Here is a 72089-nt window from a genome sequence, read left to right on the forward strand (position 1 = left end):
TAGAAAGTTCAAAGTGATGGTCAAAGGACCAGGAACATAGATAACACTCCCCAAAACCTTCGGGGAGTGTAATTATCGTTAATACAACAACAACAATCTACTGAGCCGATCGCTCTAGTTCTAGTTATACAATCTCATATTTGTACTACCAAATGCCATAGGAGTATTTTTAACTGTTATTTCAAACAAAATTTGTATTTTTAGATTATATTAACTGGAAAGTTGCTGTTTAGAGAGCACGAACAAGTTCAGTTTACTTTGATTGAATTTCTCAGGTGCTCATCAGGTAAGAAGCGTATCGAAAGTTGTAGGCAGAGAAAAACTGAGAGATGAGTAGACATTAGGTGTGTTTCTTTGTGCATGTGTATACATATGCACTTAAACTTTATATGGACTGCGAAGTGCTTAACTTTAGTATTTCTCCAGTTTATCTCTTTTACTTCTATGACGGAAAAGTGTGTGTGTTCACGATTTAACGCAACCGATTCAGTTATAGGTTTACACTATGACCAACAGAGGTCCTTGTCTCCGCCATTATGCGCAAAACATTTTGTAGCGAGTTATTCAACCACTGCCGCGAATCTTCAAAAACAGCCGTTAGATGGGTCTCCTAAACATTATCTAAGTGATGTTAAGCGTTTTTTTTTACCCGCAAATTAGATGTATACACAAGTAAACAAAAAACACGACTATTATGAGTAAACTTTTGACATTTAACCGAGAACTATATCTAGACATATATGCTGAAATTCAAAGTTGACTGAAGGGTGGAAAAAAAATTCAGAACAGTTCGAGAAAATGTTTGTTGCGTTGCTTCGCCTGACACATGCGATCATTGTGTGGCCGCACCTCTTTCTAAAATGAGACTGGGTTTATGCATAAAAAAAATTAAAGGCGCAATAACATCTGCGCTAGATCGGAACTTGTGCTATTCAACCCTGTTACGGTTGTCAGCGTCAACCATCACTTCGTATCATCGTCGACATCACGTCGTATCAACATCAATGTCACGTCAATGCATAATTGGTATTTACTAAGGCAATGTATTGATGTCGACGTGATATCGATAAAAATGCGATCCCGATATTTTTGACAGTTGTTTATTTACAATTTGTATTGAGTTAATTTTTTGTTTAGTGGACAATTTGTGGATCTAAATAATTGCTGAAATCTATTAGTGCACAATTAAGCATTCTGGGCAAAATACACACAAGGAATTTGTTTGAATATATTGTAGATGATTGCATTTCTCTTTAGTACACCATTTGCGACTCCTCTACCTCCCAGAGCGTGGTGCACTAATGGAAAACTTAATCGAATTCGGGAGGGGTATCAACATACTCGTATTGACCTCGGTATTAATAATCCGAAGGCGGAAATAAAAAATCCTTGAATATTCACAAAACACCTTTTAATGAACCACTTGAAAGCTTGCAACTGTTTTTTTTTTTTTGCAAATATTTCCTAACGCAATAAAATTTTTATTTTACGCCTTCGGATTATTAAAATCGAGGTCGATACGTGTCTTTCGATACCTCTCCTGAGTTTTTTGGACGTGTTTTAGAAGTCGACCGCTGCCCTAGAACATTACCACAATTCTATTAAACTGACTTTTGCTGATTATTTTGCCTATTTTCTGCAATTGAATAAAAAATTAATAAATAAAGAGCATAAAAAAGCTTATTTTTTGAATTTTTAATAGCTGAATTCTGTATTGACGCGCTTGTCATCACCAAAAACTGTGTTGACAAATTTTGTGTAGCGTCACGTCAACTCAACTTCAACATTGTTTTAGCCAATACCAAATAAGCGTCAACACCCGTCAATAGTTATCGACGTTGACAACGCCGATACCAATTCATGAGCGTTGACTTTATTCACTATTGACAACCGTAATAGGGGTGATTGTCTGCAGAAAAATGTTTTAAATTCGTAATTACTTTTTGGAAAAGTTTTCTTTGTGAAATTGGCCTAAGAGCTTCGCTTGTGCCATACAACAAAAATTAAAAGTCAGAAAACTTGAATTATATAAAAAAAAGGCATATATAGAAGTACACTCGTACTGTTTGCCAAAGCACTGACGAATTCTAATTGATGGAACTTGTTTCTAAAATTTTGATGTTGCTTTGCCCGGTAGTTGAACCCAGGACCTTTGGTGTGGTAGATGGAACTTTCTTCCACCATACCACGGCGGCTGCCAATTTATTAACTAGACTAGCAGACCCGGCAGACGTTGTTCTGCCCTATATTTGGCCTATCTGCATACATTTTAATAAGCTTTTTCCATCTAACTCTGCCCTCCCCCCTCTTCACTTTTTCCTAATCCTTTCATTCCCTCCTCCCTCCGTCTTTTTGGCTTCATCTATCTCCATCTTCGTCTCATTTTATCACTTTCTCAGTCTCCTTCTCTTTCTCTCTTTTCTCTTCTCTCAAGTTCTTCTCATTCTTCTTCATCTTTTATTGCCTGTCCTAGAGGACGGTATGTATTTTGTTCCAGTCCCAGTCCCCCTCCGAGTCTCAGTCCCAGTCCTAATCCTAATTTCAGTCCTAGTCCTAATTTCAGTCCCAGTCTGTCTCTGGGCTACTTCCCGGAAAAAAGGATCGTAAATACTAATATAGCAAATTTATATTCCAATTGTGGGTATTATTAATTCATGTCTTCATTTCGGCTCCGCATGCATATTTATCAGTTTTCCAGGTTGATGCGACTAAATCGAATATTACAATGAAAACTGCGTAGAGCTCTCAGCAACAGCTTTCATTTTATATCCATATTACCCACACATTCTAGGGGTATCCTTGTCCACGTTTTGGCCTATATCTCGAGACCCTAGTCACCAAGCGGTATAATGTATTACCCTGTACTAAAGCACTCATCAAAAGCTTTCATTTGATATCCATATTGTATATATATATATATATATATAGGCATCCACGGGCCCACGCTTTGGCCTATATCTCGAGATCCTAGTCACCCAGGGGTATGAAAATTACCCTCTACTAATGTACTCATAGCCGGTACGTCGATCGCAACCAAACCTATGTAATAACCACGGCATAAGGTATACGCAACTTATGTGAAGGTTTGAACAAAATCGACCGACGCATTTCTTCAAACACCGGCGACCAACTAACACACATTTTAGCCTTTCTTTTTATATACTTAATATATTATATAGATTTTTATTTTTCACACTTCACTATAATATTAAAACGAATTGCAAATATGCTTTGCTTTTTAAATTCGGCTTAAAAATTGCACATGGAACATTTAAATACTCTCCAGAATAAAAAAAAATGTCTTCGTACCTCTAAATCGCCGCCCCTCAGAAACCCCGGGCCCAGGGTAATCCCCCCCCCCCCCCGTTTCGTCGGGCCTGATGATGTGCTATACCTGATATTATTCTCTATAATAGTTTTTAGTGATAAGCACGTTGTTTAATTAAACACCAAACCAATTACACGGAAGTATATCCCACCTGAAAATATGAGTGCCGGTTCGTATACGTAACATTTTATTATTACGTATAAACATATAAAAAAATCTGCAATAAAATAATATTGCGAGTATAAACTGAGATATAGCCTATCCTATATTTCAAGTTAGATCAAATTACATACGGGGTGAAAATCGGTTCATTAGTTTTGGAGTCCAACGCGGACAAACAATGTGACACGTGATTTTTATATATAAAGATTATAGTGAGTTATATATAACTTACTCGCTTAAAGGATCCAGTGTATTTTTAAATGTGTAATTTTTAATAGCGTCCTTTGAAATGATCTCGAAACCATCGACGTTATGCAAATAATCCTCAAATATTTAATTAATTATATTTCTACTATCTTCCGTTTTATAACTTTTACAGATTTATTTAAGCTTTTGCAATTTAACATCATTTACCGCACAACCATTTTAACCATAACTTAATATGCGCCACGTGGGTTTACTAAAACAACCACAAAGTCTTTTAACTTACAAAAACTTAAAGCAGCAGCTGGCTTACTTAGCGTAAATTAATAATTCAGCATAAGACTTTAATTGTGATAAACCTAAATAATGACTCACCAAGCCAAATAAACAACAAAGAAAAGTTTATGATACCCCAGCATTAACTGAATTACGGTAAAGCAGCCAAGTTAAGGGTAGGAAGGACGGAAATAATTTACATACGTAGATACATTCGTTAACACAAAGCTAAAGACGAAGTCGTGCTGGCGGATTTGTGGTGGGAGGGAAAAGAACTTCGCCACTGAATACCGTCATAGGCATTTTTGAAGGACCGTTTTTCGCAGGGCTCTGCATCGAAGCGGTCGACACGCATAAAACCTTTATTTCAAAAATTAGAATGTTTTCCTTGTCAAATTTGATTTATAGATTTAATGGTTTTGAAGTGCTGCAATCTTCAGAGTCATTTATTGAAAAACTGCATTGAAGATGGCACAACGCTGAAACCGGTTTACATAACTCTGAACCAAACTTGACAAAGGATGACACAATACTACAATCAATACAAAAACATACCTTAGCAGCACAGCGTATGGGGAAAAGTTGTACAACAACAAGATGTGGCTTTGGTCGAATCGGTTTGTGAACGGATCGATCATCGCAGGAGTGCGGTTCGAGTCTCACTTTCAGGAAAAATTTCTTTCAAGACATTTACAACTAACATAATGGATCAACTTTTCTTGGAGTTGTGGCACCTGAAAAGCTAAATAGTTTCCGTAAGAACAAGTAAGGCTGGCTAAGTTCGAGTGTAACCGAACATTACATACTCAGCTGCCAAATTACAGCTTGCAAAACTTTTAAATTACCTTCTTTTAAAAGTATGCGGTGCCACGCGCATTTTTATACTCAGCTGAGCAGAGCTCACAGAGTACATTAATTTTGTTCGCATAATGGTCAAAATGACCAGGCCGAAAAATGAAATTCATTTAGCCATGTCCGTCCGTCTGTCCGTTAACACGATAACTTAAAATGATCGAGATCGGTCTAAAACCACGCCCACTTTTTCGATATCGAAAATTTCGAAAAACCGAAAAAGTGCGATAATTCCGCACCAAAGAGGGATAAAGCGATGAAATTTGGTAGGTTGGTTGAGCTTTTGACGCAGAATAGGAAATTAGAAAATTTTAGACAATGGGCGTGGCACCGCCCACTTTTAAAAGAAGATAATTTAAAAGTTTTGCAAGGTGTAATTTGGCAGTCGTCGAAGATGTCATGATAAAATTTGGCAGGCACGTTGCCCCTATTACTATATATGTGCTCAATAAAAATTAGCAAATTCGGTTGACGAAGAATTTTAAAAATTTTTTTTTAAAAGTCAAATTTTAACAAAAAATTTAATATCTTTACAGTATATAAGTAAATTATGTCAACATTCAACTCCAGTAATGATATGGTGCAACAAAATACAAAAATAAAAGAAAATTTCAAAATGGGCGTGGCTCCGCCCATTTCCATTTAATTTGTTTAGGATACTTTTAATGCCATAAGTCGAACAAAAATTTACCAATCCTTGTGAAATTTGGTAAGGCCTTAGAGTCTAGGACGATAACTTATGTCTGTGAAAAAGGGCGAAATCGGTTGAAGCCGCGCCCAGTTTTTATACACAGTCGACCGTGTGTCGTTCCGTTCGGCCGTTAACACGATAACTTGAGCAAAAATCGACATATCTTTACCAAACTCAGTTCACGTACTTATCTGAACTCACTTTATCTTGGTATAAAAAATGGCCGAAATCCTACCATGACCACGCCCACTTTTTCGATATCGAAAATTACGAAAAATGAAAAAATGCCATAATTTTATACCAAATATGAAAAAAGGGATGAAACATGGTAATTTGATTGGTTTATTGACGCAAAATATAACTTTAGAAAAAACTTTGTAAAATTGGTGTGACACCTACCATATTAAGTAGAAGAAAATGAAAACGTTTTGCATGGCGAAAACAAAAGCCCTTGGAATCTTGGCAGGAATACTGTTCGTGGTATTACATATATAAATAAATTAGCGGTACGCGACAGATGATGTTCGAAAACGCCTTCACAAATACAGCTAAGGGCCACTCCCTTTTAAAACCCTCATTAATGCCTTTAATTTGATACCCATATCGTACAAACGCATTCTAGAGTCACCCCTGGTCCACTTTTATGGCGATATCTCGAAAAGGCATCCACCTATAGAACAATGGTCACTTCCTTTTAAAATACTCGTTAATACCTTCCATTTGATACCCATGTCATACGAGCACATTCCAGGGTTACCATAGGTTCATTTTTCTACATGGTGATTTTCCGTTATTTTGTCTCCAAAGCTCTCAGCTGAGTATGTAATGTTCGGTTATTAAAATTTCAACTAAAACAACCGACATTTAATTAAATTTCTTGATCTAGCACACTCAATGATTTCACTTCACCACTTACGTATATCAACAATAAAACTAATTTTAACAATATTAAGCAATTAATTCATTTAAAAGACAAGAGCACAGATATAAATCAACTTTACCGCTTGACGTTTGCAGAAACTATTACCAGTTTGGAAACAGATAAAACTAGTTAGGTGCACCTTTTGCTTTTTTTGTTTTTATTCACTAAAAATACGGTCATTGTCCACATATCAATTTGATAACACAATTCAGCTGTGCAAACATAAATATGTATATATAAACAAACAATTGCTAGGAAATTTTCTTATAAAAAAGCTTAGCAAAATATTTTGCCAAAGCCACGTTCATTTAATTTCGCCGCAACATGCGTCAATATGAACGTGTTTGTTTAACTAATAAAAATTTCCATTAAAGTTAACAAGTAAAGGTGTCGGTTGTAACCGAACATTATATACTCAGCGTGAGCTTCAATTGCGCATTTCATTTCAGATCAATTACTTTTCTACATAACACGTGACACCGCCCGTTTAAAAAAAATTTCTCCCCATTTCCTCTTACAATAAAACTTTATAAGTGAAATATCATTGATTCAAAACTATTTTTTGCTAAGTAATAGGATAATAACTTAGATATAGTGGGCGTGGTCTTTAATCGATCCCGTCCATTTTTACTAGAAATATTTTCTGCTATAAGGAAAATATGTGTACCCAATTTTGTTACGATATGTAAACTTTTCTTCGAGTTGTGGCTCCCGAAACATTGAAAATTGCTTAGACAAAAAAGGGGCGGTGCCACTCCCATTTTTTAAAATTTGAAGTTTTTCCTATTTATTGTTATAAATCCAATTGGGAAATGATATACCATTGATATAAATTTCTTTTTTGGAAAGGTATAGCTTGTTTCATTCGTCCACGACCCTTTTAAAAATCTTTTATATAAAAGTGGGCATGGGCGGTGCCACGCCCATTTAAAAAATTTTTTACAAATTTTCATAAAATTTTAACATTCTAGGTGTATTATTTACTAAATAATCAGGTTTTTTGTGTTTTCCAAAATGTTATATATATAAAAAGTGGGCGTGGTTATCATTCGATTTAGCTGATTTTCAATACCAATCTATTCTGGGTCTAGATAAGCTCCTGTACCAAATTTGGTGAAGATATCTCAAGATTTACTCAAGTTATCGTGTTAGCGGGCAGACGGACGGAGGGACGGACGGACATGGCTCAATCAAATTTTTTTTCGATACTGATGATTTTGATATATGGAAGTCTATATCTATCTCGATTCCTTTATACCTGTACAACCAACCGTTATCCAATCACAGTTAATATACCCTGTGTGCAAAACACGCTGAGTATAAATACGCTAATTAGGCTCCTATAATAGACAATTTATATGGAAATGTTATTATAAACGCATAATAAGCTTTTTGTATTTGCCGGGCGGCCGCCGTGGTGTGATGGTAAAATGCTTCGCCTACCACACAGAAGATTCTGGGTTTACGCCTCGAGCAAAGCAACATCAAAAATCTTAGAAACGATGTTTTCCAATTAGAAGAACATTTTTCCAAGCAGAGTCGCCCCTCGGCAGTTTTTGGCAAGCACTGCCATGAAAAGCTCCTCAGTGAAAACTGATCTGCCTTGCAGATACCGTTCGGAGTCGGCATAAAAACATATGGTTGTCGTCGCGCCAATTTGTAGGTAAAATTAAAAGAAGCATGACGTAAATTGGAAAAGAAGCTCGGCCTAAAATCTGTTCGGCGGTTATCGCGCCTTGCCTTTATTTATTTATTTTGTTTATAATGGACCGAGTGAAAACAAACAAGATTTTTTATTGTCTAGCCTTGACTCTAATTAAGATGTATTGTTGTTATGTAAAACTCTTGAAATTTCGACTGAAAAGTTGTTGCTTATTTTTTATTCACATGACTCAATTAGGTATAAATAGCGTCCGCAAAACTAATCACGTTATACTTTATACTTAAAAAGTGGTGAAAAAGTTCTTAAATTAAAATATATTCACAAATTTATTTGACAATCCTTTTTGTCGTTATAAGCTGCCGTTTATCCTATGCAAATGTGCAATTTCGCGTTTCAGGTGGCGAACCTATACAAATAAAGCAAACCCCACATACGGTTGCCATAATTACATCTTCCAATTATTTTTTCACTGGATCCTTATTAAATTTGTATACGGTGATAACATCTGCGCATTCTGTTCACAATAAAAAAGGGAGCGATCTCGACGTTCTAGCCATTTGTAGACGAAATATGTAATGTCTCAAAGAAAGGCAGCAACAACTCAAAGTGCGGGAGATAGTTCTTGGTGATGGATGGAAGGAAGGATCATACGATATGTATATCGCTCTGCTTAAATTGGAAGGATGTTTTTCAAAATGTGAGACCGTAAAACCAGTAGATATTTGCGATTTCGAATTAAAACCGAACACGCCAATGCAAATTAGACGATGGGATACTGGACCTTCTAAAGGTCGGCCGGATGAAGTTTATCTCAGAACTATTAAATTTCGTACAATGCTAATGGATGAATGCCAGCACCATTTGCCATCGTCCAAACTAGAAGTAACAAATTTTTGTGGTCGATTAGGTGAAGGTACTACGGAACAAGGGTATAATGGAGCAAGGGCAATCGTGGAAAATAAACTTTATGCAGTACTAACTGATGGTAATATAAAAAAGAAGCGAAAGTATTTATAGATTTAACAAACAGAAAAGTAGCAGACTTTTTAAGACGCAATATGGACTGAAGAGTGTTGTTAGAAATTCACTGTTGAGTGCACATTTGCATAGGATAAACGGCAGCTTAGAACGACAAACAGGATCGTCAAATAAATGTGTGAATACATTTTAATTTAAGAACTTTTGTCACCACTTTTAAAGTAGAAACTATAACGTGATTAATTTTGTGGCCGCTATTTATACCTAATTGAGTCATGTAAATAAAAAAGCACCTGGACGACCGAGATTTATGCCGCATAACATACTTTGTTCCAGATGTCATCATTAATCAAACTCTACATTTTTTATATGTGCATATATATTTTACTTACCAATATTTGATTTCCTTAAAAATAGATTTCAAAAACATATCAAACACTAACCGCAAAATGAACTGGAATGAAAATTTTGAAATGGGTAATTCCAGCCTATAGTATAAAGGCAATCCCTTATTATAATTAGTGAAATCGAGAACTAAGTAATTTAGGTCGAGTATCTTCATGCGCCGAATCATTAATTTCAAACGTCTTTTTAGTTATACACTATGAACGACTCACAATTTTATTACATTCCAAAAACATGTAAATTTCACGAATGACAACTATCAGTTAGTTTAATTAAATGTCAACTTACTTTCCCAAGCGCCATCTGTTGGTAAGTAGTTAAATGGTTAGATGTCGTTTTCAAATTGAACATATGCCTCTAGTGTTCAACGGTAGAAAATTACCTTGGTGAGATATCTTTTTGCTATGGTGAGAAATCTTTCTAATAGTAATCTGTGAGAAATTACAATTATTCAATTCATATTTGCCTAAAATATGCATTTAAATATATTTTGTTAGAATTTGCCACGATGCCTTCATATTGCATTTCAATTTTATTAGCGTGTGTGAAATTAAGAAAATTAAGTCGAATCATGTGTACGATTTTTTTCGAAGATTTTTAACTTTAACGTTGTTCCTTAAAGCTTTAATAGAATATGAGTAAGTAGAGTACTATTTCGTCTAACTACCCCAACCCTAAGTGGCAACCCTAATCAATAATGTCCCTATTGTAATGCGGAGTGAAATACCTTTCTTTTGATACCAATATTGGCATATCTCATGCATTTTTTGTTAATTGCGAATAGGTGGCAACCCTAAATGACAACCCTAATCAAAGATGACCTTATTGTAATGCGGAGTGAAATACCTTTCGTTTGATACCCATATCGGCATATCTCATGAATTTTTTTTTTTTATTTCGAATAGGTGGCAGCCCTAAATGGCAACCCTACTCAAAGATGACCCTATTGTAATGCGGAGTGAAATACCTTTCGTTTGATACCCATATTGGCATATCTCATGAATTATTTTTTTTTGGAATAGGTGGCAACCCTAAATGGCAACCCTACTCAAAAATTTCCCTGTTGTAATGCGGAGTGAAATACCTTTCGTTTGGTACCCATATTGGCATATCTCATGCAATTTTTTTTTTAATTTCGAATAGGTGGCTACCTTGTGAAACATTATGAGTGGCAACGCCTAAGTAGAAAGTCTTAGAAGGTGATACGTTATATCTGTGCCAAATTTCATTTAAATCGGTAGAGCCGTTCCCGAGATCGTTCGGCTATACAAACAAACAAGAATTTAAAGTTATAAGATAAGCGACAAATTTTCAGTCAAAATTTCAGGAATTTCAAATAACATTAATACATCTTAATTAGAGTCAAGGCTATACAAAAAAAATTTTGTTTGTTTACACTCGGTCCATTATAAATAAAATAAATAAATGCAAGGCGCCATAACCTCCGAAGAGATTTTAGGCCGAGCTTCTCTTCCAATTTGCGTCATGCTTCTTTTAATTTTTCCTATAAATTGGCGCGACGACAACCATATGTTTTTATGCCGACTCTGAACGGCATCTGCAAGCAGACCAGTTTTCACAGAGGAGCTTTTCATGGCAGTGCTTGGCAAAAACTGCCGAGGGGCGACTCAGCTTGGAAAAATGTTCTTCTAATTGGAAAACATCGTTTCTAAGATTTTTGATGTTGCTTTGCTCGAGGCGTAAACCCAGCATCTTCTGTGTGGTAGGCGAAGCATGTTACCATCACACTACGGCGGCCGCCCGGCAAATACTATTATGCGTTTATAATAACATTTCCATATAAATTGTCTGGCCTAATTAGCCTATTTAATTAATAACTTTAATGGAAATTTGTAATTAGATAAAAAACAAGCACGGCACAACTACGGCAAATTTACCGCAATTTCACGTGCAAGAAATATTTTCTTAGCTGGTCTCTGAGGTGGTTTTCGTAAAGTGGCACGCTAACTTCACATGAAGTTGGCGGTATACCATAAAAAATTTAGATTTTTTTTTCGAATTTATAAACTTCCTAACAGACTCATATCGGGTATTCTGACTGGACACTGCCTTCTGGCGTCACATGCCTTTAAATTAGGCTTGGTCAGTGATAGCAGATGTAGGAAGTGCGGGTTGGAGGAGGAAATGATCGAGCACGTTCTGTGTTCGTGCCCTGCGCTTGCCAGGCTAAGACTCCAGCTATTAGCAGTGACACAGCTGTCAGATCTAGAAGCAGCAAATGGCTTAAGTCCAAGGAAGCTTCTAGTATTTGCCAAGAGGACGGAGTTATTTTATAACATAGTTCCTGGTTTTTGATAGGGTTTTTCAGTTTGGTCGTTAAAACAAACTTGTGGTAACACTACGGACTCATTCAGTTTATGTGAGGTCCTCAAGGACCGGTCAGTTCAACCTAACCTATAAAATATGCCACTTATCTACGGCAAATTCACGTGCAAGAGTTATTTCTCTGACTGGTCTCTAAGGTGGTTTTCGAAAAGTAGCACGCTAACTTCACGTGAAGTTGGCGTGCCACCCATTATTTTCTAAAATGTGGCCGCGGGAAATTTTTTGTTTCACGGATAATTTACGGCAAATTTACGGCAATTTCCTCTGCCAAAATTATTTCCTCAAACTGGGTTCCAAAATGGTTTTCGAAAAGTGGCACGCTAATTACACGTGAAGTTGGCAGTGCACCATAAAAAAAAAGTTAAATATATATTTTTTTTCGAAATTATAAAATATGCCACTTATGTATCTACGGCAAAATCTTGTGCAATAAATATTTTCTTAGCTGGTCTCTAAGGTGGTTTTCTGAAGGTGGCACGCTAGCTTCACGTAATTGTTGCTGCCAACAATAGAAACACAACTCGAGTCTAATTAATTTCTAATGTTCATATGGGGCGTATGAGCAACATGTTAATCCAGTTCACTAAGTAAAGCAACAACAAAAGGAAAATGCAAGCCCATAAATCTACAGTCCTTTAAAAATGTGTATACATATGTAACGTGGGACACTCAGGGTCATTTTTTATGACCAGGGCAACCCAAAATATGCCAGAAAATCGCACATATATATTTAGGTGCTTATAAAATGCCTTTAAAATCTAAATTTATGCTTAACAAATAAGGAAGTCTAAGTTCGGGTGAAACCGAACATTACATACTCATCTGCCCAATTTTAGCTGGCAAAATTTTTAAATTACCTTCTTCTTTTTAAATGGGCGGTGCCACGCCAATTGTCCAAAATTTTACTAATTTTATATTCTGCGTCATAACGTCAGCCCACCTACCAAGTTTTATCACCAAAAGTAAACACGCTTTTGGATATCGCTTTAACTTTTGCAAATGGCGCCAAATATTGCTTCAGGTTTAATATTTTTGAAGTCAACAAACACGGAATACAAATCTGTAAGGATCCTCATCAAGAACATGAAATATTCTGTAGGATGGTTTGCGCTGGCCGGCCAGATCACCCTATTTTGGAATTTAAGGGTTTGATAAGCAAAATACAAAGCTTTATAGCTTCAGAGCTTCCGCAACCCAATTGTCAACCTCACCTACGCGAAAATCCTGTTACAAATATGAATGTATCAAACACATATTTCGCCCGCGAGGCTTTTGCAATAACAAATTCCTCAAAAAACTAGGACGTAGGGGCGTGATGGCCTAGAAGGTTTAATGTGGCCATGTTAATCGTACCCAAGATGGTCGGTAGTACCTTAATGCTGCTTTGTTACTGGAACGTACCGGATCTATATCCGGCAAAGGACCATCAACAACGATAACACTCTCCAAAACCTTCGTAGAGTGTGTTTTTCGTTTATAAAACAACAACAAAATCACCACATTTAAACTGACCAAGATTTTTTCTTGAAGTCGCCGTTTATGTGAAAACAAAATTCAAACTCGACATAACACGAAAACAGTTGCAGAAAATAGAAATAGAATTTTTGAGAAAAATATTAAATTTAGAACTAAAAGAAACAAATATACAAATCAAACTCATAAAAAAAGACTTGACAGATATTAAAATGACACTCAAAAACAAGCTAGAAGAAAATGACCATCGGGAAATTTTAAATAATCAAAATATTTATTACAATAACACATTGTCTGCTACAGAAATTAATCTAAATGAAAAACTTAAGACACAAATTAACAAAAATATAGAGAAATACGGGCTGAGAGTGAACAACGATTCGCTGATAAACAAAACCAACATCGATATACCCCAAGATTGTCGTTGGGTATTATCGATGGGGAAAAAATTCGCTGTACCGGTAACAAAGAAAACGTTCTCACCGATACACTTAATCGCTGACTTGGAACAGAACATTCAGACAATAGACGACGAACGACAAAAAGACACCGCCAGATGCGAGGTAGCAACGAGAATCAACACTTTCAGGAACAAAATTAGGAACGGTCCGAAAGAAAAAATAATACTAAAATGGTTGGAGAACACGAAAAAATTCATAAGCAAACATAAGGACGATATAATTGTAACCAACGCCGACAAAGGCAACAAAACCGTTATAATGTATAAAATGGACTACAAACTTAAAATGGAAGCCCCGCTAAATGATAAGAACACTTACAAAACCATACGAGAGGACCCAACACAAAAGTTACAAAGGAAAAACAACGCAATAGTTAACGAAATCTATAAACAACAAAACATTAACTTGAAACAAAAAATACAGCTATCATGCAATGCAGCTACTGCGCCTAGATTATATGGACTTCCAAAAGTCCATAAAAACAACATGCCTCTCCGTCCGATCTCTTCGTCCGTTAATGTACCTTGCTACAATCTCGCAAAATATGTAGACCAAATTTTGAAGAAGGCAACCTCCGAAAAATATAATGTAAAAAATTCTTTCCAAGTAAAAGAGAAACTGAAGAAAACAAAAATCGCCGATGATGAATTGCTTATATCTTTTGACGTGATATCACTCTTCACAAACATCCCCATTCATCTAGCAATTCGCAACATAATGCAACATTGGCTAACTCTAAAGGAGCACACCTCTCTAACCAAAGCCCAGTTCCAGAAAATTATTGAGTTTTGTCTAAGGGACAACAATTATTTCAGATACGATGGCACTATTTATCAACAAATCTATGGAATGCCAATGGGAAACCCCCTATCTCCAATAATAGCAGACATAGTGCTAGATAAAATTATTGACGACAGTATCTCTGAACTTGAATCTAACGACATATATATTAAATACATAGATAAGTATGTAGATGATATATTAGCCATAGTTAAGAAAAAGGACGTGGAAATCATACTCAAAACCCTAAACTCACAACACACGAAAATCCAATTCACCACAGAAAAAGAAAAAGACAACAAACTTGCATTCCTAGATATTGAGATCACTAGGTAAACGAAAAATTGAGAACGAATTGGTATTCTAAGTCCATAGCGTCATCGAGGATGATAAACTACCACTCGAACCATCCATGGACCCAAAAGAAGAACACGGCAATAAGCCTAATAAGAAAAATTATGATTTTAAGTGATCAGGAGTTCAGGAATGAAAACAAGTTGAAAATAAAAAATATTCTATACAAAAACGGGTACCCTAATGCAGTCACTGAGAAGCTAATAACTACAACAATTAACAATACTGAACATTCAAATATTAATACACAAAACAATAATGTACGGGATAACATAATATACACAAGAATTACATACATACCAGGCTTAGGCTTAACGGATAACAAAAGTTTGAGAAATATCATAAACAACAACAACGTAAGATTTGCGCACAGACCACACTGCACTCTAAATAAAATTTTTACACGAACAAAATACACAATCGAAAAGGAGCAACAACATAATGTGATATACGAAATCAAATGCAAGGGAAAAGCTGGCGAAGACTGCAACAAAATTTATATAGGGACAACAAAAAGATCATTAGGAATACGAATAAGCGAACACAAAGCAGACGCAAGAAACAAAAAGACCTCTACGGCACTTTCGCAACACCTATCAATACACAATCACTCAGCTGATTTTTCGAATGCGCGTATATTGGACATAGAAAGAAGAACAAAAACAAGACTAACACTAGAGGGTTTGCGAATACAACAACGAATAAAATACTGTGTGAACTTCAAAGAGGACGTAGACAATATCAACTGTGCTTACTTCACAGCAATCAAAAAGCACACAGTGTGATGAGATGAGCAACGTAAAGGATGCAGCGCGAATATATGTGTGTATATAGTTTTGAAAAATTTTTTTTATTTAATTGAATGTAATGTAAGTGAAATTCTCAATGTTGTGTAAAATGTTTCTTTTGCAAATAATTGTTTTATGTTATTAATAAAAACAGATCTCCCTGAGGAAGGTACAAAATGTACCGAAACGCGTAGGAGGATAAAGGAAAACTTAGTTTTTTCGCTCAAAAACCACCGGCCTAATAGCTCTTATATAAAAGAATCCAAACATAATAAACATTGGCCCATCAAACAACTGAATAAGAAAATTAAAACTGTTGAAGACTCTCGAATCTCTTCCGATGGTTGTTTGGCAAAGATGATAGCACTAATTTCTATCAAGGGTAACAGAATCACTATAAACGGGTCTGGCGGCGGCCAATTGGCCGGTGCCCTTTTCATGGCTTTATGTAATAAATTCGAATGGATTAAATGAACTAAAACAAAGTTGTTCGTTACAAATATAAAAGCAAAGCATCAACTGACTTCTATATACCTATGTCAATTTGCAAAGACTTACCTTCGCTTTGTTTAATAAAAAATTTATTTTCCTTACACTTTCAAACTTGTTCTATACCTTCCCTTGCTTTTTACCCATATCTTTACCTTAATGCACAAAGACATATTTTAACTCTGACTGCTAGAAATAAGCAGGATATACTTTGGGTTGCCCTGCTTATGACAATGGTAATCAGTTTTCCATTAACCTAGGAGGCAACTTATCATGCCGTAAATGAAATACCTTTGACAGTAGATCTGAGGGGACCCGCGATTTAGAGGTACTATGACATTTTTTTTTTAATTCAGGAGAGTCTTTAGTTGTTCCATGAGCAATTTTTAAGCCGTATTTCAAAAGCAACGAAAATCTGCGTTTCGTTTTAATATATAAAAGGAAAGGCTAAAATGTGTGTTAGTTGGTCGCCGGTGTTTGAAGAGATGCGTCTGTCGATTTTGTTCAAACTTTCACACTAGTTGCGTAAACCTCACGCGGTGGTTACTACATAGGCTTGGTTGCGATCGACGTACAGGGTATCGAGATATAGGCCGAAACGTGGACCCGAGTACGCCTAGAATGTATTTATAGGATATGGATAATAAATGAAAGCTTTTGATGAGTGCTTTAGTACAGAGTAATATATTATCCAGAGATGGATTGGCACTGGGATTAGGACTAGGACTGGGACTGAGACTCGGAGTGGGACTGGGACTAGAATAAAATACATACCACCCTCTGGGACAGGCAATAAGGGATGCAGAAGAATGAGAAGGAATTGGGAGAAGAGAAAGAGATAGAATCAGACGAATATGGAGATAGATGAAGCGAAAAAGACGGAGGAGTGAATAAAAGGATTAGGAAAAAGTGTAGAGGGGGGGAGGGCAGAGTCAGACGGAAAAAGCTTAATAAAATATATACAAATAGGCCAAATTTAGGGCAGGAAAACGTCTGCCGGGTCTTCTAGTTAGTTTATATAATGAACTATATTCCCATTGAATAAAGTAGACCCCAAATAAGACAAAATAGCATGGTTTCCTCAAAAAACAAATAAACACAAATATAATGACAAGCAGAAATATTGCAATCGAATTTTACAATCTCAATGAATTTTACTCTCGCTTCAATACCTTTATCTGCCATATAACGCTTTTCGCTCCTCTGTCAACATTTCGAACATGAATTCGCATATCTGTTTGCTTGACTTGCTTATCTCTCAGCAACCATATTTACTTTCATCAACCCATCTACCGGTATTTAAAATGAATGAATATTTCCACATGTACAGCCATGGCTTATTTTTGTACGCAATTTCTCAACTGCTTGTCATTTTAACGTTATTCCCTTGAAGAAAAACAATGCGTAAATGCACTTTCATGCACAAATGCACTGCAGTCAAACCAATGTGTTGTGTAGTAAAAGAATACTAGTTTGTCAAAAGTCACAACTAGTTAGAGTTCTTTTTTTTTTTTAACACGCTTATATTACCTACACTTGTATGTTTGTAATTCTCTAGGCTAGGCGCGCAAAGAGACCCATCTAGCGGAAATTACTGAAGACTCGCGCAAAGGAGAGTTAGACCCATCTAGCGGCACTTATTGAAGAAGGCAGTAGGCAGTGGTTAAATAACTCGGTATAAAACGGGTTGTGCTTAATAGCGGAGATACGAACCTCTGTGCTACGGCGCGTTGTTTAGTTTTTTATACTCGCTGAGCAAAGCTCACAGCGTACATTAATTTTGTTCGCATAACGGTAATCCGTAGCGGCATAAACTAATCGACATAGATATAGACTTCTATATATCAAAATGATCTGGCGAAAAAAGAAATTCATTAAGCCATGTCCGTCCGTTCGTCTGTCCGTAAACACGATAACTTGATTAAATTTTGAGACATCTTGATGAAATTTGGTATGCAGGTTCCTGGGCACTCATCTCAGATCGCTATTTAAAATTAACGAAATCGGACTATAACCACGCCCACTTCTTCGATATCGAATATTTCGAAAAAACCGAAAAAGTGCGATAATTTATTACCAAAACGGATAAAGCGATGAAACTTGGTAGGTGGGTTGACCTTATGACGCAGAATATAAACTTAGTAAAATTTTGGACAATGGGCGTGGCACCGCCCACTTTTAAAAGAAGGTAATTTAAAAGTTTTGCATGCTGTCATTTGGCAGTCGTTGAAGATATCATGGAATTGGCAGGAACGTTACTCCTATTACTATATGTGTGCTAAATTAACTAAAAATTAGCAAAATCGGATGGCGAACACGCCCACTTTAAAAAAAAGAATTTAAGTCACATTTTAACAAAAAATTTAATATCTTTACAGTGTATAAGTAATTTATGTCAACATAAACTCCAGTAATGGTATAGTGCAACAAAATACAAAACTAAAAGCAAATTTCAAAATGGGTGTGGCTCCGTCCTGTTTCATTTAATTTGTCTAGAATACTTTTAATGCCATAAGTCGAACAAAAAATTACCAATCCTTCTGAAATATGGTAGGGGCATAGATTCTATGACGATAACTCTTTCTGTGAAAATGGGCGAAATCGGTTAAAGCCACGCCCAGTTTTTATACACAGTCGACCGTCTGTCCTTCCGCTCGGCCGTTAACACGATAACTTGAGCAAAAATCGATATATCTTTACTAAACTTAGTTCACGTACTTACCTGAACTCACTTTATTTTGGTATAAAAAATGGCCGAACTCCGACTATAACCACAATTTTTTTTAAATCATTTGTGGCTCCTGGGCGGTCACTTTTTCGATATCGAAAGTTACGAAAAATGAAAAAAATGCCATAATTTTATACCAAATATGAAAAAAGGGATGAAACATGGTACATAATTGGAATGGTTTATTGACGCAAAATATAACTTTAGAAAAAACTTTGTAAAACGGGTGTGACACCTACCATATTAAGTAGAAGAAAATGAAAAAGTTATGCAGGGCGAAATCAAAAGCCCTTGGAATCTTGGCAGTAACAGTATCGTGGCATTACATATTAGAGGTTTACGCCGATCACTTTATCGGCGGCGGCGGCGTAGGCTCTATTATATACCTGCGGCGGCGGCGTGGGCGGAGCGCCGGTGTACGCCGGTGTCGTTACTTTAAAAAGTTGATGTTTTCAATTGGAAAAAAATAATATTTAGGAAAGGTTTTGTTTGTATGTATTTAAGAAATTCAACGTTTTGGCCATTTCGGAAAGATCCGGGGTGTTTGCCTCATAATCTCTAAGATCGTTCAAAAGTTTTCAGGAGTAGCTACTTGCGGAGAGATTGTCCCTCGTTCACTTACTCCAGAGAGGCTTCGAACATAACCCCGGTCTTTGGAATTGGTTTTGCTGCGTCTGCTGAAAAGAAATAGAGATACATAAAATGGTCACACTTTTGTCTGTATATCTCGTGCAAAGCGTAGTTTCACCTGGGGTTAACTCCTAATAAACGTCGCGAACACAATTTTTTTAAATCATTTGTGGCTCCTTGGCGGTCACGCACAAAGACGACTTACGGTTGCTTTTAATGGTCTATTAATACTCATGACTCTCGTGGCACAGGGAGCATCCAGTTTTTTCGAGCTATAATTCCCGATGTGCGAACAGTAGCAATCCCGACCACCCGTCGCTACCACGCCTACTGACCCTCACATCATATGAATTCGAACTCATACCTTCGTCGACGTCACTTTCCTAGAAGCTCTAGCTCCTAAGACTTTCTAACGGATGTTTCTGTCGCACTATGCTGCCGAGCTACACCAGGAAAACATCTTGATATGTTAGGGAGTGACTATTCGGGCAAGGATGCCGCCCTCGAAAGCATAAGCAGTCTAAGTGGATGTCATGGCGTAACTCATGGGTGAAAATCGTATAATCCTCGGCGCATAATTAAAATTTTACAAGGTCCGTAAATATTTAAATACGGTTGATAGGCTATATCAATGTGATTAACTCCAAGGGACTAGTTGGGGATAGGGTCGCCAACTTTAGGAAATGTCGAACCGGGAGACTTGGGTGTTGAATGATGAAGTATGAAAATCAAAATTAAGATTTCAGACGCTATTTTATAGTTTAGCAAATAAAGTGATTTTTCAAACCCTTCTCATACGTGTTGAAGATATATACAACTTATGTATGAGCTGAGCATCATTTCAAAGGGAATTTAAACCACTGGCCCACTCCCTTTTAAAATACTCATGAACCACTTTCATTTGATACCCACATCGCACAAACAAATTCTAGAGTCACCCCTGGTCCACCTTTATGGCGATATCCCTAAATGGTGTCCACCCATATAACTATGGTCTACTCCATCTTAAAATGCTCTTTAATACCTTCCATTTGATGCACATGTCATACAAACACATTCCAGGGTTATCCTAGGTTCATTTTGCTACATGGTGATTTTCCTTATTGTTCGGCCTGAGTGCGTCGTGAACCGGCAGTGGGTAGGCGCACACGGGTCGATCTCGGGATTGATGGTTCACTCAAAAAGAAATAAACAAACACAGGAGGATTTTCCTCGTTATAATTTGATATTTAATGATATCGAAAGAAAAATATATTAAGGATAAAATGTTACCTTTGTGCTTAACGTGACGATGGCGATCCTGGGCGTTGTGAACTGGTTGGCGGTCAATCATAAAAGCGGCCGGTTGTCCCGTTGAGGACAAGTACAAGTTCAACTCAGTTTGTCAGATAAGCTGCGCTTAAACTTATTCTGCAGTTTTTCAGTTCACTTTAACTGAAGTTTAAGCCGAGTTAAGGCGGCCGATATGGCAGGATTAAACTCTAGTTAACCTATCAGTTATTTGCGTTCGTTTGAAATGACGTCGAATATACCCAACAAACATTTCGGGTTGAGTACCATTAGAGCTCATGTTGAAAACGGGGCATACTTCTTAAATCTTAAAAGTTGTTTCGAAACAGTGGATCAACTTGAAAAACATAGCGTACTATAGGAAAGTTTTCATACAGCAAAAATGCTATTACGTGAAAAAATTTTAGTTCCCAACTTGTGGCTCTCTAACTAAACTCAAATGTAAGATTGCAATGCTACAGCATTTTCACAAAATTAAAATATATACAGTTTATTTTTGATTAATTGTGCTTCATTACTGCTATCAACGAGGTGTTTATTTTTCACAATAAACAGCTGTCGGTTTTGATGGTACCACCTTGGAGATTTTTTTTTTTCAACTCCTCAACTCGATATCCATTCTAGAATGTCAACTGAAGAAATGTGTTGGATATTAATGTGAGAACTGTACATTTCTTAAAGTCTCTCAAAGGTTGGAAATCAACTCGAGAACTCCAAATTTTACGAAATTTCTCAATGGTTGAATACTGATTGGAGAACGAAGTTGTATATCAACTCGAGAACTATCTGGTTTAAGAATAATTAAATAACGATGCTGGATATCACCTCCGGAACTAGATATATATTGCGTAGTAGAAAGATTTTTTTTCCATGCTTTGGTAAACAAAATCAGCTTCTGCCATATCTATGTACAAATTATCTATATAGTAAAAAATAATAAAAAAAAAAATGTTTAAGTTAAACGGTTTTATTGAAAACAATACTTACATGATGTAATAATAATACGATAAGCTAGAAAATAATTAGGTAGGGCCTAGGTACTAGTCACCATACTCCTTATCAATCTAGGGCGTTGATCAGACAATTAAATAAAAGCGATGGGCGCGTGAAATTTCTAAAAATGTGAGGCGTAGCATAACCTGATTAAGGTTCAGTTGGTTTTACTTTTATGACTATCAATAGAAATATGACGCGTCCAATGCTTTTATTGATTGATGAGGAGTGTGATGACTAGTACCTAGGACCTGCCTAATTACTTTCTAGCTTTTCGTATTATTATTACATCATGTAAGTACTGTTTTCAATAAATCGTTTAACTTAAAAATTTGTTTTTAGTTATTTTATTTTCAAGTTTTTAGTCTTTATTTAATTGCCTATTATTTCTCATTCTATTTAGTTCATTTATTGACTCATTATTACAAGGACCCTTTCCTGACAACTTGTTACAACCTAAGTCCTCAATACATAATCCTTCCAAAGACTTTACTCGACTATGCGCCACGTATGCTAGTCCCTCCTCCAACTCCAAAATATTTTGATGTCACTTCTACCGGACTGTATGCAATATTTGTTCCAAATATGAGCCAAATCGGCCATCATAGGTCGCTTTTTATTCATGTATGTATTATGTGTTCCAAATATGGACCAAATCGGACAACAAATACGATTTTTGTGAATGTCTCGATCCTTGCGCTACCTAGCGGCAATTTTTTTTTCATAGTTTGCTTTCTATTCTTCTATGTATTATGTGTTCCAAACATGAGCCAAATCGGACCACAAATACGATTTTTGTGAATATCTCGATCCTTGCGCCACCTAGCGGCGATTTTTTTCATAAGTCGGTTTTTATTCTTGCATGTATTATGTGTTCCAAATATGAGCCAAATCGGACCACAAATACGATTTTTGTGAATTCGATCCACGCGCCACCTAACGGCGATTTCGTTTTCTTATTATTGCATTGTCATGGGGTTCTGAACTATATTCCAAGTTTCAAGCTTGTAGCTTATCGGGAAGTTACTTAAATTTCAATTACAAAATTCGTTCACAACGGCCGTGCATGCGGCCGTGCGGCCTGCCTGTCATGTCAAGCTAAATAAAACCGTTTAAAAACCAAAGTTGCCGTACAAAAAAATCTACCCCAAAGGAGGCCTTAAACTCTGACTGAAAAACTGCGCAGTAGTTTAACTGGAGTTTAAATTTTACTAGAGTTTAATCAAACTTAGTTTAAGTTTAGCTTAACCAACTACTGAAAAACCGGGCCTTAGCGACCGGAATTATTAACACGGCGTTGTCCAACGAAATATGAATTTCCAGTCTCTGCAACAGTGTCATACCAGTTGACAAAATAGTCATTATATACACCAGAATCGGAACAAATACCATACTATTCAGTATATGCATCAGGGCCGTGCCAATTAATACACTAGTCAGTCTTTGCGCCAGCATTATACCAGATGACATAGTATACCTATATCATACCAATTTACAAACTAGCTAGTTTATGCAACAGTATATATTCACCGGGCGCGACCTAGCGAACGTATTTACAAATTCAGTGTGGATTAATATAGGCTTAGGGTCTTCTTACGTTTATCTGGACCAACCGGCTTAGTTGATGTGTGCCGTATCTCATCATAGTGCTTACGCTACGCGGATGCTTCCTTAGCTCTCTGGGAGGCGAGACTAGATCAAGCAGTTATTTGTTGGGATGCCCCGCTTTGTGAAAATTCTTCAAAACCTGTCTGTTTGAAGTCTTTTATGTTTGGCTCTCTTGCCTAACTTTGTAGGTGGTGTTCAGGCGTCGTTAAAAGGCATTCCTTGGTAGTTCTGAGTGCAGTATTTTGGGACGCTTGCACGTCTTTTCCAATGTGTGCTTATTAAGTCAGACAATCAAACCGGCGAGACGTACTAGGTGAACGGTCGACCAACTGCTTTGTAAGTTGTGTTGCCGGCAAGCGACTTGTAATTTTCTGCTTGAGACTTTTTACTCTAGATACGATTCTGTTTGTCTAATACACCTAAGATCTTTGGGTGACTGATAGTTCATAGCGTAACGCCATTGACGTGATTATCCATTATTTACGTCATCTGATACCTAAGCTACTTAAACAGAGTGACCATGAACTTTTTTTGAGTGCCCGAGGTTAAAACACATAAAGACTGGCTAGATAACTATTTATTGGAAACTAATTCGTCTATTGACGATGCTTTCTGACCATTCAGATAAATGCGGCTCGTCTTTTTCCACAACGCGGAAAGTATGAACCTTCAATATCTTTGAGTAGTGCGCGGTAGTAGACTGTGTCAAAAGTTTTTGCGAAAACGTTTACTCTTAGTGCAATCTCATCTTCGGTCAACAACTTCCATGATTCGTGGCAAACATCAGAGCAGGTACGATGAGAGGCTTGTAAAGCGTAATTTTCCTCCGTACGACGGAAGCCAGGGTGCACTGTTAGAGTGCTAGCCTGACCAACTAATGGTCCCGAAACCAAGTGGCATAAACTACGTAGCTCACCAATTTCAATGTTCCAGCATTTCACTTGTTTTTTTACCTCTCCAAGGCCCGCTACGTGGAGGCGTCGCTCTACTTTAAGATCCGGTGCTGCAGCGCTAGGGACTATCTGCCTTGCTTCGGCTTGCACGACGGCTTGTACGATCTTCGTATCATCAACCTTAGTTGCGTCGCATTTTGCTTTCATGTGGGTCGCTCTCCCTTTTAATCGTTGAACTGGGTTACTAAAATTGAGGTTTGTGTAGTTATTATCATTGCGAGTAAGATCTTCTATCTAACATTAATTTACAGCAGGTTTTCGGATACTACAGTAAAACGAGGTATCCAGCACCTGGACGTGGATGCCTTAGACACATGAAACTCGTTGTGTAGATGTATGGTTCGACTCTATTTTGACCTAACTTGATTCTTTCTTTTTGGGATATCTGAACATTGTCAGGATTATGTCTATTCTAGATTATGAAAGTCGGTATTGTGACATTCACTTGTTAGGGGAAAGTAGTAGTGCACGAGAGCAGAGTAGGGCGATAACAAACGCAGGGAAAGAGCCCGGCAGTTCGGGCAGGACAACATCTCTCGAGCCAGCTTAACAGGCTCGAACACGTTTGCCGACTCAGCTGTGCAGTGTTCTTATATTATTGAACTTTGAGAAGATCTGCTTCCTTATTATATTTTAGCGCTCAGAATGGCATCAAATCAATTTCCTCTATCATACCTACTAAAGGATTAACCTATTCCATTCTCAACTGATTACTCACACATTTTCTCGCTCCTCTGTAAAATGTGAATACTTAAATTTTATTTTCATTTGTTATGTAAGTAAAAGATTTGCTAGTATTAAACCAATGTCTGCTTAGAATTAATTATTAAAAATAAAAAAAATAAAAATAAATGTAAGGCGCGATAACCTCCGAAGAGATCTAAGGCCGAGCTTCTCTTCCAATTTGCGTCGTGCTCCTCTTGATTTTCCCTACAAATTGGCCGGACGGGACCTACATGTTTTATGCCGACTCCGAACGGCATCTGCAAGGCAGATGAGTTTTCACTGAGAGCTTTTCATGGCAGAAATACACCCGGAGCGCTTGCCAAACACTGCCGAGGGGCGACCCCGCTTAGAAAAATTTTCTTCTAATTGAAAAACCTTATTTCTAAAATTTTTGATGTTGCTTTGCCCGGGAGTTGAACCCAGGGCATACGGTGTGATAGGTGGAGCACGCTACCATCACACCACAAAAATTAATTATTAGTAAAGTTAATATTTTTGCTCGTTGATTGTACGTAGAAAACGTGCTCACATTCCCTGCTTCGCCGAACACAGTGAACACCAAATTTAGCTATGCAATTCACGTGCGCATAATCTTTACAGCATTGGTAAGCTAAAAAGAAATGGCAAACGAGAAACAAAAAAGCAACAAAATCGAAATAAATCATAAACAATTAAAGGTGTCTAAGTTCGGGTGTAACCGAACATTTTATACTCAGCGTGAGCTTCAATTGCACATTTCATTTCAGATAAATTACTTTTCTACATAACACGTTGAACCGTCCGTTTAAAAAAAAATATCCACATTTCCTCGTACAATAAAACTTGATAAGTGAAATATCATTGATTCAAAACGAGTTTTTGCTAAGTTATAGCTTATTGTTCCAGTCTACGACCCTTTTAAACTTGTTTTATATCTGAGTTGCCGTGGTCTTTAATCGATCCCGTCAATTTTTACTAGAAATATTTTCTATTATCAGGAAAATATGTGTACCCTATTTTGTTACGATATGTTAATTTTTCCTCGAGTTATGGCTCCCGAAACATAGAAAATTGCTTTGTCATAAAAGGGGCGGTGCCACATCCATTTTCAAAAATTTTTGTGTTTTCCAATTTAATGTTATAATTCAATTTAGAAAGTAAAATTCTATTAATACAAAGCTATTTTTCGCTAAGATATAGCTTACTATTTTCCTCTACGACCCTTTTAAAAATATTTTATATAAAAGTGGGCATGGTCTTTAACCGATCTAGTCCATTTTTCCTAGAAATATTTCCTGCTATAGGAAAAATGTGGGTACCCAATTTCATTAAAATCCGTTAATTTTTCTTCGAGTTACTGCTCCCGAAACATAGAAAATTGCTTAGTCATAAAAGGGGCAGTGCCACGCCAATTTTTTTAAAATTTGAAGTTTTTCCTATTTACTGTTATAAATCCACTTGGAAAATGAAATAACATTGATATAAAGCTCTTTTTAGCAAAGATATAGCTTATTTTATTCGTCCACGACCCTTTTAAAAATGGTTTATATAAAAGTGGGCGTGGTCCTTAACCGATTTCGCTAATTTTTCTTCAGAGTATTCCTTATAGTAAAAGCAACCTCTCTGCCGAATTTTGTTACGACAGGTTTAACCATTTTTGATTTATCATTAATAATATTTGTAAAATTGATTTTATCACAAGTGGGCGGTACCATATTCGTTTTAAAAAAAATTTTATCAAGACTCTCAATATCAGTCCATACATCGAATTGCAACATTCTAGGTATATTGTTTACTAAATTATCTGGTTTTTTGAGTTTTCCATAATTTTATATATATAAAAAGTGGGCGTGGTTATCATCCGATTTCGCTCATTTTCAATACCAATCCATTCTGGGTCCAGATAAGCTAGTGTACCGAATTTGGTGAAGATATCTCAATATTTACTCAAGTTATTGTGCTAACGGACGGTCGGACATGGCTCAAACACATTTTTTTTCGATACTGATGATTTTGATATATGGAAGTCTATATCTATCTCGATTCCTTTATACCTGTACAATAGGCCTGGTCGATTTGTGGGTAGGCAAAAAAATCGCCAATTGCTCTGTGAAAATCGTATTCTAGGGATCAAAATAAGAAACTTTGCCTAAGGAACCATACCTCTAAAACGAATTCTGATCCCCCCCCCCCCCCCCTTTGGGTCGTTGGGGCAAATTTTGAAAAGTCCCACTTTGAAATGCCTATGTTTTTTTTTTTGGAGTTTATTTTTCTCTTTAGAAATATATTTAGTCAGAACATATGTAAATGAAAAAATGAATTTAACTTAGTAATAGAAAATAAATTTAAAACAAGTAAGGAAGGTTAAGTTCGGGTGTAACCGAACATTACATACTCAGTTGAGAGCTATGGTGACAACATAAGGGAAAATAACCATGTAGGAAAATGAACCGAGGGAAACCCTGGGATGTGTTTGTAAGACATGTGTATCAAATGAAAGGCATTAAAGAGTATTTTATGAGGGAGTGGGCCATAGTTCTATAGGTGGACGCCATTTAGGGATATAGCCATAAAGGTGGATCAGGGTTGACTCTAGAATGCGTTTGTACGATATGGGTATCAAATGAAAGGTGTTAATGAGTATTTTAAAAGGGAGTAATCCTTAGTTCCATAGGTGGACGCCGTTTCGAGATATCGCCAAAAAGGTGGAACAGGGGTGACCTTAGAATTTGTTTGTACAATATGGGTATCAAATGAAAGGTGTTAATGAGTATTTTAAAAGGGAGTAATCCTTAGTTCCATAGGTGGACGCCGTTTCGAGATATCGCCATAAAGGTGGAGCAGGGGCGTCCCTAGTATTTGTTTGTACAATATGGGTATCAAACGAAAGGAGTTGATGGGTATTTTAAAAGGGAGTGGGCCTTAGTTCTATAGGTGGACGCCTTTTCGAGGTATCGCAATAAAGGTGGACCAGGGGTGACTCTAGAATTTGTTTGTACGACATGGGTATCAAATGAAAGGTGTTAATGAGTATTTTTAAAACGGAGTGGGTCTTCGTTCTATAGGTGTTCGCCTTTTCGAGATATCGCCATAAAGGTGGACCAGGGGTGACTCTAGAATGAGTTTGTACGATATGGATATAAAATTAAAGGTATTAATGAGAGTTTTAAAAGGGAGTGGTGTGAAGGCGTTTTCCAGATATCGACCAAAATGTGGACCAGGGTGACCCAGAACATCATCTGTTGGATACCGCTAATTTATTTATATATGTAATACCTGTCAAGATTTTAAGGGTTTTTTATTTCGCCCTGCAGAACTTTTTCATTTTCTTCTACTTAATATGGTAGGTGTCACAACTATTTTACAAAGTTTTTTCTAGAGTTATATTTCGCGTCAATAAACCAATTTAGTTACCATGTCTCATCATCATGGCATTTTTTTAATTTTTCGTAATTTTCGATATCGAAAAAGTGGGCGTGGTCATAGTCGGATTTCGCTCATTTTTCATACCAAGATAAAGTGAGTTCAAGTAAGCACGTGAACTAAGTTCATTAAAGATATGTCGATTTTTGCTCAATTTATCGTGTTAACGGCCATGCGGAAGGACAGACGGACGACTGTGTATAAAAACTGGGCGTGGCATCAACCGATTTCGCCCATTTTCACAGAAAACAGTTAACGTCATAAAATCTATGCCACTACCAAATTTCAAAAGGATTGGTTAATTTTTGTTCGACTTATGGTGTTAAAAGTATCCTAGACAAATTAAATGAAAAAGGGCGGAGCCACGCCCATTTTGAAATTTTCTTTTATTTTTGTATTTTGTTGCACCATATCATTAGTGGAGTTGAATGTTGACATAATTTACTTGAATACTGTAAAGATATTAAATTTTTTGTTAAAATTTTACTTTAAAAAATTTTTTTTTTTAAAAGTGGGCGTGGTCCTTCTCCGATTTTGCTAACTTTTATTAAGCGTACATATAGTAATAGGAGTAACGTTCCTGGCAAATTTCATCATGACATCTTCAACGACTGCCAAATTACAGCTTGCAAAATTTTTAAATTACCTTCTTTTAAAAGTGGGCGGTGCCACGCCCATTGTCCAAAATTTTACTAATTTTCTATTCTGCGTCATAAGTTCAACTCATCTACCAAGTTCCGTCGCTTTAGCTGTCTTCTGTAATGAATTATCGCACTTTTTCGGTTTTTCGAAATTTTCGATATCGAAAAAGTGGGCGTGGTTATAGTCCGATATCGTTCATTTTAAATAGCGATCTGAGATGAGTGCTCAGGAACCTACGTACCAAATTTCATCAAGATACCTCAAAACTTACTCAAGTTATCGTGTTAACGGGCGGACATGGCCCAATCAAATTTTTTTCGATCCTGATTATTTTGATATATGGAAGTCTATATCTATCTCGATTCCTTTATATATGTACAACCAACCGTTATCCAATCAAACTTAATATACTCTGTGAGCTCTGCTGAACTGAGTATAAAAATTATTAGAAATTTGCGTTTTTACAACCCTCTTTTAAAACCAAAGCATGACTGTGATGCATTTGCATGTAGTAAAATTGCTTGTGTTGTTTTTTTTAAGCCACTACAAGACACAGCAGGTAGAATTGAAATTGCCTCTACCCAAAAGTTCGACCCAAAGGGGGGGACATCAGAATTAGTTTTAGAGGTATGGTTCCTTCGGCAAAGTTTCTTATTTTGATGCCTAGAATACGATTTTCACAGAGCAATGAGCGATTTTTAAATCGACCCGCCCTACTGTACAACCAACCGTTATTCAATCAGAGTTAATCCACTCTGTGTGCAAAGCACGCTGAGTATAAAAATTCTGCACAAATGTGTTACTAATGGCGAGTTAACTTTTTACAAAGGTGGTTGGATGAAAATCAAGCCACACCTTTCTATGCTCGGTTTAGCTTGCGATTCCTACACATTGATAAAAGTTTTTATGCAGACGTAGAAAGGATTGCGTTGAATTAATATAAAGTTTTTTTGGCTAAAATTTATTTAAGAGAATTATTCATTTATATAGAATTTCATATTCGTACGGTAGCAGTGATTTTGTTCTGTAGGCTGGATACGATAAGGACGGTTTCAATAGAAATAGCTGCAGACCCAGAACGTTTTGAAGTTGAGGACATTGAGCGGTGGCATACTAAAAGCTTTTGTTGGGTGGGGTGGCATCTTTCCGAATTGAAGGCGTCTGAAATAAGCTTTGCATTCGGTGTCACAAAAAATGTGCTCGATAGTATTGCCCAGTCCACACAATCCAAACGCACAGCTGCGGGGAAACAAAAAAAGCAGTGGAAATTTTTAGCAAATTTCATCAAGCAAATTCATTTGTTTTAAGTTCCATAACTTGAGAAAAAATTTCCTCGAATTTTGAAACTGAAATTATGCAAAATGAAACTTTGAAAAAAATTCGAGAAATTTATCGAGTTTTCATAATTTTTTTGAGTATACAGCTTTATAATCAACAAAGAGCAGATGTCCCTCATGCGCATTGATTTTTGACAATTTTCTTTTCGAATTTTATTTTAGATTTTCTTCCATACGAAGAGCGCAAAACTTTTTTTATATGCAAGAAAATTTGAAACACGCTGCAGGTAAAAAATAATCTAAAATTATTGCGAAATTTGAGAGACCTACCATAGTTGTAAGGCTGAAATTGATTTGGCTGAAACCACTAAATAAAAAATTCGAGATTTTCGTAAAATTTCTTTGAGTTTTGGAAATTTTTCGAAAACGTTTTTGAGACTCTTTTGTATGGTTTCAGTTAAAAAATTCATGGAAGTTTTGTTTTTTAAATTGTGTAAAACAAAAAAAAAAATAATAATAATTTGGAGAGAATTTAAACAATGTGACATCAGGACCGACAAGGCGACAGCTGTTTTGATTATTGCTAGGTGATCTCTTCAAAATTATTTCTCCCGAGGTAAGTTTACTAAGTCTTTAGAAGGGTTATCCCTTCCTCCAAACCTAAAAAGCGAATCCCCTTTTTTATTTAACTTATACTTATCGAAGCTCCCTTTCGTTCCAGAAGAAGTCAACATTGTATCCTACGCCGATGACTGTGCACGATAAGGGCCACAGGTCCCTGCCCAACCATCGATAAGCTATGTAATAAAATAAAAAACAGCTATCTTCCTGATCTCTCCATTTTTTGCGCCATCGACCTGTTATGTTCGATCAGTATCTACATTTTGGCGAGCATGCAACCGCAATTGTCCCAAAAATCCAGATCAGTAATAAAATCATCAAACCTCTTGCAGGCAACACTTAGGGTATAGGCGAAGAAACGCTCAATACCATTATCAAAGCAATTGACATACGGATTGCATGCTACGCGTTCCCGATATGGTCGCCAAGCCTAGAGGCTACTGACTGAAAGAAAATACAGGCCTGTTAAAACACCAGTTACAGAATCGCTATGGGCTGTCTTCTTATGTCCCCAGAACACCTCCTACACAGTGAGGCAAGAATACTCCCCATTAGGGAGAGAAATGAAATGCTAAACAAACAGTTTCTGTTGAACACCCAGATCCCTGGGCATCTCAACAGCCATCTCATGGAAGAGCCCCACCTCCAAAACGCTAAAGAAGTCATCTCCGCAAGCATTATGAGGAAATACGGCACCTGAGAATACAGCCGTATGAAGAAAAAAATATATAAACAGGTCGTCAGTGACATCCATAAAAAGGCCTTGTACCTATATGCCAGGAATTGCGCGGCGAGCCAAGTTCTTAAAGATAAATACTCTGAACTCGCAGAAGAGAAAAGCACTCTCCTTAGAGCGATGCCGCGTCACTCTAGCTCAACTTCGATGTGGATACTGTACAGGTTAGACTCTTACTTATCCAGAATCAACCGCGACATACATAATGTATGTATATCCTGCGTGCAACGTTTCCTTATATGACAAAAACCATCTCTTCAGTTGTAGTGTGGAATCTACGCCTCTTACGTACCTTTCACTCTGGTCCATCCCTGTTGAAACTGCAGGCTTCCTTGAACTCCCATGATGACTATATTGATGACAATTTGTAAGTTGTCGCATCTATTGGATAGGGCTCAGCCGTGCTACAACAACAAAAACAACAATGCGTTTGTTTAGTATTTTTGATAATTTTTACTGCACATGATTTATAGTTTCTATCTGTAACAAAAATATTTCAAATACAAAAACTAAATAAAATCACATCATTCGTTTATCTTAGCAAGATTCACCAGTTCATACAATGTTTGCGTATTGCTCAAGTAAACAAAAGTAAATATTGAAAAACAAAATTCTCATAAACTTGAAATGGTAAGACCCATATCAAGTAAGCATATTTATTACCTTTTAACCACGTGAGTATAACCAAAAACGGTATTTATCAAATTACACGCTCTACATACTATATAGTAAATATCGGCACACACATACATACAAACATGCATTCTAGTATACTAAAAAGTTTAACAGCATATAATACAAAGCTCGACAGCCAAATAAGTTGCAAAGTCATAAAGTTGAAAATGATTTCATTGACACCTTTTTATGGCTTTAGGAAAATTGAATTAACAATGAATTACTTTGCAATTTGAAATGCTAAAGAGAAGATTGAATGAAGAGAAAAACCAAAGAAGCTAATCATACACATAAAAAGGAGTTTGAAATTTGTAAAAATTTTAGATTGAAGCTTTCTAGATTTTCGAAGCTTTATTGTTACTGCTAAGAGTTGCGCATTGAAGGACACACATTGAAGAGACACTACTTGATATTCAACAAATATATATTTTAGTAAAGAAGGTCTGAACTACTGAACATGCTTTCGAATTAGTTTGTAAGACATTACCCTATTACAAATCATAATGAAATCGGCTTATTAATGTCATCTTTCCAATGTGTCTAAGATGGTTTTATATAACCTCATATTTATTTCAAATATGAATAAAATCGGTTGGTAAAAACTTCAGTACGTAATAATCTTCGGAACTGTCTCAGCTGCAGATAATCGTTTTCGAAATCACTCGCTTGTACCTTCACATACATGCCTGCATTATGAAAAGGCATTTAGTAGTTTTTGTTAACAATTAATGTTACTTGTTGCTTGCGTTTATGAAGCTTTACGGCCGAGAAATTAGAAGGCAAAATCAAATTTTCCCTTTTCCCTCCTACGCGTTTCGACGCTCTCACGTCTTCCTCAGGGAGTCAAATTATTTTGATGTTGCTTTCCCCGGCCCTTAATTCAGAACCTTCGGTATGATAGGCGCGGACTCTATGACCACATCACGCCAGCCACCGAGCTGGACTGCAGGCCAACTTTTAAAATGAAAGGAAAAGTGTATAATATGACGTGTAGTATTTTTAATTGAAAATCAAAATACCTCAGAACCAAAGTAGGGGCCAGTTTATGTATGACGCCGTGACACTCGGTCACCAATATATAATACCAAAAAATTTATAAAGGCATTCAGGTTTACTGCCGCTTAATGAAGTGAATGAATGCTTTTAAAAGATAGGAAGTTTTTGTCACAAGAGAAAAAATAACATAATTTGCTCCTAAATGAAGTAGATGCGTCACACAAGCATGGTCAGATAGTATAAGCAAAATGAACATTTAGAAATAAGGAGATCTTATTGCGCTTTTTTTAGACACCAAAAAGTAATAAACAAACAATTCAGCGCATATTCAGCAAATTCGCATTGCCTTATAAATATCCCATAAACTGTTTAACATTTTTACAGACCAACCAGTGCCGTCTAATACCTCAGATTATATCAATGCAAAAGGGACACTTCTCACGCTTTTCGGGGCAATAAAATGTCATAAAAAAGCAATTCAGCGCATATACAGCGCTGCGCGTTATTTATTAAATAATCCTATTATTTACGTTAAAATGCGTGAGAAAATTTGCACGTTTTGTTTTCCAAAACTAAATTCAGCTAAACTTCTATTAAAAGCATAGAAACAAGGCCAAGCTTATTATAAAATATGTTGTAGTCTGCATTTTTAGGCATTCAGCGCTTGCTTTCAATCGGACGTTCTCCTACTTTTTATCCAAATAGAGTGAAAAAATTGTACGAGCTCAAACTTCGTTCAGTAAACTGCTTACAATGTCTGTTCAATTACGAATTACTCGAACGCATCTTTGTTTCCTTTTTCACTTATGACTTACAAAGTTTCACTTGTGTGGGGGTGTGAACATCCCTTCTAAATAAACTTTGAAATTTTTTACATAAGACGTTTTTTACACTGCACAAACTCCAAATGTGTTTTAGTTGCAACTCAGCTAAAAACTACAAAAAATGTTTGTGTCTTAATTAAATAAAAATGTAAATTCAGCGGAAAATATTTCAAAGCTGATGCTATTTCTGATACGGTTCTGCGTAGAGATAAAGATATGAATTAGCGCTTATATTGCTCAAAATCAGGCATTACAGAGTATAAGTAACAATTAGTTTGTGTTTGTCTTTGTCATTCACGACAGTGTGCGTATTAGTGTTGTAGTTTTAAACTCCTAAGTCATATTCAGCATCATGCTGGAATCGTATTTCTACTTTCCTAGTATACAGTAAAAACATTCTTGATATATAGGTACAATTGAGCGCAATTCAGCAAATCTCAATACAATTCAGCGCAATTCAGTAGCGTTGAGCACACGCTAAAACTCTTCTATCTACTTTATCTTTGCTTTTTAATTAGTAATCTTGAAAAATGTAAGCCACTAAATGAATTCAGCGGGGTTCATGGTCGTTTTGCTTCAAGATTACTTCAAGCTCAGTATAACTGGCGTATATGCCTTCTTAAGCTCCTCTTCAGTACGCATCAAGAAAGTCAAGAGTGTTTATGTAACTTTATCGACTAAAATTGATATTTAGTTTACTTAAGCGCACCTAAGTCACCTTAACGTCATATATTTCGCTATTTAAATATTATAGCTTTCAAAGCAAAAGTATCACTTACGAACTTACTTATTTGAAAGCCTATTCCACGCACAGTGACCAACAAGCACGTCGCTTATCCGCAAATGAATTCATTGTCAATTACATAAACCGGCATAGTTATTAGCGTTTTGGTGGTCACCATTTTGCCTCAAAGTGATGGAATCCAATAGTGAATGCTATTTGTGTAGCGCTTCGCTTGCAAGCAAGTAACTGTAAAATCGCTTTCGAAGAAGCGCATATGATGTGGATAAATTTACTTATATTTACACATTTTCTTATTTACAACTTAACCACTTACTTTCACCAATAAATGCTGCATATCAATATAAGCACTTAAGTACGTAAATAAATATGTACATATGCACTTACATTCGCATTCATATCAGCATTATTTGCATTCGACATTCGCCGTTCGCCGTTCGCATGCTAAGGCAATCATTCAACTCAATTCGAAACGTAGTTGGATGCGCTGCATTTCTATTCGTTGCGAATGCGCAGGCAATTCATTGACTGTCTCAAAATGTATGGCCAGCAGTTGATTACTAAAGTTAAAATATTTACAATAACTGCTTTCGTGCGCCGTCGTCATTCATGCATCCTTACTTACTTTTCCATAGACTTGGGTATTTATTTGAAGACTCATATTTTTACTTAATGTTCACACTTAAGCTTTATATGTAAAAAGTGTGACTTGAATATCAATTAGCTATTTGACCACTTCGTCGATTGAGCGAGTTAAAAAAAATTACAAAAGTTGACTCGATTATCATATTTCCGTTATACTTATTTGAAAAGATATGGCATTGCTTCCGCTATTTAAAATTAACAAGTAAGGGTGTCTAAGTTAGGGTGTAACCGAACATTAGATACTCAGCATGAGTTTCAGTTGTACAGTTCATTTCAGTTAAATTACTTTTTCGAACTTTGTAACGAGGGATTATATTTATTTTCTTAGAATCTCAACTAAAAATGCGAATTTCTTTATCGGAATAGGGGCGTGGCACCGCCCATTAAAAAACAATTTCTCCTAAGTTGCTCTTACAATAAAAATTGGTAAGTGAATTATCATTGATACAAAACAATATTTCGCTAAGATACAGCTTATTGTTCTAGTCTACGACCCTTTTGAATATGTTTTGCATAAAAGTGGACGTGGTCCTTAACCGATCCGTACATTTTTACTAGAAATATTTCCTGCTATAAAGAAAATATGTATTCCCAGTTTTATTAATGTAATTATAAAACAATTTTACTTCGAGTAATGGCTCCCACAAAATAAAAATTGCTTAGTCAAAAAAGGGGCAGTGCCACGCCCATTTTAAAAAATTTAAATATTTTTTTACTTTTTGTAATAATTCCATTTAGAAATTAAAATGATATTAAGCTCTTTTTGCAAAGGTATAGCTTATTATATTCGTTGTTGATGTTGTTGTTGTAGCGATAAGGCCGAAGGGGAGTGTTATCGATTTCGATGGTCCTTTGCCGGATGCAGATCCGGTACGGTAACAAGCACCATTAAGGTAATAGCCCGACCATCTCAGGAACGATTTGGTATGACCACATGAAACCTTCTAGGCCATCCCGCGCTCACACCCCCTAGATCCATGAGGAACTTGGGGTCGCCAGAGCCTCGGCTGTTAAAAAAACAGCATTCGCCAAGGGTAGGTGAGGTTGACAATTGGGTTGGAGAACCTACATATATATTGCGCTACACAACCCCTAAAACATATATGTAATACTCCTATATTGCTAGTAGAAAATACTCGGAATGAGTTTTGAATTCTAAATCAAAGCATCAATTTGGTATTTTATTTTTATATTCAAAGCCCCCTAACCCGATGGGGTCTTACTATATTCGTCTAAGACCATTTTAAAACTTATATATAAATGTGGGCGTGGTCCATAACCGATCTCGCTCATTTTTTTCTAGAAATATTTCCTGCTATAAAGAAAATATGTATACCAAATCGTATTAAGAACCGTTAATTTTTCTTCGTGTTATGGCCATTGAAACATAGAAAATTGCTTAGGCATAAAAAGGCCGGTTCCACGCCTATTTTAGAAAATTTGAATTTTTCCTATTTCTTGTTATAATTCCATTTATAAAAATAAAATTTATTTTGGAAAAATTTAGCTTAATTTATTCATCCTGTTACGTGACTGACTTGTTGGGGTGGTGAGGAGCGGCGGCAAGCAGGTATGCTTGCGGGCCCAGGCTAGCTCGTCGTCTTGGGCGGGGTATTGCACCACCGACCTCACCCGCAGCCACATGAACAAAAAGAGGGTTCATACCTGCATGTGTAAGGAAAGGAGAGAAAAAGCTGAAAAAGATAGAAATAAACGTGAGGGGCAAAGTTAGAAGGGGAAAGCCTAAGGGACAGAAAAAGCTGGAGGCCTGTCCTGTCAGGTGGAGTCTACCCTCCCTCTGCAGTGCAACTTGTACTGCACCGTGGGCACTGTGCTGACTCCTATCTACTTACAGTGCCCCCAAACCTGACCTGAGTCTGTCCATCCGTCAATAAGTCATTTCCCTATTACTCACCTTCACCTTACCTTACCGCGCGCAAGCGCAGCACCAACACCAAAATTCGACTTAGCCCTGCATTATGAATGTCTTAAAATTTCATCCAAACATAATTCTTATAATTTATTTACAAAATTTTTGGTTTACAAATTACCGACTAATACCCTACTACCAGTTCAATAATTTCAATAAAACTTTAAACTCAAAGTTTACTACAAAATAATTTTCCAAGGGCTTCAAAAGTTTACTCAAAGTAACAATAAAAAAATTGCTCAAACTTAATGCTAACTTTTATTACTGGCGAACATTAAAAATTCATAAGAGTGCAAGAACCAGTAGATACATTCCTAATTCAATTCTATAAAAAAAAATACCTACGGCTAATAGACAAAGTGTCTGGTCTCAAAGAAAAAAATTAAACTTTTAGGGCCACCCTAATGCGGTATTATTAATAGGAGCTAATTCTAATTCTAAAGGTACAAATTCAAATAAAATAAAATAAGAGGGCGAATAAAAAAAAATTCAAGTACCCTAATCCCTGACCTACCGCAACCGCTCAAATAAACATAAGATCAATTATGTACACAGCAAAAGTAGGTCAACAAGGAAAAGAATTTATGTGTATATGCAAACAAATGGTATGTATGTAAGTGCAAATGTACGTTTGTGACGTTTTTCATGCATGCACATATGTTCGTTGCAATCTGTTTTTATTTTTCTGATTTGCTAATTCCTGTTCTATTTTTGCAAGGGCAGGAATCTGTGCTAACACATGTACATACAACTAAACAGGTGTATTTTGATAAATTTTAACGTTTCACTCAAAACACTCACCAAGTTACTCTTCTCATCCAACGGCGCCGCTGCAGTTGAGTAGCTGAAAAAAAACTCAAACACACATATATACATACATACATAAAGCTACCCTCAATTACTCAGCCAGATCGCTCGCTTGCGATCTTGCTTTATGAGTTAATTAGTATGTTGCTTATGTCCGGACGATAACGCACGCGGCCAAATGAAACAAACACTGGTGTATGCAAAGATGCTTAATAAAAAGGTAACGAACAGAAAACTTATAAGAAACAAAGAAGGCAGGTGATACCAAAAGTATAAAACAAAGCTTTATACTTTTAGTGCCAACCGATGTGTTTAAAATTAAAAGAAAAAATTTGCCGACAAAAAGGTAAAAAAAAAGAAAAAAAGGCATGTGCTTAGAGAATTCTGAAAGCAAGTAGGAATTCAAGCGCATAAGAAAAAAGTTAAAACATATGAAAAATTAGGAGAGGTGGCCTGTCGGAGGCAAATGTCAAAGGAAATAGGAAATTGAATAAAAGAATCAAAAACGAATGACATGAATAAAACTGTGTAGGTAAAAAAACTTACCCGAAGAAGAGAAAAAAATTTACGGAATTGAATAAAAAATGTATAACCCTAAAACGAATCGAAGGGATTCAAAGCGAAAAATTAAAATTATGAGAAAACTAAAGCAGCAAAAAGTTGAAATGCCCTTATGCCCCTATACCCCTGTTGCAGTACCTTTTCCTTCGTTTTTGTGACCCTAGGCTGAGCAGATATTGCTAAGTTTCTTTTCTTTCTTTCACAAAAAATTAAGATATAAGTCATATACATATATATGTACCATAACTAAAAGAAGTCCAAAAAGTTGATGTTGATGTTGTTGTGGTTGTTGGTGGCCTCTGCAATCGCGGTCGCAAGGGAGATGTTGTGCGCTTGATACCATAAAGCTGATATCACCAGTGATCGTGAGTATGGCTGATAGAAAAAAAATCCTCGAACTCAGAAGTTGTAGTTGTCGTTACTGCTGGGACCGAGTATCACCAAAAGCATGCATCGCAGTTGTTGTTGTTGGCGTTGCGCCGCCAAAAAGAAGAAGTTGTATCTCTTGCTGGAAGATTTTGGTGTTGCCGTTGTTGTTGTGATGTCAATATATCGCCGGTACGAATGTAGTAGTTGTTGAGCGTTATTTAATAATATAAAAATAACTACCGGTTGTGGTTGTTGCGGTATATTGCCAATAAAAAAGGTGCTGTAGTGGTTTTTGTTGTGAAGTGCGCTACCAATTAAAATTTTATTGTAGTGCGTGGCAGTTGTTGTTGGGCGCTATGTCGCCGAAATCCGCGCCCAGTGGGTCTTTCCCAACGAAAAATCAATTGTTCGCTGAAATTAAATACAAAAGAAAACCTATTTAGAAATTCAAAAGTAAAAGCGTATCTATGTACATGTACCCAATTGCCTACGGATTTCTTGTCTGCATAGTCATATATTCATCTACATACATATATTTGTATGCAGAGATGTATATGTCGATGCAAGTTTTCTTTTGGCTTGCTTGGCAAATTGGCTATATAGAAGCCAACTTCCCAGTGGGCATGCCAAGTGGAAAAAAAACAAATCCAAAGCCAAAGGAAACCATTAGACTTACCTGGTTTTCAGCTGTTGTGACACGCGTTGTAGTTTAGTTTATTTCTGCTGTAATGGTCCGGATCGGGTGCTAGGTGGAAAACCAGATTTATTTGGTTTTAACGTTCGCGATACACTTTTCGCCGCGCACTACTCAAAAAAAACTTTAGCTGGCCAAACGATTTAGAACACAGGCTTTAACTCCGGTTTGAGGCGCGCACTAAAAAATTGGTGTAATTACAATAATTTTAAGTATTTCACACTTTGCACTTACACGCACTGGCACTGATAAAATGATACTTTGGCCCGTTGGCTGATTTTCCCCCTTCTTATAGCCACCGCCGTGGTAAGAAACGTTACCCAGAAACGGAAAATTTTTACCATTACATGCCAAACTTTCTTTTCGGCTTTCCCGTATTTTCCATCTATACAATCATGCACTCATACATTCATACGCTTATCGCTCCACAAAACGAACACCTACACAGATACATTTGGTTCGTGCCTTGACCGCTTACACTGATGCATTCACACGTTCATAGCCTTTCACAAATACACATCCACATACATAATACCGAACAGAACAAACACATAGTTACATATCATTCGTCAAGGCTGCTAGGTTGTTAGCAACATGGTGAAATTTTTCTTATTATAACAACATGATGCCAAGCGCAACATCTTATTTCCGTTGCAACATTGTGTTCACTACAGGTACAATGTTGTCAATGTTAATGTTATCATGTTAATATTATTTTAATGGCAACATTGCGGCTAAGGCACGGACCTGGACACAAAACACATAAACACATAGACGCATATACACTCTGCCACTCAGTTAGGCCAGTATGGAGACAGGCTGTCATTACAATCCACAACCCTTTTAAAAATCTTTTATAAAAAAGTGGGCGTGGTCTTTACCCGATTTCGTTAATTTTTCTTAGAAGCATTCCTTATAGTAAAGGCAACCTACATGCCGAATTTTGTTATGATAGGTTTAACGGTTTTTGATTTGTGATTAATAATGTTTGTAAAATTTATCATAAGTGGGCGGTGCCACGCCCATTTTAAATTTTTTATCAAGAGTTTCAATATCAGTCCACACATCAATTTCAACATTCTAGGCGTATTATTTACTAAACAATCAGGTTTTTTATGTTTTCCAAAATGTTATATACATAAAAAGTGGGCGATTAGATATCTCAGAATTAACTCAAGGACATGGCTAAATCAGCTCCTTGGTTCATCAGAAGCATTTGGATATAGGGAAGTCTATATTTATCTCGATTCGTTTATACCGCTATGATCAACCGTTATGTTACCAAAGTTAATATACTCTGTGTGCAAAGCAAGAGCGGAAATTGCAGGACTCTCCATCATGGAGAACTAGCACCTTCTACCATAGACCCATGAATACCTCTACCTTGAGGGCCCAGAAATTGTTAGCCGAAAGATGTTTCGTTCTTCTTAATTACTGGGCAATCGAGTCATTGAAGCGTCTTTCATGAAGAACTAACAGCCATAAAGAAGGCTTTTCGAGAGCTTCTGTTCTCACGCCCGCTGCAATTTGCTCCGACAGTTAAGCAGCGATCAAAGTACTTCAAGGCAGGAGCACTTTCTCGGTACATTTCAATAATAATGTGGGTACCGGGTCACTGTGGTGTATTTGGGAACTGTGACAGCCGCTGTAGAAATCGAGATAATTCGCACATCGCTCCTCCTCTTACCATTTGCAAACACTTCCTTTTGCCTGTGATTACCGGGAAAGCCAAAGGCAGATGGGCACTGGAACCTAACTGTGAGGTGTCACGACAAACCTGTTCTCTCACAAATGAGAACCGCACTAGGTGCCTTATCTATCTCAATCGTCTCTCCTTAGATACATTAATTGGTACATTAACGTGATACTGGCTGATTAGAGTACATGGCGAATATATGGGAATATTAACCAATGACTTCCATCGAGACTGTAGAGATGAGGAGGAGATAAAAAGTGTTAAATATTTCCTCTGCACATGCCCGGCTTTAGCCAGAGCACGCATGCAATGTCTGAGCAAGCACTTCACTGGATGTTTATCGGAGCTTGGCTCAACTAAAATTGAACTTATCCTGCGCCACATTAGATATACAAATAAGTTGAAGTTTTAATATTGTAACGACTTTTGGGGAAACTCGGCTTATTTGAAACCTTCTTCTAGCGTTCGATCCCTAAACTGTTGAATGAAACACTCCAATATTCAGTATTGCCATTTGGTCTTTATTTAGATTGCTTCGGGAGTATTACTTCACAATTATACTTCACAACCAATAGCGTGCTTAAATCAAAACTGATTAATTATTACTCAGCTTGCGCTGCTTTTATACTCTCGCTGCTTTTATAATTTCGTGAACAGTTGTAGCTCATGCTTAGTAGACAAAGATACATGTATATCTGTAGTCCACGCCTCTGCCATAGCCATATGCGTGTGTATGTGTGAGTAACTACCAGACCTCTAAAGAAAAAGTACCAGTACAAGTACAAGTATCAGTACCTCAGTACTTCGAAAAATGAGTACAAGTGTAAGTATCGAGGTTCTGGTACTTGAATTGTTGAAGTACAAGTAAAGTACTTGTAAGTACTTTCGAAGTACTTTGATAAGTACTGAACGGTTTTGAAGCGGATCAACCAGCACCCTTACGATCACCTAACTTTGAAAAAATGGTTCAAGAAGAGTTTTCAGGTTTTTTAATGATACATCAACAGATTTCAATATGCCTCAGAGTTATCCTCTTATGATGGACCTATCACTCAAAATGAATACGCCCTCAGCTTCTTCCGACTCAGTAGAGCGTTTATTTTCCTTAGCAGGCATTGTTTATAGTCCTAGAAGGCAATCAATCACGGACTTTTCGTTTGAAAAACTAGTACTAAAGAAGCAAACACAAAAATACTTTAATATTGTTAGCTGTTGTACAATTTATACTTATTTGATATGTTGTTTTACTTCTTGTTGCTTTCTAATACAAATTTTACTCATATTTTGATTTTCCATTTATGAATCAAACTGACATATTTTATTAGAAAAGGTACTTTCGTGTACTTGCAAGTATTTCGAAAGTATATCTACTTGTACTTTCGGATTCGAAGTACAAGTACTGTAGTACTAATACTTTGTACTTAGATTTGAAGTACTTGAGTACTTGTACCTATTTGATACTACTTAGTACAAGTATGTACTCAGTACTTTACAGGTCTGGTAACTACTTCGGCTGAGGACCACATGTGTGTGTATGAGATATCTCTTCATTGCCTTGTATGTATGTGTGTAAATTATGAGTGATGTATTCATGTACATAAGTGTAGCTGCTTCATGTTTTTGTTGTTGCGTTATTATTATTATACAAGCACCTGGCCTATGTGCGCCCCACGACTTTGCTAACTTAACATAAACCTGTAATTTCATTCCCCAAGTCTGAGACACATTGTAAATTCAGGAAACTCGGTAATAGATACATTCAAACGCAAGTCTACTACAGCTATTCTCTCCATAAGATTACCGCATCCTTCCTTCTTCTACTTATCCAGTTTGCCCACAATAAATTATTTGATGAGTTCCAGGATTTCCCTAAACGGTTTCTGCTGCTCCCTGCTACATGGCGGCCTCTTGGATATTTAAGACGACGTCTACCTTAAGAGACCTTTTAATTTTCCTGGTACTGGGTCGACATCGCTTGAAACGCTCCTTAAATATTTCAACATGCTACAATGCTTCTCTGAGATAACTGAGCTGTAATCTGGGTGCAAGAGTGCTTAAGGATCCTCAAAACGAACCGATTACAATGCCTCTCTTTTCTTGAAGTCGCACGCATATTGCTTCTTACGTACTCCTATGAAGCCGGAAAATTGGGATATAAGCGCTTCTTGGTGCTCAATTCGATACAGCGATTTCAATGCTCATCGAATTTACCAAATCCCAGCGATCCATACTGCCTTTCACCTGACCTACTTGACCAAAGGCAAAGCCAGCCTTGGATGTTGTTGTCAGCCCCATGGATTCCTTCGAACAATCGGCGTTACTACCTTTTAAGGCCTTATCGATTGGCGTAAGGTCCTATCCCTCTTGTTTTGGATATGCACAGCTCAAATTCGACCGCCGTTCTCTACCATTGACCGCGTTCACCCCTTCCAACTCGTCCGTAGCTTTGCTAGGTTTTCGCTCAGCATTGGAATGTCCGTGATTCCTGTTGCCATCGCAGTTGTTAGTGTCGTTTATTTTTTTATGTTATATTTTTTGTTATTGCTAAATATGGCTTCAGGATTTCTTTCGAAAACACTTTTTCTTAGAATTCGTCTGGGGAACGCGCTATATTAGAATTATTTCATATAGGCCTTATCTAGCTTCAAAATGTATTGAATTTATGCTTGAATAGAGCAAAACTGAGAATTTAGCATGTAAAAGAATTTTAAATTTATTCAAAAAAAATAAAATTTTATACCGAAAATCTTGACAAGTCATATTTGACTCATCTGGGAGGAGTCATGTATGAATCATTTGAGGGTTAATATTAAACATTATTTTTTCATATATTATCGATACTTCTTTCTCACACCAACACACTTGCTAACATTACTCTCATTCTCTCTTTCCAGAACCTCGGCTACTCTCCAATGAAAATACACAAACTACGCATCATAATCGGCACAATCGTTGCGCTCATCGTAATCGCACTACTCGCTGTGGCATTAACATTTATTTTCAAAGCTGGGGATGAGAATGATGTTATGGCACACGAAAAAGATAACGGTATACATTTAGATGAAGTGATATCAGGTGCATTAGCAGCGCATCGTTTCAATAGCACATGGACGACGGGATCGAGTTTACTCTTTCGTGAAAATAATGTAAGTGAACCAAATTTGATATTAATTTGTTCAACTTTTAATGTATGCTAATGTGTATTGTTGTTTTTGCTTGTTGTTGTTCTTTTTTGCTGTTGTTGTTGTTGTTTATTTGTGTTTTCTTCTTACAAACATATGTCTGCTATTAAAGAATCCTCTTATTTTGCAGTCAATTGTCGAATATGATGTAAAAACGAAAAGGAAAAAGGTGCTGATGTATGATGAGCATGTAAGTACAAGTTGCAAGTTAGGTTTACAGGTCTCAAGAAAAGATAAAAGTTCATATGAAAAACCACACGAAGTAAATAGAAAGAATCAAAATTTTCTTAATTAGGTTCACAGGTCTCAAAAACATGAACAGAGTAAAAGAGAGAACATATGACTACATTAATCCCAATTAACTATGAACTGGATTCAATTCACAAATGACTTCCCAAGAAAACAGCACCAAGGGTAGGGTAACCTGCTGAACAAATTAGAAAGTCTGAATAAAAATCAATAATATTTTCAGTCTTAAAAAAGTTAAGGTAGACAAAAAAATACCTAATTTTTTAAATCTGGGTTATAAATATGGGAATTTATATGGCGAGTTTAATGCGCATTTGTGCATTCCCAAATCAGATAGTTAATTCAGAAAACGAAAACTGAAGATAGCATAATGCCGAATTCAGAAAATTTCACAAAGGAATAAAAAAAAATCGTTCCAAAATCATTACAGTTAATACAAATTAAATAAACAAACGTGTGGACAGACGTTAGTGTTAATCTGAATTAAAATTCACTTGATTCGATTTACAATCGGGTCTCACTTCCCCACCGCTAAATCTTTGAAAACGACTTTAATATTAGAACGGCATTATAAATTTTCAAGTTGACCCCAAAACAAGTAGCTAATGGAAATTAAAATGAATAACAGTGTATACAGACGTCGTTACTGCTTTTTTATTAACTCTGCACTCAATTAAATAAAAAAAACTCAACCCATCTTCTTAAACTTTTGGAATAAATTATGCGATTTAATAGGTGTTTAATTCTAGGGGAATATTAAATCAGTTAGTTGATGCAAAACAAACCGAATAAAAGTGTAGACAGAAGTTAACACTAATCCTAATTAACAATGAACTCAGTAAGTTTAAATACAGAAAAGGGTTTCTCTGTCCTCTTTAATTTTTTTGAATTAACTATGCAACCGAATTGGGTTGATTGATATTGTTACGAATATTAGTAACACTAAGGGGTACTGTCATCTCTAAGCCGATGCTAAGAGTGATTTGTATCCACATCCATAAATCAATCATTATGTATCTACATAAACGAATCAATCATTATGTCTACACATAGGTACGCACACGCAGCGGAGAAGCAACGCACAAAAACATGCAGATATCTTATCTGAGATACTCCCAAAAGTATGCAATTGTAATTGTGGAAGTGTCGCTCACAAATACACGCGCATATGAGAGCTATACACTGCATCTGTAGTTATAATTACATGGCAGTAACTAAGTAAATTCTGGAAGCGCTTAGAAGATACAACGAGGAAATCACAGACTATAAAAGCACCAACAGTAGAGGCGCGAGAGTCAGTTTTGATTAAGTACGCTATCTGTCGAGCAATAGTAGAGTTATTTATTGTGAAGTACTTTAATAAAGGCCATTTTGTATTATTAAATATTGCAAGTATTTGTTCAACAGTTTAGTGATTCGATCTTACCAGAAGGTTGCAAATAAGAGGGTTTGCAGTAAATTCGTTACAATATTTTAATATAAAATTAATTACTAATCAGGTAGTTCGTGCAAACTAAAAAGCTGTAATGCAAATATAGACAGCGCAACACTCAACTTAAAATGTGCAACCAATTCGATTCAAAAAAATGCATTAAAATAAAAGTTTACAATGCACTTGATGATTAGCACAAATTCAAACGAATAAAGGTGTAGAGAGACGGTAACACTTATCCGAATAAACAATGTATTCAGTGAGGTTCATAACCCTCACTTATAGCAACAAATGAAAATAAATAAAGTAGACAAATAAATACAGAAAAAAATTGTTGGTTCTCTTACATTTTGAGAATTAAATATGGACCTGCATTGGTGTATATTGCAACGATTTTACATCATCGCACATCGTCAAACCCGGTTAAAATTTTTAAAATGGTAATAAAAATATAAACAGTGTGGGTTAACTAAAGACATAAGCGAATTTATAGATTGTTCGTTCTCAAGTCATCACCCAATCCGATAGTTAGGGAAAATTAAATTGAATAAGAGAGTAGACTGCAATACTCATCTCACTAAGATCGGTTGAAAGACAAAAATTATAAATAGAGATTTAAGGTCATTGTAGCCTACACTAAGTGCAAATTCCTGCATTCACATTGTTTTCTTGTTCATTCGGAAATGATATAACTTTTACGGAACAGTCGCTTGTGCGGCCTAATTATTTTTAAGCTTTCGAAAAAGTTATGGAAACTCAAGGGGATTATAAATAATTTATAGTCAAGTTAAACCCCAATCATTTGTTTAATGCAAACTAATGTGCAGTCTGTCTAGCCTATAATGAAAAAGCCTCGGCAGAGTATGACGGCGTTGATTAAAATATATAGCCGATTGTAAATGGGAACAAGACTATGGAAAATCTTATTATGATACTAAATTGCATATTTTCCTGAGACCTGCATACCATGCTTAAGATTAAACTAAAAAACGTAAAAAAAAACTCTTAAATATTTTCCACCTGAATTTTTTTCATTGACAGCAACAGTATGCATTATTTGAGAAGTCAGCTGATGGTGAACTGCTTTTGTTGGCGAAAAACTTTTCCAAGGTAGATACGAAACTGTGCCCGTTGCTTGCAGCCTAATTTTAAATCTGTCATATTCTTTCCATTCTCCCATTTTCTACAGTACTTCCGTCATAGTTTCTTTGCGCAATATGACATCTTCAATATCACATCAGGTCAAATACAGCCGCTTATGATCCAAGGCGTACAGCGCTTATTACTCTTCGCGCAATGGGCACCCGTCGGTAATGGGCTCATACTCAACTTCGAACGCAATCTGTACTACAAACCAACAGCATATGCGGAAGCAATAGCAATAACAAGCGATGAGAATCCCACCATACTAAATGGTATACCTGATTGGGTGTACGAAGAGGAGGTATTTAGCTCCAATATAGCCACTTGGTTCAATCCGACTGGCACACAAATTGCCTTTATCAAATTTGATGATTCACCAACGCGGGGTATGAATTTACCCATTTATGGTGAAGCGAATGATTTACGTTTTCAATATCCAATCGAAAAAGTTGTACCCTATCCGAAAGCGGGCTCCTCGAATCCGCGTGTTAGTCTCTTCACTGCCGATTTGGCGCGCGCGGCAGATGGGGCAGATTTCCTTACGCAGATTCCGGTGTCTAGCTTTTTGAATACTGAAACTGATTATATTATAAGTGCGGTCGAGTGGTTGGATAAAGATCGTGTACTGTCGGTATGGATGAATCGTATACAAAATATGGCGCATTTACAGGTCTTTGATGGTGTGCGCCGTTTGGAGGTAATTCAACTGTGTGTGCAGCAACTTGGGATTTTTGTTAAGCAAGCTTTTAATTTCAGATCTATAACATCGAATCAAAAACTGGCTGGGTTAACTTCTTTACGCCACCTTTCAAGAATCGTGATGGTTCACGCATTGCCTTTATACTGCCACAACTACAAGATGATCAAACTTTTTATCGTCATGTCGTTACGCTGTCCACGAAATCGTCTAGTGATACTGTAAAAGCGATTACGAAAGGAAAATTCGTTGTAGAAAATATACTTCATTGGGATGCAAGTAGCGATGTGTTGTTCTATACCGCCAATACGGAACGGAGCTCTCAGGTGGCGCATATTTATGCAATTAAAGCGGATGCTGGTAGAACGCCGCAGTGCCTCACATGTGGTTTACATTCTTGGGATGGTGAGTTATGTGCGCGTGTTAAGGAAATGGATATCGTTAAAACTCAATTTCGGATTAGCTGTAATATATTAACAGCTGCGCCTAAAATTATGCAATACTGAGTCTTCCAATAAACAAATTTAAATAATGTTTACTTTTAGGCGCAGTATTATCCAGTTTAGTTTTTAACTTTACTGATTTAGAAAGCCTTAAATAACTATCTACTATTAAAAAAACACTTATTTTGTTTTTATCAGGTGTGGAGCAAACGTACTATTCGGTTTCCTTTAGCACAGATCGTCAGTTGGCGATCACCTCGGATGGTCCTGGTATACCGTATACTACCATACACGAGTGGAGCTGGGAAAATGGTAAGAAACTTAATTCCAACTACGCCCTTTTCACAACTAATCGGTTTTCCTTATTTAATTTGTCCGTCTACCTTTAGACCAAGTTGTGCTCAAAAAGCTTATGGACTGGGAATTGAATAGCGAACTGCATGCAAAATTGAAATTGAAAGCCATGCCCACACATGAAATTCATACCTTCCCCATTGCGGAAGGTTTTACTGCCAAAGTGTTGCTACAATTGCCGCCCAATCTTGATCGTAGTGGCAACACGAAATATCCATTACTTGTCGATGTATATGGTGGACCAGATTCTACCTCGGTAGGCGCGCGAAATCCTCCTTTAATTAAGTAAATTTTATACAAGTTTTAATTGCTTTTCAGGTGGTCGATCGTTGGATGATTGACTGGGGCGTTTACCTCTCATCAAACCAATCTGTGATTTATGCTAAGATCGATGGTCGTGGTTCAGGCTCACGCGGCGATAAGCTCCTACATTCGGTTTATCTTAAGTTAGGTTCTGTTGAAATTGCCGATCAGGTTAATGTAACGAGGTATGTTGAATTTGTTGCTTTTTTCATATAATAATTTTTTCATTTCATCCTACTTCTTATATTTCCAGACAATTACAACAGAAATTCCATTTTATCGATGGAAATCATATTGGTATCTGGGGTTGGAGTTACGGCGGTTATGCTGCTGCCATGGCTTTGGCCAATGATGACAGCCAAGTCTTCCGCTGTGCCGCTTCGGTGGCGCCCGTCACCGATTGGACGTACTATGGTGAGTTTGCAGAATTGTTAAGTGCTATTAACTGTATCTAATAAGCCCCATTTTACTACTATTGATTAACTTTTGTTTCCATTTCTTTGTTGTTTCTTCTACAGACTCCATTTACACGGAACGCTACATGAGCCTGCCTAAATTAAACGAATTAGGTTACCTCAACTCCCAACTCACCACACGCGCAAATCGTTTGCGTGGTAAAAAATTCATGTTAGTTCATGGTACGCTCGATGACAATGTTCATTATCAACAAGCTATGGTTTTAGCGAAAAATTTGGAGAGATTGGATATTCTGTTTAAGCAAATTGTAAGTACAAAAAAAAAAAAACACAAAACACTTCTTGGCGATTTACTTCCATGAAGATTAAGGCCATAATTCTCCTACAATTTGCGTGGAACTCCTTTTGAATATTATCCCAATGGCCGTTAAGATGATTTTTTTTTTTGAACCCTTGAAACTTCTGGTCTGTCGATTTAGGCGCCCCTTTCGACATAGCTTACCGTGAGTATATCTTAAGCCTTTAACCCAGGGTCGCACTTCGACAGTAGTTATGCAAGAGTATCTACATATGTCCAGTCCTAAAGGTTTTACTACTACATCCCAGCCTACCACAGTCCATGACTTCCCCCAACTGGAACTTGGCTTAATATTAATTCAGATACGACAGCACGTGATAGGCAAAGTGACTTTCATGTAATTGAACTAGGCAACCATCTGACTGCTTCACATGGATCATACTTCTCACGTATCGCTTTCAGAGCCTTTGTTATTGTATTTGTATTTGTATAGGAGTTATTGCATTCGAAAAAGTTATGTATGGCGTAGTAGTGTCCACAGTATATTTGAAACTCTCAGTAAATTTGACCTTTCATGCTTGAGGTCTCGCTGCTTTACCATCAGTCCAACTCGAGACTTTACTTAAATTATAAAGTTTTCCTGCAGATTCTGAATGTATAGATACAAAAGGAATGAATCTCACTTTTTATCCTGCAGATTTATTTATATATATAAATTTTTTTCTATCTCCAGAGTTATACCGACGAAGATCACAGCTTAGCATCGGTACGTCCGCATTTATATCATTCTTTGGATCGTTTCTTCGGTGATTGTTTCAACAGCAAACGTTTAATGTCACGTTGGAACGGCAAATGATTGTTCCGTTATAATAAACATACCAACGAATATAGAAAGGTAAAAGATAAACAAAATATTTAGCGAAGCCGGAAGGGAGAAGAAGAGGATGAAAAAGAAAGAGAAAAAATGAGCATGCAAGGTGAAAAAAGATGAAACATAGTATGCAACAATGAAAAAGAGGATGAGCGTTAAGAAGCACACAATTCGAGTGAGAGGGTGATGAAAGGAAAATTAATCAAATTTTAGATTAAATTAAATGCAGGCGAATGAACTTTTTGTACTTAAAAACAGATGTAAGTGAAAAGTAAATGTAATATTTTTTTTCCAAATTATTTGAGGATATCAGCGCAAGCAGCATTTATGTAAATTTATGTATAAACTTTAACAAACAGCTCTAAGATCTAGAGTTAAAAAATAACTTCCTTAAAACTTTAAGTAAAACGTGGCACAAACGTAGACAAATATTATTAGCATTATCTGAAAAACAAAATAAAAAATATTTTTAAAAATAAATAAAAATAAAAACAAAACGAACAAATGGGTAAATCAAATTTAAAATTGTATGATTACAAAATTTCAAAATTATTTGAAAACCTAGCTCAAAGACAAAAAGATATGAATAGATGTTGCAAAACTTATGAAAGCCATGAGCGTGAATTAAGCGAAATTAACTAAAACAAATGCAAAAAAAATTGCTTTTTTGCTTGAAATTTTTTTTTGGCTTGAAAGCTTCTGAAGTTCCTTCTTGAAATTCGAAAATATACTAAAGTAGTATATACATATGAACAAACACTTACACATACACACAAATGTACACACGGTCATAGGTAAACATAAAAATATCTAATAAATATTACGAAGCATTGAAATTTTTATAGCAAGTTGTTGTTGTTGGTGCCTAAATATATTTTTGCTATATATTTCAACTTTGTTTTTATTTAATTTTGAATTAAAAAACAGAAAAAAGTATGCGGACATCAAAATTTTCCTTTTTAGCTTGTTTTTTGTTGGATTTTATTTTTATTATTTATTTGCTAATGCAAAATTTAAGTTTTGTAAATAAACACGTTTTCTATACTTAAGATTTTATTAAAAAAAATTTTTTTCATAAAAGTATAGGAATTTAAACCAAACCATCGTTAAAAATTACATCCAATACAATTTAGATCGCGCTCATCCACTTTTAAAAGTCTTGATTACAACTTTTTTTCACTTTACCTTAAATAAAAAATCATAATTAAATAAAAAATAAAAAATAAAGTTTTCAAATTTTAGAAACTAAACACAGAAAGCTCTTCTGGAGGTTTTTGAGAAGTTCTTAAAAGCACAAAAATATTAAAAAAAAACTTCAAGTGCTCAACGTTTATTCACAATGCTGATTTTTTTCTTTTTTCTCTAGGACTTACTGAAACTTTTTCAAACGAAAGCTATTTGGGCTCTTATGTTTTTTTTTTTTTTTTTGGTAGAATGGCTCAGATATTAAAAGTATTATTTACTTTTTAATGAAAAAAAAAATAATAATAATAGTAAAAAGGTACCGCAAAATGTGTTCATTAAATTTCACATAGTTCCACACAGTACGTTAACTTTTTTAAGATTTTTCAAAACTTGAAACAAAATTTTCCCTTAAAAACAATTTTCTTGAAAATCAATTTTTTTAAGTATAAAATTTTTTTTAACATAAATAAACATGTTTGAAAAACTTTTCTTTTAAATTTCCAATATTCTTGGCAAAAGTTTTATGAAAAATAGTCTTATTAAACAAGAAATAAAATTTTCCCCAAAAAAAATTTCAAATAAAAAATATGTTTTGTTGTTTTTTTCGAAACATAATTTTATCCGATAAAAAACAATTTATATTTCATTATTTTTGGGCAAAGTCTTTTTTAACCTGAAATAAAGCTTTTTATAAAAAAATGTCAAATAAATTATTTTTTTTTGTAAATCAAATTTTTCGAAAAAAAAAAAATTTCGTCGAAAAAAGATTATTTATTTTTCAGTATTTTTGAGCAAAGTTTTTAGGAAAATAAAATGATTTTGTAAACTTTAAATAAAGTTTTTCCATAAAAGAAATTTAAAAAAAATTATATCATTGAAAAGATTATTTTCTTTGGATGGATAAGAATTTTTAACAACAATTTTTTTTAACTTAATACATTTTTTTTCTTTTTGAGAAATATAAAATTTTTTAAACTTAAAAAATATATTTTTCCGCAAAAAAAAATTCAGGCAAAATATTTGTCTGAAAAAGTTGACATAGGCAACTTCTTGAAACATTTTTTTAAGACTAGTAATAAAATTTTCTTGGATAAAAAAGTTTGAAAAAGAAAGAACTTTAATTATTAATGGTTAACAAAATTTTTTTAATTTTTTTTTATTCACTTTATTTTTTTGGTGTTAATTAAATTTTTTGCAGACATTTTTAAAAACATAAAAAAATCCCTCGAAAAGGTTTGCGAATAAAGTTTAATTTCACAGCTTTTTATTTTTTAGGAAACTAGAATTTTTGTAAAAAAAAAAAACGCACACACATAGACCATTTTTTTTTTTTTTTAACTTTTTTTATTCGGGAGGAAGGTTTAGTTCAAGTAAAAAAAATATTATAGAAAACAAACACCTTTTTTTTATTTTTTCGTTTTTTTATTTCTTTCGTTTTTTAGATAAATTTGTTTGAAAAATAAAAGGATCTTCAATAAATTTCATGTAAAAAGTGATTAATTTTTCCATCAGATACACAAGATTTGAGAAGTTTACTAAATTTAAAAAAACTTTTGTTTTCAAAAAATATTCATATTAAACATTTTTCGGGCAAATTTTATTATGCGAGCTGGAATTTTGTTTCAATTTTTCAATTTTTTGATATTATGTGGCCGTAAACAGTTTTAGATACATTTTTTTTTTTTTTTTTTTGTAATAATTCAAATTTGAAATAATCTTTGTTTGTTCTTTTAATTTTTAACAAATATTTTAAATTTTTTTTTTTAATTAAAAAAACCCAAAGTAAGCAACAAGTTCCCTCAAAAAAAGTTTTGTGAAATTGAGCAGTTTTTAGGAATAAGTTTTCTCTTTTTATTTAATAAATTCATTTTGAAATAAACTTTTTTAAGAAAAAAATATCAAATTTATTTTTTTGTTTTTTGTTTAAAAACTTATTTGAGAGCGGAGCATTCAAGTGGCAAAGAAAGAGTTTTTTAGTTTTTTAATTTTAAGCAAATATGAAAAGTCAAAAAATCCCTCGAAAATCTTACAATTTTTAAATTGTACTTACAAACTTCTAAAGCTTTCCCAACATCTGTAGCAAAACTTCTCTTAGAAAAAAATTCAATGTTTTTTTCAATGAAATTTTTTATTTTTAATTATCAAAATTTAATTCAAGTTAAATGGTGAACAATTTTTTTTAATAAATCCTTAAAGAAAATTCTTCAATTATTTTTTGACGTGCTTTTTTAGAAAACATGAATAAACATGTTTTTTTCGTTAGAAAAAATTAATCAAATTAAAATGCTTGTGGAATTTTTTCTTTTTTTCAACCATTATTATTTACTTAATTTTATATTACTTTTTAACAACTTAGGGTCATTCAAAACTCGTTTTTTATAAAACATTTTTGAAAATTTTATTTTGAAAGTTAGAAAACTTTAATTAAGACAAATAAAAATATTTGTAGAATTTTATTCAAAATTTTTCAAACATTATTATTTTCCTTTTTAGTATTTTTGAATACTTTCAAACATCAGTTAAAACAAAATTTTTATAATAATTTTTTTTTCGAATTTATTTTTGAAAATTAGTCAAACAAAAAATTTTGGTAAAAATTTTGTTTGAAAATTAATTATATACTGTGTCAATAATAAAAACTAATGCAAATAAAAATAAATTTTACGATTACTTTTGTTATTTATTTTATATAAAGTAAATGAAACATCTAAACAGTTTTCATGAAAATTCATTTTTTTATTTTGAAAGTGAAATACATCTTTTTCATAAAAAAATTAAATATTTTTTTTTGTGAAAACGAATTATTACACACTTTGAAGTTTAACGAATATCTTTTACTTTTGTTTTTGTAATGTGATATAATTTGTTTATAAAAATGAATTATTTAACACTTTTTAATTTAACAATTTTTTTTTTCATTTTGGTTTCAAAATGTGAAATATTTTTTTTCTTTTCAAAATTTGTTAACATTTTTTAACATAATTTTAAAAAAGAAAAGCTGTTATTTCACATTTTGTTACATATTTCGCTGAAATCGTTTTAACAAATTTAAATTTTTTAAACGTGAAAATCACCTTTTTCGCAAAATTTATTTAAGTTTTTAAATAAAGCGAAACAAATTTATTTTGTTATATGTGACCCGGGCTATGAAAAGGTGGCTTGTGACTCAAAAAAAAAAAAAACAGCTGTTAACAGCTGTTTCTCGAAATTTCTTTTTAGAATCATAAGCCACTTTTTCATAGACCGGGTCACATATTATATTTTTATTTAAAACTTAAAATTTGAGATTAATTTTTTCACGAAATTTCTTTATTTATCTCTGAGTGAGAAAACAGTTTTTCGTGTAAAGAATAACTTCACTTTTTAATATTTGTATGGCCTTTGTTGCCGATTTTTAGAAAAACTTTTTTGTTTACATTTTTTAATTAAAAAAAATAACTTTTTTTTTTTTGGAAATTTATTAAAGTTTCTAGAAAAAATATAGAAAATATGTATTAAAAATGGTTTAAACATCGAAAAGCGTATTCAGCTTCATCGCTTATATTTAAATTTTTTTTTTTGTTTTTACGATTTATTTTTTCTTAATCTTTACGAAATTTTTTTTCTTAAACTTTATTAAAAATTTAATGTTTCCAATTTTAGAAAACTTTCGTAAAAAATGCTATTTTATTTTACCACTTATTTCATTTTTTTATTGGAAATTTATAATGTGAAAAAAAATTATTACATAATATAGTTCTTTAATATTTTTTTTGCGCAAAAACTAATTAATAAATAATTTTTTCTTGTGAAAATTTATTATTTATTTGAAAACGGTTTTAAGTTTTTAATGATTTTCGTATTTTATATGATTTTTCTTCAACCTATTCATTAACTTTTATTTAAGCAAATTAGTGTTTAACAAAAGCTTTTATGGTATGAATTTTTTCAAGAAGTATTGCAAAAAAACGCATCAGATATTTTTCAAAAATTGTTGAAAAAATTCTTCAGTAGACTTAGGATATCTTGAAATAAATTAAAGAAAACATAACAATTGCTTTTTACCGAATTTTTTCAAGTTACTGCAAAGAAAATCTCGTGAGGCGCTTGTTTTATGTTTTCCATATTTTTAACAAAATTTTTAAATATCGGAATTCTAGTGTAAGATCAATTCTTTCTTAAATTTGTGCTAAGCCTATTTTGCGCTTTTATCGATTTAATTTTGTTTCTCTAAGAACTTTGTCTCAACCAGATTTCAGCGCGACTTAAGCTTTTTTCGCGAAAATTATCAAATTTTTTGAAGCAAAAGGAAAAAAAATTTACAAGAACATGAAATTAACTGTTTCCTAAGCTTTGAAGCTTACCGGCCACCGTGGTGTGATGGTAGCGTGCTCCGCCTATCACACCGTATGCCCTGGGTTCAACTCCCGGGCAAAGCAACATCAAAATTTTAGAAATAAGATTTTTCAATTAGAAGAAAATTTTTCTAAGCGGGGTCGCCCCTCGGCAGTGTTTGGCAAGCACTCCGGGTGTATTTCTGCCATGAAAAGCTCTCAGTGAAAACTCATCTGCTTTGCAGATGCCGTTCGGAGTCGGCATAAAACATGTAGGTCCCGTCCGGCCAATTTGTAGGGAAAATCAAGAGGAGCACGACGCAAATTGGAAGAGAAGCTCGGCCTTAGATCTCTTCGGAGGTTATCGCGCCTTACATTTATTTTTATTTTTATTTAAGCTTTGAAGCTTAAAGTTTTCGCTCTGTACTTAAAACGCTCTCATTGGCTGATCATTTAAGGTAGCCTCCTTGTATTTTTAAGAAAAAACTGTTCATTTCGTGAAAACTTTCAGGGAAATTAGAAAATTTTTTTAAAACTCCCTTTTATTGTTTTGTAAATTTTCTAATGTGTTGTTGTATTTAGACATTGAAAACAAGTAGATTGAGCGTAAAATGAACTTTGAAGCTCATTAAGCTGGAAATGAGCTCTAAAACATATTTTACAGAAAGAAGTTTATTTTACATATTTTCGAACCTCAAAAGTTTTCGTTTGGGGAAAATTGAAAAAAAAAATTGAAAAATACTTAAAATTTATAAAAACAGCTTTAAAACCTTTGTAAACCAAAGGCTCTTTTTTAATTTGTGTCCCCTGTAACGCATTTGTGTAAAAATTTTAATTAGGTGAAAAAAGAGAGAAACACCAAATCAAAAAATATTCAAATCGAAATGAACTTTTGCGTTTTTATTTTGAGCTCTTATTTAAAAAATCAATTTGCAGTTAGTTGAAAATTAATTTAAATAAAAAGAAGTATGAAACAATTTCTTGAAACCAAACGATATTTTCTCAATATTTTCTGTTATGTAAATGTTTTTAACGGTACTAAGAGCAGAATTGAAAGAGTTGTATTTAAATATGAAACAAGCTATTGCAATTTCATCATGAGCTTTCAAATATGCTTTTATTAAAAAAAATTTTATCCATCATCCGATGTTCGAGCTTCGAAAGCTCATTTTCCAGTTTTTTCCATTATGACATTTATATTAACAACACATAGGAAGGAAATAAAAAAGTTGTATTCAAATATGGAATGAGCTTTAGCGAACTTTCATTCGCTGAAAATTTGATAGTTATAATAGTACGAAACAGTTTTTTCAAAACAAAAGCTTTTTTCAACTTTTTTGATCATGAAGCTTTTACAAACAAAGCAAAAATATGTATAAAAAGCTCTTGCAATTTTGGGTTTTTTTTTTTGTTTTTCGACCTTCAAAGCTCTCGAACGTTGAAAATTGTATAAATTAGGAAAGCACGAAACAGTTTCATATGGAAAAATGTAATGAGCTTTAGAGATTTTATGGTGAGCTTCCAAAAAAGCTTTTATTAAAAAAGTGATTCTAAACCCATTTTTAGTTTTTGAACTTTTTCGTTTGTTGGAAATTTTAAAAATTATATATTTTACGACAAAAATTTTCAAAACATCCTTTCTTAAATTTTCACTGTGAACATTGAATGTTTTATTCAAAAAATTTTGTAAATATGAAATAAGCTTTTTCAAAATGTTTGATTTTATATTCGACAGAACTTTTTAAAATCTTAAACAAATTTTCTAAAGTAAAGTGCAAGAAAGTATCTAGTATTTGTCAAGAGGGCGGAGATATTCTATAACATAGTTTTTGAAAGGCTTTTTCAATTTGGTCGTTGAGCAAACTTGTGGTACTACTATGGACTCGTTCATTAATGCGAGTTCCTTACGGATTGGCCAGTTCAACCTAACTTTAACAAACTAAACTATTTTGTTTTAAATTTTTTTTTGCTTAAATTGAAATTTAATGGAAATTTTTAAATCGCATTATTTCTCAATTTAATAAGATGTTGAAGGTAATTTTTAATGATTTTTTTTTTTTGCTGAACTCAAAAAAAGCTGCGAGTATTGTTTTTCCTCTTTCCTATTTTTAGTGTTTTTTTTTTTTTTTGTGTTTATTATTGCTTTCAAACTTAACTTTTTCCTTTTTGGAAAGCCTTTTAGCCAACATGTTTGAGAATCAAATAAAAGGTTTTTTTTTTTCATACGCGTTTTGCTGCTATTTTATATCTTCATCAAGGAGTCTAATTTTGTTATATTGGAAAAAAAATTCAAAAGCTTTATATAAAAAATGTATTAAAACCTTTTTTCCAAGCATTTTCTATATAATTTCAAAATTTTTAATATTGCTTTGTTGTTTGTTTATTTACAAAATTTAACTTTTGTGTTGGCGAGTTTACTGATTTCATTTAATTTTAAGACAACGAATTTTAATTTGGCTTTTAGTATAAATAGTTGTTTTTTTTTTTATTTTCGCACTCCCCTTAAGACTTTAATTAGGTGAAATTATTTACGTTATACCATTCTTCGATTTTTTACTTAAGTTTTTTTTTTAGTTTTCTGTAGCTTCTTTCATATGCCTAAAAAATGTTTCAAAAATTTTCTTAAATTTTATTTGGGTTTTCTTACTTTTTCGCATTCAAATCATTTTCGAAATTCGCTGCATAATTTTAGGTCCATGTAAATTTTTCTTTATATATATTTTTGTATGAATTTTTTTTTTATCGTATCAAAAAGTCAGTTGAAAATTGATTATATATATTCTTCCGCTATATATTTATATATACATATTATGCAAACAGGCGCAAAATAAGTATTTTAAAACTAGTTTAAAACAAGTTAGTAGCATAAAACTAGTATTTACGAGCGTAGAGACCCCAAAAAAGCATATATTCTAAATTCTTAAATAATACAAAAAAAAAAAAAAAATTGGTATAGACAATTAAAAAATTGGCAATAAAATAAAAAAAAAGCATTTAGCCGAAAAAGGGGCGCAATGTGGCCTAAAAGTAGAAGAGATTTTATTTGTACGTCACTTGCATAAAAAAATTTTATAAATTAAAAAATACATAAAAAAACTTTGCTTTGTGTCAAAAGTATTTGTTTTATAAAAATTACAAAAGTGGTCAATAGAAACTACAAGTATCTTTAGCGAGTCAATTAAAATTAACAAAAAAAAGAACAAAAACTTTGATTTATCAAAAACACACAAATACGCATTTTGTATAAAAAAATCGCAAAAAAACTTAATGAAATTAAAAAAAAAACACTAAAACGCGGCAGCGTCGTACAACCATGTACACAACACCTCAAACACATACATGCATACAAACAGTTACAAACAAAAAAAAAAAACACGCTCAAATCATTTATTGAATACACTGCAAAAAAGGCGGCATAGCGTACGCTGTTCGAGATTTTTTAATTTGCTTTTGAAACAAAAAAAAAAAAAAAACGAAATACTAAAAACCAAAAATTAAAAATTTCGTACTACAACGTGCCTATGTTTTGTTGTAATTATTTTCCACTTTGTAATTAATAAATAAGCGTTTGTAAAAAAAAAAATTGTAAATTCAATTATGTAAGTATATAATTTGTGTTGTATATGTATGTAAATAAGCATATATATAGAAAAATTATTGTTAATTTTTTTGCTTAGCTCACTTTGCTTTCTTTAATTAGAAAATCAAGTATGAGTGCATATCCAATACAAATAAACGTTTTTGTTGTTGTTGTTGTTGTTGTTGTACGTGCACATATTTGCGACATCATTTTCAATTGTTTATTGATTTAATTATAAGATTTTTTGTATAAATACAACTGTATCACTTTCTTAATTATTTATGTTTTCAGCATGGTGGAATCACCAGGTGAAGTAAATAAAAAAGACAGAGGATGCACGCTATCTGAAACGGTAGGGATGTGTTTTTTTAACGGTCAGAAGAGGGTCAAATTTTTACCCCCTTTAAAAAAATAGGAGTAGAAAATAAATACCTTGCTACGAAAGCCATTACAGAAAGTGTGCTTTGCAGCGTATCAGTGCCACCTAACGCCAATGCAAAAGGAGATACACAGGGCCAGTGCGAGTTTAAATTACTTTTGGCATCGAATAAAAATAAAAAAATAAAACTGTGATGAGCAGTAAATCTCAATAATGCATCTAAACTAAGCTGACCTCAACTTCAATTGCAGTGGAAGCTTTCATCAAAAATCGTACATAAAAGGGAGTGGTGTTTTCCACTGTAGTACCTCTGCGCACTTAAATGGGCTTCGGGTTTGATGAAAAGTTTTACAGTAACACTTGGACGTGATCGTAATACATTTAAATGTGTTTCAATCCCTAAAAATCCATTGTTCTTAACATCTGCTCTGTTGATTTGTCATTGAGAGTCTGAAGTAAAACATATGCCCTTCTAATGCATCATAAAAACTTGTTCAGAAGATCCCCCAAAAGCTCTTGACAGTTGAATTCATGATGTATTACTAATACTACCAAGTTATTATTTACTAAAATATATCAGGGCATATAATAGCAGTCAGCCTAGAACCAGAAGATGCTAATCCGATCGAGCCGGATTCATATATTCTAAATTACAATCCATAACTGCAACATTCCTTTTACCTTATCTTAACTTTTTTCGATATGACGTGAATACAAATAGTTTCTTTTAACAAAGACCTGTATCAATTTTATTTTTTTTGGAACAAATTTTACATACATATATAATGGAAACATCAACAATAAGAATGTAATAGTTTAGCACGGTCTTACTTATGGAAGCCAACACCAAAGGTACCCAAATGATGAATCTCTGTAATTAAATTCAGTAAAGGTCCATCGATATTCACTGGTTAGATAGTGTGAAAAAAGTACTAAAAGTACCATATTTTACTCCTGAAAAATGCAAAAAACAACACTTTTTCGGGTACAACGTTGGTGAAAAATTTTCAGAATACCGAATGACAGAACAAAGAAGAATTTAGAACGAGACAATTGACGGCTTAGTTCACGTGGTTATTCCACCAAGGTTTTCATTGCTGTATTTTTTTTTTTTTTTTACTTATAAGCAAATTTCCGATTTTATTGCTTATCGAAAGAAAATAAATAAATAAATAAATAAAGCACAAAAGAAATAGTGATGTTAAACATGATAATAATAATTATAGTATTTAATAGTTCTTATTGTTAATAAGCATATGTATGTATGTATGGCTTAGAAATAAATTAATCTTAAAATAATGGCGTAGAACTGTAAATTAGTAAATAAAAATCATAAAAATTGTGCAATAAAGCAAAATTTCATTAAACATTAGATACAAAAAAAGTGTTTTTATTTATTTACAAATGAGTTTCAGAAGGTAAGTTGGTGTTTGTAGGTGCCTTTATATCATTAACGGTTAATTCGCTACGTGTGTTAATCGGCTTATCGATAACTACAGTCGATTTGTGTATAACTCTTGAACCAAGCCATATGGCAAAGCTTTTGTTTTTGCAATATTTATGTACACACTTGCAGATTAATCCACTATTTACTAGAAATTTCCGTTATCCACCCTTCAAGAAAAAAATGGTTATCCGTACGCAAATAACCCAGCATCTAAATTTCCACATATCCCTTGAAGCAAGCAAGATTTTCTTACATTAAGACGAAATTTAATTCAAGGCTTCATTTAAAAAAAAACATACAACAAGGGACAGTAGTTATCGAAAAGCCGATTAATCCACTCAGTGTCTCAAACGTAAACGATAGAAAGTTTCACACAATTCTGCCTTAATAAACAAGAAGGTGGTTATATAATACAACACCAAAAATTTTGAAACTAGGCTTGGTTCAAGAGATATACACAATAATTGGTTTGGTCGTCAGTAGTTATCGACAAACCGATTAACTCACATAGCCCTTCAACCCTTTATGAAGAACTTTGAATCAAAATGTGAATTAATCTACAAATATATAGCTATATAAAGCAATAAAAATATTTAGAAAATTTTGCTCCATTCGAGAGATATAGGATAATTTCGGCGCCGAGTCATTTGTATATCGATAAACTCCCATTTTCGCCTTGTAATTAATGAAGAAATCTTATATCAAACTGTGGATTAATCTACAAGTAGAGTATATGTAGCAAAAAAAAATTTAGGGAATTTACTTTCTTCAAGAGATGTACAAAATAATAATTTTTTCGACAACCACTGAATATTAAACCGATTATTGTGTATATCACTTGAACATAGTAAGATTTTAAATTTTTTTGTTGTATTCTATAGCCTTGAACCAAGCAAGATTTTCTTAATTTTTACATAGCTAGCTATTCGTACATTAAGACAAAATTTGAATCAAGGCTCAATTTGGCTTGGTTTAAGATTCATAAAACAAGGGTCAGTAGTTATCGAAAAACCGATTAATGCACTTAGTGCCTTAAGCGTAGACGACAGAATCTTTTAACCAATTGTACCTAATTCTGCAGGTAGGTGGCTATATAATACAACAAAAAAATTTAAATTTTGCCTGGTTCAAGCAATATACACAATAATCGGTTTAGAAGTCAGTAGTTGCCGACAAGCCGAATAACGCACGTAGCCCTTGAACCGTTAATGATAGAATTTTGAATCAAAATGTGGATTAAACGGCATATATGTAGCTATATAAAGCAACAAAAAATATTTAGAAAATCTAACTGGGTTCAAGGGATATAGGACAATTTCGGCACCGAGTCATTTGTATCCGGATGCCTCCCACTTTTTCCTTTAAGGGTTAATGATATAACGTCGAATCATACTGTGGATTAATCCACAAATATGTGGCTATATAAAGCAATAAACAAATTCAAGCAGATCTCCCTTGGTTCAAGAGATATAGGACAATTTCGGCGCTAAGTCACTTGTTATCGATAAACTCCCATTTTTGCCTTGAAGGGTTAATGACGGAATCTTATATCAAACTGTGGATTAATCTACAAGCGGACGCCTATATATTGCAAAAACAAGTTTTTAGAATTTTCCTTAGTTGAAGAGATATACAAAATAATCGGTTCTTCGACAAGCACTGTATATTAAGCCGATGATTGTGTATATCGCTTGAACCAAGCCAAATTTCTAAATTTTTTTCATTTTATTCTATAGCCACCTACTTTTAGATTAAGGCGGAATCTTCTAAAAAGTTATATCATTAAGGGTGAAGGCGCTAGGTGGATTTATCGGTTTTTCGATAACTACTGTCCCTATGTGTATATCTCTTCACAGAAACCTAATGACAAAGCTTTTGTTTTTGCAATATATATGTACTCACTTGTACATTAATCCACTATTCGTTTTAAACTTCTATCTTAACCCTTCAAGACAAAACCCGGAATTAAACGGTACACAAATAACCTAGCATATAAATTTCCCCATATCTCTTGAACCAAGCCGAATTTTCTTAACTTTTTTTTGCATTATATAGCTTCATATTCGTATACTAAGACAGAATTTGAATCAAGGCTTGCTTCAATAGACATACAACAAAGGACAGTAGTTGTCGACAAGCCTATTAAGGCACGCAGCCCCTGAACCGTCAATGATAAAACTTTGAGTCAAAATGTGTATTAATCTACAAATATGTAGCTATAGAAAACAACAAAAAATATTTATAAAATTTTCTTGGTTCAAGAGATATAGGACAATTTCGGCGCTGAGTCATTTGTGTATTCATAAGCTCCGATTTTCGCCTTGAAGGGTTAATTCGGAATCTTATACCAAATTGTGGATTATTCTACAAATTAGTGCCTATATACCTCAAAAAAAAATTTGTTGTAATTTTGCTTTGTTCAAGAGATATACAGAATAATCGGTTTTTCGACAAGCACTGAATATTAAACAGATTTTTGGGTACATCACTTTAACCAACCAAAATTTCGAAATTTTTTTGGTTGTCTTCTATAGCCATCTACTTTTACATTAAGGCACAATCCGCTAAACAGTTCTATCAATAACGGTGAACGCGCTAGCTGGATTAATCGGTTTTTCGATAATTACTGTTCCTTTGTGTATAACTCTTCAACCAAGCCAAATCACAAATTTTCTTTTTCTGCAATACATATGTACTCACTTGCACATTAATCCACTATTCGATTTAATCTTCTATCCTTAACCCTTTAAGACAAAACCGGGAATTTATCGGTACACAAATGACCTAGCATTTAAATTTGCCCGTATCTCTTGAACCAAGCCAAATTTTCTTAAATTTTTTTTTGCTTTATATAGCTTCCTATTCGTATATTGAGACAAAATTTGAATAAAGGTTTTCTTCAAAATACATACAACAAAGGACGGTAGTTATCGAAAAACCGATTAATACAGTTAGTGCCTTAACCGTAAACCATGGAACATTTCAACCAATTGTACCTAGTTCTACAGGCAGTTGGCTATATAATACCATAACAAAATTTTTTAAATTTTGCTTAACTAGTTCAAGCGATACACGCAATCATCGGTTTAGTTGTCAGTGGTTGTCGACAAACAGATTAACGCACGTAACGCTTGAACCGTTAATTATGGAACTTTGAATCAAAATGTGAATTAATCTAACAATATGTAGCTTTATGAAGCAACAAAAAATATTTAGAAAATCTTCCTTCGTTCGAGATATATATAGTTATTTGTATACCGAAAAACTCCCATTTTTGACTTGAAGGGTTAATTGTAGAACCTTGAATCAAACTGTGGGATAATCGAGAAATATGTAGCGTTATAATGCTATAAAAAGTGTTAAAAAAATCTTGCTTGGTTCAAGAAATATAGAGCAATTTACGTATTGGGACGTTTGTGTACCGAAAACTTCCATGTTTGACATGAAGGGTTAATGATGGAGCTTTATATTAAATTGTGGACTAATCTACAAGTGGGTACCTATAAATTGCAAAAACAAAAAGGACAGTATTTATCGAAGAAACGATTAACCAGCGTAGGGCCTTAATCGTTACTGATGAAACCTTGAATCAAATTGTGGATGGGCATTAGGGTAGCTACTATTTGCCAAAAGGGTGGAATTATTCCATAACATAAGTTCTGGCTTCAGTTTGAAGTTCTCATGTTTGGCCCTCAAACAAACTCTGATTTATATTAAAGGCCTTAGCTATATTGAATCTGAATGCGTCAAAGTATTTTTTTGATTAAAATGAAAAAATTTGTTCCGGGCTTTTGCAATCTTTCTATTTCATATATGAACCAACCCAATCCACTATGTCTACCCGATTACAGTAGTTAACATTGAATTTTTGTATTACCACTGACTTCTACATAGCTTTTGTTAGCTGCTGCTAACCTCTCCAAACTCATGGGAAACCTTACCTCTTTGTTAAACCTGCCATTAACAGAGCAAGCTGTTGCAGCCTTAACAGGCTCGGTCTTGCTTGGATGCACTAAGCTCTACGATGACTTCATTTTTTGGCGCATTTATATTCGTTTCTCTTTTGACGTATTTCAAGCAAAATTTTAGTATGTATTCGGTATTTTGTTTGCTTTGCCGGTAGGCAGAATATCAACAGAGCAAATATAAATATTGTTGATTAGTACAATGACAAAGTTCATGGAATTTAGTAATGTTTGCGGCTATTCTGGTAAAGCTTAACAGCGTCTTCCCTTTTACTTCCCACCTTTCGTGTGCCTGAATATGTGTAACGGTAAAAGGTAAGTTTTTGAAATGTTTTTTGATGTGAAGTTTTAAATTTATCTGCCCTACAAACACAAATTTTGTTCAGAGGCAATCGCTGTTATCAGCAAGCAATTACAGGCAAACCAAAGAAAAGACTGGTACGGGTGCGTATACGCAACATTTTGTTATTATTTGGTTGAAAGAGTTACTAACATGTAAGTGAAGCTAATCTAATATAAGCGTGTATGAGCTCTTGCCAGAGATATAAGGACCTACCACAGGGTGCGAGTACGAAATAGGACACTGAAGATGGGACACCGTTAAACCCGGTTTGTCTTCAAACAAAAATTGACAAAGCACAACTGAAAATGGTTCTGCAATAATTTTTACTTATATATGGAAAACGTTGTGAAAGGCTCCTAGATTTTAAGCAAAGAAAACTGCTTCTGATTTATGTGTGACTTATGATTTCTGGTAGAGTATTAGCCGTTGTGCATGTTTGGGACTACATGGTAAAAGTAAGTATACAGAATTTTTTTCCTAAACAAACCGACCACACTTATGAGACCTGAAACTTTTATGCATATAGAAGCGGCACAGTTTCTTTCAGATCAAGGACTGCAATTTCGATATATCCCCATAAAAGTTGACACGTATGTTTTAAAATTGGGTCAGAGGGTCTAAGAATATACCCATGGAAAGACATGCACGTCGCTAGAGGCGTTCCGGGCTTTACATTGGGGTTGGGACCCACCACGTAAAAACCCTAATAAGGAAATAACTTAACAAGCCTTGAACCACTGCAAGCGCTGAAACGACTTGAGGCCATTTTAATGCGTGGAATGCCCAGAATGTTTGACAAGAATCTGCATACCGGCTAGGTTATATCACCGTAAAAAAAATGCAAAGTCCTGATACAGTTACCGTAAGGGGAAGCGAAGTTTGAAGCCTATGTGTGAGTATTGTGATTAACAGATGCATTGAGAATATCGCAAGGCTATGGGAAATAAGGACAGCTTCCTACACGCTACACACATAAAAAAACTTACTTAGTATATGAAAGATGAAATTGATTTTTCACCATAAAATTTATTACTCAATTAAGTATACAAATTCTTTAATAATGAAGAAAGTGTTTCATGTTTTTCAGAGAGGTTTTCTTGTTTTTAGAAAAAATGTTTATGGCAGTCAAAATATTTCTAGGGACGAGAGGCAGGAAGGGTGCAATCTAGTTAGAAGAAAGAAACGTAAAGAAGAAACTGTGTGGATACGAAAAGCTTCAGAAGAAGAAGTAGCTAGCAACTACTTTTTTCACAACGGGACCTATAAATACGAAACTGTACATGGCGGATATACATAGACTCTGAGTGTTTGCCAAACAATATCAAGGGGCCCACTCCGGTGAGAAAAACTTGTTTCTATCGAACACACACTCTTTTTCTAAATTTTTGATGTTACTCTGCCCGGAGCTTGGAAGTTTGTACCTTCGATGTGGTACGCGGGGAACGCTAACACCACGTCATGGCGGCCACCTACCTTAATCTTATCAATTTACATATAGTTCAGCCGGTATCTTCACTTCAGAACTTCGAGCCTTTTCTGCGCTGCGCTTGTACCATTCCGAATTCTCTTCAACAAGGCGAACAAAGGCTTTGCAGGATGAAAAGTAAAAATCCTTTCCACAGCTTTTTTAAGGCCAACCGTCTTGCATTTTACGATCTAGGCATCACATTTCATTATAAACTATTTTTATCGGAACCCGCCTGTGGAAGCAGAGAAAGAGGGCGGCCCCACCCCGCTGGAAGGACAAGGTGGAAAACGAATTAAACTCCTTTGGTGTGACCAATTGGCGCCAGTTGACAGAGCGAAGAAGCGATTGGCGCGCCTTGTTGGATGGCCATAACCGCTTAAACGGTTAAGCGCCAAATAAGGTAAATAAGTAGGTAAGAAATAAAAAACTATTTTATAATTTATTTAATAATTTGGGAAAAATTTAAACAACGTGACATCAGGACGGACAAGGCGACAGCTGTTTCGATTATACCTTGTAAATCTCTTCAAAGCCTTTTCTCCCGGGAGTGGGAGTCGACACTGCACCCCTACGATAGTTGAAATGGTTGTAAACGCATTCAGCTACGTCATGCCTGTTGTGAAGTCTTTCCCAATTGCCTTCTTTATGCATATTTTAATCTTTTACACATTGCATACTTCGTATGCAATTATGTGTTAAAGCTATGCTTGGTACGGCGGTTTTCAAGAAACTTTGGTTTTTGTTGTTGTTTTCGTTCTATTTATAGAACTACAACGAATTAACCAATTGTGTCCTGTTTGTATGATTTTTAATAATCGGGGATTGCCCATATTGCTTTTTTAAATGTATGAAAACATTTATTTGAAGCAATTTTTTAATTTTATAATTTATTTAATAATTTTATAATTCGTTGTAGTTCTATAAATAGAACGAAAACAACAACAAAAACCAAAGTTTCTTTGAAAACCGCCGTACCAAGCATAGCTTTACACATAATTGCTTACGAAGTATGCAATGTGTAAAAGATTAAAATATGCATAAAGAAGGCAATTGGGGAAAGACTTCACAACAGGTCATGACGTAGCTGAATGCGTTTACAACCATTTCAACTATCGTAGGGGTGCGAGTTCGACTCCCACTCCCGGGAGAAAAGGCTTTGAAGAGATTTACAAGGTATAATCGAAACAGCTGTCGCCTTGTCCGTCCTGATGTCACGTTGTTTAAATTTTTCCCAAATTATTAAATAAATTATAAAATTAAAAAATTGCTTCAAATAAATGTTTTCATACATTTAAAAAAAGCAATATGGACAATCCCCGATTATTAAAAATCATACAAAAAAACTATTTTATTTTTTAAGACCCTAATATTTTTCATTTGTATGTTTGTAGCTCATACTTTTTATTCCATAGTAAAAAAAATGTTACGTATACGCAGCGGTACCCATATTTTCAGGTGATACGATATAGTTGAGTGTAATTCTTTGGTTTTTAATAAAATAAGGTGCTTCTTTTCAATTGATTTTATGAAAATTTAAATAACTTCAGAGTAGGTTTACACACATACACACTGTTTTAAGCTTCCCTGCATACTCTTAGGCGTCTTTGATATTTCCACACCGTTTCCATTAAAATTTCATTAAGCACATAGCAGCAAGCGTCAAATGTCAATGCACATTTTTTTGTTTGTGACATCATTTTGCGGTAAAAAATTATTCGCAGTTTCTTTGTTCGTTAGATTATTTTTCTCTTATGGGTTTGTTGCCATTTACTCCGTGCACTCAAAGTGAGTTTGCTTTACAATTTATTTCTTTATAAATATTTTTATAAAAGCTTGCTTTTGTTGCGCGAGTTAAATTTAAAACTTTGCTGCATATTTTTTTAACCCTTTTAATCTGAGTTTTCTTCTTTCTCCTCTGTTTGTGTCTCCTACAACTTAAGCATGGAAGTATTTGTAAAACAACGTGAAATGTCGCTTCACTTTCCTACGTTCATTAAAAACTTAAGCTGTTAGTATGTAAGTGCTTAAGTTTATTGGTTGACTCCTAGCAATTTTTTAGAAGCTGTTTAATTTCGTGATAGCAAAATAAATATAAGTACTAGCTGACTTGTTTGCTGAAATGGTGATGAAAGTGCAACATATGGTATGCAAAAAAGTGGTAAGCTTTTTTTTTTTTGTTAATTTTAAGTTTTGACACATTGATACAGTTTAAGCTTTCGTGGTCAGATCATTTGCATAAGACTCTCACACTGCAAGGCATGTCTGTCAGCATTGCTTTTTAACCTTAAAGCAGTGGTCACCAAAATTGAAACTGTGACAGACTAAAATCATCGTAGTGGTTTATTTGTTGATAAAAAAGCAATGAGGACATATATATACACGCATCTTTGTTAACACTCAAAAAATAACAAGTAAAAATATGCCATAGAAATACTATTTGATTGCTTGAGTCTAAAGAAAAATTTTTTACAAATTAACATTAAACCTTTAAAACCTCCTGAGCATGAGCGTTTGTTTGCAAAACACCTTTTTGAAGAGAATAATAATATGTGTGAAGTGATCGCGAATTATTATTTCACTAGCTGGCGACCACTTCCTTAAAGCGAGATTATAATAAAAAGAAAAACTATTCAGCACAAAAGTTATTGTGAACTCTTACAGTCCGAAGTATAAGCAATACTGGAGTGGCATGAGATTTTTGTGAATATTTTCACATATATTTTTCACAATATTTTGGAAAATATAAAAGAATTTTCTAAACCATAAAAATCATCTACTGAATTTTATTTTCTCATATATAACGGAGAGCTATAACAATAGCAGCACAACCATTACAAAAATATTACAAAGTAAAACCGGTGAGAGCCAAGTGACCTTAAAAAAATTTTAAAACTCTCACCACTCTCACATATTTATTCTTTATTTCGATTTTGTTTCCACAACAAAAAATAATAAGTAGGGACCTATTACTTTTAAATGTTATTCAATCAAATGTTTTCTACATAAAAATTTCTTATTTCTTGCAGAAAGAGTTATTTGTCGATTGAAAGTAGTTTTTTGGTGGACAATGAACCATAACCACCACGAATTTCAGTCGGTACGTTCCGGAAATTTGACTGATATGGTATTAGCTCGACCATCGCGGCAACGGTTTGATGTGAACTTGTCTAGCCTTCCAGCTCTGTGGAGTTTAGTGGCCTCTGCCTATCGTTATGCTTATGGCGGCAATATTCTAAACCCATTAACGGACAATGAAATCCTTAAGTCGATTATATGAAGCACCTGGATAGTAGACAAAAAAATCCTATTTAACACGCTTAAGGCAATCGGTCAGACAATCTAGTGATACGTCTCGCCAGTATTGGCTACCGATCTACCTTACCTCTCTGAAGAATGCCGGAGGCCTACCAAACTTCGCACTGCAGGACGGCCACGAAATATCTCCTTACAACGCTCTAGTACCACCTACATAGCGCGAAAGAGTCCAATATCATACAGGGGAATAATTTGTGAAAAATCAGTGGCTATTACATTATACCAAAGTTAGGCATCTCCGCAAGCTCAATGAACCCGTCTTCAGCTTCACTTTTAGTGACCGAAGAAAAAGAATGCGCACTTCCCTGAGAAATGCGTGTACATCGATGTGGCAACGACGAAGCGAGCATGATTGTCGTTCATTTTTGCGCGAATGTATTGTAACGAATTTAGGGAAGTTCGCTTATTCCAATCCTTCTGCTAAAGTTGGAATCGCGAAACTGTCGAATAAATCACTCCAATATTGTAATATGATCTTTATTTAGTGTTTAAATCAAACTGATTAATCATTCCTCAGCTTGCGCTGCTTTTATACTCTCTGTTGCCCCGTCTGCATATTTCTACTAAGGTCTCGACATTTTGCATTCTATAACTGCTGTATCTCCTGCTTAGTAATTGAGCTACATATATGTGTGTGTATATGTGAGTAACAACTTCGGCTGATTACTACATCTGTGTGTGTGAGGTATCTCTTCGTTGCCTTGTACATAAGTATGGCTAGCTTGAATGTGTATCATTAACCAGCCCAGTGATGCCAACATTCGCCACAGTATAATGATTCCTACTTAGTTCTTTGTATGATGTTGATTTTATTTTCAGTTTTCTCTCGCTATTGTCAATACCAACAGAGATCTTGTAGATCTTGTACGACCAGTAATAGTCTTCTTTTAGCGCTTTGGGGAGTTATATATGACTATTTTGTGATAAAATGTCGTACATATTCAGTTTCTCTCGCTATGGCTGCGGCCTCGGATGAAAATAACGGGCGC

General features: G+C 34.7%; 1 protein-coding gene across 1 annotated transcript; it reads left to right on the plus strand.

Moving 5' to 3' along the window:
* Positions 1-8391: 8391 nt before the first annotated feature.
* LOC137236254 (venom dipeptidyl peptidase 4-like) lies at positions 8392-51512 on the plus strand. The gene is made up of 12 exons (XM_067758818.1): positions 8392-9447; positions 44612-44863; positions 45030-45089; positions 47622-47690; positions 47770-48420; positions 48480-48825; positions 49062-49175; positions 49253-49473; positions 49536-49705; positions 49774-49934; positions 50039-50244; positions 50968-51512. Exons 2-12 carry the CDS (start codon positions 44630-44632, stop codon positions 51088-51090), a joined length of 2355 nt encoding a protein of 784 aa, XP_067614919.1. The 5' UTR covers positions 8392-9447; positions 44612-44629; the 3' UTR covers positions 51091-51512.
* The last annotated feature ends 20577 nt before the right edge of the window (positions 51513-72089 follow it).

This window comes from Eurosta solidaginis, unplaced genomic scaffold (assembly GCF_040869045.1).
Source record: "Eurosta solidaginis isolate ZX-2024a unplaced genomic scaffold, ASM4086904v1 ctg00001521.1, whole genome shotgun sequence".
NCBI classification, from domain to species: domain Eukaryota; kingdom Metazoa; phylum Arthropoda; class Insecta; order Diptera; family Tephritidae; genus Eurosta; species Eurosta solidaginis.

Excerpts from the sequence above, each read along its gene's own strand:
- LOC137236254 (XM_067758818.1), top strand. The coding sequence starts at position 44,630 with ATGAAAATACACAAACTACGCATCATAATCGGCACAATCGTTGCGCTC. Across the intron at positions 44,864-45,029 it reads TACTCTTTCGTGAAAATAAT|TCAATTGTCGAATATGATGT; the intron begins GTAAGTGAACCA and ends CTTATTTTGCAG. Across the intron at positions 49,474-49,535 it reads GTGGACCAGATTCTACCTCG|GTGGTCGATCGTTGGATGAT; the intron begins GTAGGCGCGCGA and ends ATTGCTTTTCAG.